This window comes from Eumetopias jubatus, unplaced genomic scaffold (assembly GCF_037043125.1).
Source record: "Eumetopias jubatus isolate StellerSeaLion01/CBP00866 unplaced genomic scaffold, mEumJub1_p1.0 scaffold_11, whole genome shotgun sequence".
Lineage (NCBI taxonomy): Eukaryota > Metazoa > Chordata > Mammalia > Carnivora > Otariidae > Eumetopias > Eumetopias jubatus.
This window is the reverse complement of record NW_028274817.1, coordinates 392,950-462,689: the sequence shown is the minus strand read 5'-3', so window position 1 is coordinate 462,689 and position 69,740 is coordinate 392,950. Positions and strand designations below refer to the sequence as shown.

The 69,740-nt window shown below is 53.0% G+C and overlaps 3 protein-coding genes and 1 pseudogene across 5 annotated transcripts in view; 2 read left to right on the top strand and 2 right to left on the bottom strand.

The window, feature by feature from the left end:
• Window positions 1-3,232, top strand: part of ZFP92 (ZFP92 zinc finger protein) — a 13,508-nt gene extending 10,276 nt beyond the window's left edge. Inside the window, exons 5-6 of the mRNA XM_028094392.2 lie at window positions 1-1,380; window positions 1,913-3,232. The exon at window positions 1-1,380 is cut by the window's left edge and continues 2,963 nt beyond it. The gene's annotated coding sequence lies outside the window, so the exon portion shown is untranslated. The remainder of the gene's footprint in view (window positions 1,381-1,912) is intronic.
• A 16,148-nt stretch (window positions 3,233-19,380) lies between these two features.
• TREX2 (three prime repair exonuclease 2) lies at window positions 19,381-22,728 on the bottom strand. The gene is made up of 2 exons (XM_028094385.2): window positions 20,952-22,728; window positions 19,381-20,443 (listed from the first exon to the last, which is right to left on the bottom strand). Exon 2 carries the CDS (start codon window positions 20,407-20,409, stop codon window positions 19,699-19,701), a length of 711 nt encoding a protein of 236 aa, XP_027950186.1. The 5' UTR covers window positions 20,410-20,443; window positions 20,952-22,728; the 3' UTR covers window positions 19,381-19,698.
• Window positions 22,729-22,762: 34 nt separating this feature from the next.
• On the bottom strand, window positions 22,763-53,352 carry HAUS7 (HAUS augmin like complex subunit 7). Of its 3 annotated transcripts, none has more exons than XM_028094382.2 (11): window positions 52,192-52,279; window positions 51,760-51,893; window positions 50,703-51,460; window positions 47,509-47,576; window positions 44,822-44,883; window positions 30,947-31,038; window positions 30,260-30,418; window positions 30,068-30,164; window positions 29,297-29,521; window positions 28,063-28,177; window positions 22,763-22,872 (listed from the first exon to the last, which is right to left on the bottom strand). In XM_028094382.2, exons 3-11 carry the CDS (start codon window positions 50,981-50,983, stop codon window positions 22,802-22,804), a joined length of 1,170 nt encoding a protein of 389 aa, XP_027950183.1. In that variant the 5' UTR covers window positions 50,984-51,460; window positions 51,760-51,893; window positions 52,192-52,279; the 3' UTR covers window positions 22,763-22,801. The 3 variants fall into 3 exon arrangements, with proteins under 3 accessions (XP_027950183.1, XP_027950185.1, XP_027950184.1); XM_028094383.2 differs by lacking the exon at window positions 22,763-22,872 and adding an exon at window positions 25,444-26,236; XM_028094384.2 differs by lacking the exons at window positions 50,703-51,460; window positions 51,760-51,893 and adding an exon at window positions 53,228-53,352 and having other exon boundaries at window positions 52,192-52,307.
• An 8,369-nt stretch (window positions 53,353-61,721) lies between these two features.
• Window positions 61,722-69,284, top strand: LOC148162951 (extracellular matrix protein 2-like; annotated as a pseudogene).
• Window positions 69,285-69,740: the final 456 nt, after the last annotated feature.

The window sequence follows — 69,740 nt, the reverse complement described above, 5'->3', positions numbered from 1 at the left end:
TCGACACCACATCTGGAGAGTGAGGGAAGACCTGGAAATACAGAATTCCTTCCGAGCATGCTTCTTGGAGCTCTAATCACGAGGACGACTCCAAAAGTGAGAAATACAGATAGAAACAAAGACATAGGTTTCATCTAGCTATATTAAAATGAGTTTGATACGACTTATGCAGAGTTCTAGAGTTCTTGCAACTTGCTTTTATCTCATAGCCCCTTTCACTGGGTCTGTATCCCCTTGTCCTTTGATTGTCTTTTGCTCTTTGTGTCACGTTCCTCTTTGTTGGCACTTCATAAACATGTGAAATGAATATGGCCCCCTTAGCACGTTAGCTCCAGTCCTGTCTGAGGGGGTCAAACGGATCTGCAACTTGGGGTTTTCCGATGGAAAAAGAAGTATTAGGAACAGTGTCTTTGAAGTCCATGGGCAGGTCGTTGGGAAGTATGTGGTTTGTTTGGTTTTTTTCGTTTTTTGTTTTTTTTTTTTTGTTTTTTTTTGAGGCGCAGACGATCTTTGCCAGGGAAACCAATCCCCATGCAGAGCAAGGAACAGCGGCAGGAGGCCATGCACTTGGACTCCAGTCTCGTTTGGTTCAACCGTGGCCTGACCAGGATTGGGACGCCAACCGCCACGTGAGGGAAACCAGAAAGAGACCAGATCCATGGGCTCTGATGTCCATTTCCATCACTCTCGTAAGTGAACAGCCTCACTCCTGCAGGCCAGTGTAACGTCATCCCATTGGTTCTGCTGGACAAGCCAACTTGACTTTTAATGTGAGCTCCTTTTATCATGGGACCCATACCCAAAGATGACTGGCTACAGGGGGGTAATGTACAGGTGTTTTCAGCAGACTGTGGATTTGCCGGGACAGATGCCAGACACTTGTGCTCTGGTTTTCGAGCGCCCTGAAAGGCTGCAGGGTCCCCAAACGCTTACCGAGATAAATGACATTTAAAATAGCAATGCATCTTTTTGTCAGTTCTCTGTATAATTTTGCTTGTCTTCATGAGATTTTCATTGCAGTGCAATTACGAGTATCATTTTCTCTCATGTATGGTGATCAGGTGTGCAACACGAGCTGGACGGGTATTGCGTGGAATAAAAGTCAGAGTGTGCGGGGGGCGGGGGTCCCTGTGTTTTTCCTTCTAAAGTGCTCTGTGTGGGGACAGCAGTGATGGCCCACACTTGCTTTCCCCAAGAACTTCCCTGGACACCAGCCCCTTTGCACTTCGGGATTGGTCATCTGCTTCAGACGTGTCCCCACGAGACGCTGTGTCCGCACGTAGTGTGTCTGAGCCTTTGGACCACTTGCCCTCTGACACCTTGGACACTTTTCAAGAGCGGTTTCAATGCTGTGGCAGTACCCCCCCCCCCATGTAACTGGTAAGTTGTCCTGACTGAATTCATTTATTTTGGGGGCAGACAGATAAGGAGGGTCTCAGAGTGCTGGCCTTGAAGGGAGCCCTCTCATGGCTTAGAGTAACCAGGTAGCAATTGGGTTAAAGTACCAGGAAAGGCTCTAGGTGTGGAATTGCGGGGGTGGGCCGAGAGACTATGTTTGGGTGAAGGTAAGGCCAAAACCCTGGAGGGCGGCACAGCTGGGAATCAAGGGCAGCCATCCGAGGCCGGTGGGACGCCGTGCCTCGGAGACCAGGAAGGGCAGAGCGGCGCAGCTGTGTCGTCCCTCCAGCTGCTTCTGTGTCTTCAGGCCACGTGGCAGCACCCGCACTCACTCAGGCGTGTGTGCCTCATGCGGCCCCATGTGGCTCTGTACAGAGGCCGCTCCACCTTCACCCTTCTGTCCGCTTCTCGGCCTCCCTCCGTGGAGGGACTCTGGCGGGACACCCAGCCATCCTGTAGGCCTGGAAGCCCTCTCCCCTGGTCTTGCAACCTCTCTATGTCCCCCCTCCCCCAGCCATGTCTGCGGCCCTTGGCCCTTTCCTCTGTCCCCTATCTCTGACAGTCATTGAGCCACCGGATCCTGGCCGCTCTCGGTTCCGGTTGCCCCAGCTGCTCGGCCCACGCGCGGCCACCCGTGAGTGCGGTGGGGGTCCTTGCAGTGTCACCCGGCTGACGGCAGCATCCACTTCTGGGGCTTTATGAGACCAGCATGGACCGTGTCTAGAACCTTGCTCAGATTGTCTGCAAGACTCGCTCTGCTCTAAACAAAGAAATGGGTGAACGCTGTGTTCGGGGGGCCTGAGATTTGCCCCCAAGGGAGGAAAAAAGCAGGCGCGGGAAGGGGGTGCTCAGGATCCCGTCGCCGTCGTGGTCCCAAAGCCTTAGCTTCTCAATGTTTCCGGAATGGTTTGCTCTCCCTGCCGGGGCTGGCGGTGGTTGGCGCTCGGGCCTCTGCCACAGCCGACACCCCGTGAACCGACAGGACCTTCGCTCCTTTCCTCAGCCGGAGGAACACAGCAGGCCCCCAGCTGGGGATGCTAAGTGCCTGTCTTGTTAGGTAGCCGAGGTGACAAGCGGTGTCCTGAGGCCAGAGCAGGAGTATCAGGGAAGTAGAGCTCCAGGGATGTCAGGCAGGGCAGACGGAAGGAGGGGGAGCCCCGTGGGCAGGAGCCCTGCAAGAGCAGAGGATTTTCTGCAGGACGGTTGTGGGGCACACGGTCATCGGGAGCAGAGTGCAGGGAAGCCTGGGATGCCACATGAAGAAGTTCTCTGGTTCCTGATGAGGAGCAACTTTTTGTTCACCTGAAAGAATTATTCTAAGACTGAGGAGGGGAAGGTCACGTAAATGGTAACGGCTAGAGCGTGCGACTGCGCACGTGGATGACCACCAAGTCCACGCACTGTGGCCGGCCCGATGGCTCTGATGTCCACAGGCGCGACTCCTGGCGTGTCTGTGACCTCACAGCGCCGGGCACAGCGGGCTCGGGGGGCACGGCCTCCTCATCTTTCTTACACAGCGGTGGCAGTGGCGCACGAGAACCCGTCAGCACGATGAAGACGGTGGCCGTAAACACCCAGCCCCCCTTCCTGCCCCTGCCCGCTTCCCGCTGCTGCCAGCACCGCTCTGCTTCCCGGGCCTCCGCGTCGGTCAGCGGAACGACTGAGGCGCGGCCACGTCGCCGTGTGTAACGGCCCTTCACTTGACATTGCCGAGCGCTCTTCCATCGTGTGGAGGGACCACGATCCCCGTCGGACACTTGGGGGCGGACATTTGGGTTGTTGCCGGTTTGCGGCCATGACAAATAAAGCTGCCATGAGCCTGCCTCCGTGCACAGGTTTTTGTGTAGACGTGTGTTCATTTATCCCCCTGGGCATAGAGCGAGGAGTGGAAGTGCTGGGCCCCATGGGAAGCCTCTGGCAGCGCCAGCCAAAGTCTTAGCCCCCTAACCGCGGTGCCCGGGGGCTCCAGCTTCTGCACCTGCCCCCCGACACTTGTCCACCCTGTTGATTCTAGCCATCCTGGGCGGTATGAAATGGTATCATATGGTGGTTCTGTTTGCATTTCCCTCGTGACTAATGATGTTGAGCATCTTTCCATGTCCTTCTGAGCCACTCATAGATCTTCTTTGGTGAAGTGTCTGTTCAAATCTTTTGCCCATTTGTAATTGATTCGTTTGTCTTTTCATGTGGTTGTAAAGTTCTAGATACAAGTCCTTTGTCACACATGTTTTGCAAATATTTCCCTCCAGACTGACGTTTGCCTTTCTATTTTCATAACAGTGTTTTCTGAAGAACAGACGTTGTTTTATTTTGAAGAAGCCCAGTGAATGGATTTTTTAATTTCATGGTTTGTACTTTTTGTACCACAGTTAAGAAGTCTTGGCAAAACTCAAGTCACTACAATTTGACCCTCTGTTTTCTTGTGGAAGTTGCAGAGCTTTCGCTCTTAGATTTAGGTCTATGATCTATTTGGAGTTAATGTTTGCGTGTGGTGTGAGGTGAATTCACGATTTATTTTTCTTCTATATGGGTATCCAGTTTCTCCAGCTCCATCTGTTGAAAAGATGATCTTTTCCGCAGTTGAACTGCCTTGACGTCTTGGTTGAAGACCAACTGGCTGTGCGCAAGTCTTTATGCCGGTCTATTTTATGCCCGCGTGACACTCTTCTTGGTTACTGTGGCTTTATAATAAGTCTTGGAATCGGGTAATGTGAATCCTCTGATGTGGTTCTTTTTCAAAGCTCTTTGGTCTATCCTAATTTTGTCTCATTACTGTGTGAGTTTTAGAATACCTTGTCAATTTATATGAAAAAATAAAAAAGCCTGCTGGGACTTTGACTGGGATTTCATTGAATCTATACATCACTTTGAGGAGGACTGACATCTGAACAATATCGGGCCCTTCAGTTTGTGGACATAACATAGCTCCTCACTCGCGGGCCTCCCCTACTTCCTCCCAGCAACGGCTTGTGATTTCAGTGTCCAAGTCTTGCACATGTGTTAGCATTGATTGATTCCGAGGTTATTGTTCAATCATCCCTAGTGAGTCTGCATTCTTGTGCAGTCACCCATTCGTCCCCCAGACATACACTGAACATGTAACTGTGTGCTGGGCTGGGAGGGTGACTAAGACATATGTCTTGCCGACCTTCAGAATCAGGAGCATGCGTTTGTTCCTATGATGCCTTTGTTTAGCCCAGCCCATATTTGATAACGGCCTTGACCATAATGTAAAACAGAGCTGTGTGTCCCATCTTCATGGTTCTGAGAACTTATCATTGTTCCAAGATTTTTTTTTTAACTTTCTGGCAAAGACTTCTAACAGGAAAACAAAATCAAATCAAAACAAGGAGGTAAGAATCAAATTAATCTTTTGTCTCTTTCTCAGTGAAAATATTCCTCGCTTAATATATAACATGCTTTCTTCCATGTTCTGGCTAGTTCAGTGGGAACAAGGTACTCGGTGAAAGGAGGTGGAGAGAGAATGAGTCAGGCAGGCCGAGAAGAGGTGGGGAGAGAAAGACAAAGGAAAAGGAGAGTAGAACACACCCTGGTGAACTCCTCAGACTAGAAAAACAAATGCATACAGTGTATCAGGAACGTGGCCTCAAGCACAGGTGACCTGTGAGGTGCACAGCTCCACCGATATGCAGATTTTTTTGTGTGTTAAATACAGGATGATACTGTAAATGTATTTTCCTTATGATTTTCTTAATAACATTCTCTTTTCTCTAGTTGACTTGATTGTAAGAATGCAGTACATAATACATACAACCTCCAAAATGTGTGTTACCCGACTGTTTGTTATTGGTGAGACTTCCAGTTAACAGGCAGCTATTAGTCATTAAGGTTTGGAAGATTCAAAGTTACACGTGGATTTTTCAGCTCTGCCGGGGGTCAGCATCCCTAACTCCCATGTTGTTCAAGGTAAGGAATCTGGGGGCAGCTTGCTGGCATCGGTTCAGCAGCAGAGCACTGGCAAGGCCCAGTATCAAATTAGCTTAGCTTTGCCTCATGATCACAAAATGGCTGCTGAAGCACCTGCTGTCACATATGCAAAGGACAGAAGGGGGAAAGGGCAAGGACAGCTGCATCTGTCCCCTTTTATCAAGAAAGCAACAGTTTTTCCAGAAACTTGCCCAGCAGACTTCCACTTAGGTCTCAGAACTGGATCACATGACCACCCTTAGCTGGAAGAGAGGCTGGGGAAAGCTGGAGACAGGATTGTCATGACCTGTCACCTGAGGCTGAGCCCACTGATGCCCTGAACAAAACTGGGATCTTATCCCCAGAGGAGAGGGCTGGAATGGATACTGGGTGATGTTATGGATTGAATTATGTCCCCCCAAAAGATATGTTGAAGTCCTAGCCCCCAGTGACGTCAGAATGTGACCCTATTTACAAATAGGGTCTTTGCAGATATAACTAGTTATGATGAGGTCATACTAGACCCTACCAGCAGCTGGAAGAGGTGCAGAAGGATCAACCCCTAGAGCCCACAGGGGGAGTACGGTCCTGCTGACCCCTTCCTTTCTACCCATGGTGAGAGGGAAGGAAGCCGGCCGTGTCTGAGCCTCCTCCCCACATGCTGGCACTCTGCATGCTCACTGCTAAGAGGCAGACAGACTCGCACCCGAGTCCCACGGCTTTTTCCCCTGCAGCCAACCCTGTTCTCCAAACTAGCGGGCACCCGGCTGGCCTTGTCGTTTTCCCAACTTTTCCCCTTTGGGGCTGATTCTTTGCAGTTCCATCCCTCACTAACAACTGGTCGTACTGGATGCCGGGCACCTCCGTTTCCTTCCTGTGAAACTGAGGTTATTGCACATAATCAGGTTGTGATAAAGGTGAAGACAGCCTTCCTACTTTCAGTCACCAAATCTACACTGGGGCCACAGTGAGCAAGACAAAAACCCCTGCCCTTGAGGAGCCGGCCTTCATTCTAGTGACTGGACTGCTATGTGCGGAGGGGTGGGTGCTGGGATACAGCAGGGAGCAGGGGGGAGAGAGAGAGAGAGAGAGCTAGTGCAAATGGTGGCTCAGAAGAGTGGACATTTAAGCAGAGATGTGGTTGAGGTGGATGTCTGAAAAAGAGCAGTCCAGGAGGAGGGCACAGGCAGTGCAAAGGTCCGGAGGCGGTGTGTTGGCCTCCTTGGGGCTGCCGTAACAAGTACCACAAACCAGGTGGCTTAAAACAACAGAGACTGAGTCTCTCACAGCTCTGAGTCCAGAAGTCCAAAATCAAGGTGCCAGCAGGGCCACACTCCCTGCAGCGGCTTGAGGGACGAACCCTTCCTCACCTCTTCCAGCTGCTGGTGGTCCCACACATTCCCTGGCTTGTGGCCACATCCTTGCCATCCTTGCCTCCGATGTCACCTTCTCTGTGTCTGGGTCTCTCCTCTTCTGTCTCTTATAAGGACACTTGTCATTGGATTTAGGACCTACCCAGGTAATCCTGGATGATCTCATCTCGAGATTCACAAAGACCCAATAAGGTCATATTCACAGGGTCCAGGGATTAGAATGTGGGCAGATCTTTTGGATGGCCCCCAGTCAGCCCACCACAGACAGGAACATGCTTGCTGTGTTTGAAGCCGTGTGGCTGTGAAGCCCATGCTGGGTCCCTTCTCGCTGCCCCCTGGGGCCCAGGGCAGAATGGGCACATGTGAGGGAAAGGTCCAGGACTCCTTGCTTTCTCCTCTTTCTCCACAAGCAGGATTTCCAGATTCTCAACCTGACACGCCCTGGCGAGCAGGTAAACTGCTCCATATACCCAAGTTGCTGGGGTCACAGAGCAGAGACATTGCTAGCCGTCAACAGGAGAAATGGCCAGAAAGTCTGTGCCCAGCCTTCTGTCGGTCAGCGTGCCTCCTCCTACCGCTGTCCTGCCTGCATCACCATCACCCCGTCATCCTGTGTGGCGGACCCTGCCCGTGGGTCAGGCCCAGGGCAGCTAAACAAGCGCTTCCCAAGACTCCCAGTTTTGCCAGGTGGTGGAAGTGAGAGGAGGTGCAGAGATAGTAGGGGAGCTTGCTGGGGAAGGGACAATCCACCTCGGGCATTCGCGAGGCCATGCGCCGAGTGTGCAGGGCCGCTGACCACTTCATCCAGCAGGCAGCGGTCCAAGTGAGAGTCTAGGCAGTTCTGAGGACACCAGAGCGTGCTTCCGGCCTGCAGTGTGCAGGTGAGCGGCAGCCAGGGTGCCCAGCCCGCTCGGCACGGGAGAATCGGCCTGCAACTCAAATGTGGCAGAATTTCCCCTGATGGAAGGAGACCCTGCTCCTGGCCCTCCCTTAGAGCACTTGCTTGAGAAACCTAAATAAGCCTCCTACCAGCCTTAGAGCCCAGGAAGCTTCTTCTTAAGTGTCCCAGAGGCACCTCTTTGAAATGCACCCGTTGAGGAAGGCAGGCCCCTTAGCTCCCACTCTCGGCTCTGGCCACCTGCCTGCCACAGACACAAAGCTTTCGTTGTCCTTCAGATACAGGCAATTCACTAGCACAGATGGCCACCCCGATTACCAGGTGAAGCTCCCATGAACCAGGATGGGAGATCTTGAGAAGTACCTGCATGGCATGGTGGGCAGTCCATTTCATACTTCGTAGTAAAATTGTTTGCTTTCTTTTCCACACTTGTGAAGAGAACTGGGGGGGGGGGGGCAGGACCTTTAGTTTCTCCCAGTACAGGCAGGGTTCAGGGGGAGGGGGCCAAAGTGGGAGGACGTAGATCTGGCACAGGAACGAATCTGGGCCCAGGGAAGCATCTGGCTCTACCCGCCCCCCCAACGCCCGCCCGGCCTCTCTGGGACTATAGACACTGTTGCACTTCACGCCACTTAAGGGACCCCAAGAGCCGGGGCTGGGTCCTGAGGGTGGCTAACAACAAAGAGATGGAAATTGAGAAGCTTTGTATACATATATCCAAACTCACCAGCGTGTTCATTAATCACATGCAAAGTTTTGTACACTAATTATATGCCAATAAAGCTGGAAAGAAAAATAAAATTTAATTTTAAATTAAATTAAAAGAGAGATGCCTGGGATGCCAGCCAAAAGACAAGAAACAAAGAGCAGGGTCAGAAAGGAAACAAGTTTAACAACGGATTAAAGAAAACCTCCTTGAGAAGGCAAAGGCCCCTCGGCTGCACCTCACGTACGTCACGTGCACCTGCCAAGCTCCAAACCAGATTGTCACAGAGCTGGGCGTTGCCTGGTGAACTTTCCTGAACTCACAGGATAACGGGAACATCTTAGAGGCTTCCAAACAAAAGGAAATCAGCCACAGCAGAAGTGGACCCAAGTGGGCCGGCTCCCCAGGCAACTCTGGAAGCCAGAAGCTGGAGAAGCAACTGCGCCCCAGTGGCTAAGCGTGGGGGGTGGAACCCTCACGGGACACTGTGGTCTCAGGATCCTGGGGGTCACAGAAAGACCGGGGGTGCCTGAGTGCGGCAGAGCTCCCAGGGATCGGAGCGGGGAAGCCGGCTGCAGAGACGGAGCCGAGGCGTGGGCTCTCAGCTCGGGGTGGCCATAAACTGTGATCCGCGGCCCAGTCGGGCCACTGCTCCTCCAGCAGGGACCCAACAAGCGGCAGAGCTGGGGAGACTCCCCTTCCTCCCCCGGGAGGAGCGGCGCGGGAGCGCACCGCAGGGATCTGCTGGGTTTGGAGACTCCACACGGGGTCGGGGGCCAGAGATAGAAACGCTCGGTCACAGGCCGGGTGAGCACGGAGTGCGGCCGGAGACCGGGAAGATGGGAGTGACTGCTTTTCTCTGGGGGCGCACTGAGGAGCGGGGCCCCGAGTTCTCGGCTCCTCCGGGGGGAGATTGGGAGGCCGCCACTTCACTCTCGTCCTCCAAAGCTGAACCAAAAGCTTCCAGGGAACAAAAGCTCCTGAGAGCAAACCCGAGCAGCTTGCTTAGCCCGGACCAGCAAGGGCGGGGCAATTCCGCCTCCGGCAAAGACATTTGGGAACCGCGGCGACAGGCCCCTCCCCCAGAAGATCACCAAGAACAGCCAGCCAAGACCAAGTTGACCGATCAATGAGAACGGCAGAACTCCAGCGCTAGGGGAATACTGCACATAGAATTCATGACTTTTTTACCATGATTCTTTAGTCTTTCAAAGTTAATTTTTTTAATTTTCTTTTTTTCTTTTTCTCTTTTTTGAATTTTTCTTTTTCCCTTTTTCAACCAACATCTTATCAATCCCTTTTTTTGAAATCTTTTTCATTTTCCATTTTAGAGTCATATTCTATCCCTTCATTGTAGTTAACCTTATTTTTGATATATATGTAAGTTTCCTCTCTTTAAAATTTTGGGATACAGTTTCCTCTAACAGATCAAAATATACCCTAAATCACTAGTGTATGGCGTTGTTCTAGTCTCCTGCCTGATCACAGTCTCTCCCTTTTTTTATTTTTAATTTCTCTTTCTTTTTTCAACCAACGCCTTATCAATTCCTTTTATAAAATCTTTTGTAATTTTCATCTTTACAGTCATATTCCATCCTTTCATCGTATTTACCCTTATTTTTGTACGTATATAAGTTTTTCTTTCTTTAAAATTTTGGGAGGCACTTTCTTCTAACAGACCAAAATACACCCAAAATCTAGTGTGTGGCACTGATCTATGCACCAGCCTGATCATATTTGATCATACTCTTTTCTCTTTCTTTCTTTCTTTCCCTTTCTTTTCCCCTGGTTTTGGGTCTCTTCTGATTTGTTTAGTGTATATTTTACTGGGGTCGTTGTTACCCTGTTAGCATTTTGTTCTCTCATTCATCTATTCTCCTCTGGACAAAATGACAAGATGGAAAAACTCACCTCAAAAAAAAAAAACAAGAGGCAGTACCGACTGCCAGGGACCTAATCAATATGGACATTAGTAAGATGTCGGAACTAGAGTTCAGAATGACAATTATAAAGATACTAGCTGGGCTTGAAAAAAGCATGGGAGATACTAGAGAAACCCTTTCTGGAGAAATAAAAGAACTAAAATCTAACCAAGTTGAAATCAAAAAGGCTATTAATGAAGTGCAATCAAAAAGGGAGGCTCTAACTGCTAGGATAAATAAGGCAGAAGAGAGAATTAGCGATATAGAAGACCAAATGATGGAGAATAAAGCAGCCGAGAAAAAGAGATATGAAAAACTACTGGATCACGAGGGCAGAATTGGAGAGATAAGTGATACAGTAAGATGAAACAATATTAGAATAATTGGGATCCCAGAAGAAGAAGAAAAAGAGAGAGGGGCAGAAGGTATATTGGAGCAAATTATAGCAGAGAAGTTCCCTAATTTGGGGGAGAAAACAAGCATCAAAATCCAGGAGGCACAGAGAACCCCCCCAAAATCAATAAAAATAAGTGAACACCCCGACATCTAATAGTAAAACTTACAAGTCTCAGAGACAAAGAGAAAATCCTGAAAGCAGCTCAGGACAAGAGGTCTGTAACCTACAATGGTAGAAACATTAGATTGGCAACAGACCTATCCACAGAGACCTGGCAGGCCAGAAAGGAGTGGCATGATATATTCAGAGCACTAAATGAGAAAAATATGCAGCCAAGAATACTATATCCAGCTAGGCTATCATTGAAAATAGAAGGAGAGATAAAAAAAAAAAAAAAAAAAACTTCCAGGACAAAAAAACTAAAAGAATTTGCAAACACAAAACCAGCCCTACAAGAAATATTGAAAGGGGTCCTCTAAGCAAAGAGAGAGCCCAAAAATAACATAGACCAGAAAAGAACACAGACAATATACAGTAACAGTCACCTTACAGGCAATACAATGGCACCAAATTCATATCTTTCAATAGTTACCTTGAATGTAAATGGGCTAAATGCCCCAATCAGAAGACACAGGTATCAGATTGGATGAAAAAAACAAGACCCATCGATATGCTGTCTGCAAGAGACTCATTTTAGACCCAAAGGAACCTCCAGATTGAATCTGTGAGGGGGTGGAAAACTATCTACCATGCTGATGGACATCAAAAGAAAGCTAGGGTGGCAATCCTTATATCAGACAACTTAGATTTTAAACCAAAGACTATAATAAGAGATGAGGAAGGACACTACAACATATTTAAAGGGTCTATCCAACAAGAAGATCTAACAATTGTAAATATCTATGCCCCTAACGTGGGAGCAGCCAATTATATAAGCCAATTAATAACAAAATCAAAGAAACACATCAACAACAACACAATAATAGTAGGGGACTTTACCACCACCCTCACTGAAATAGACAGATCCTCTAAGCAAAAGATCAGCAAGGAAATAAAGACTTTAAATGACACACTGGACCAAATGGCCTTCACAGATATATTCAGAACATTCCATCCCAAAGTGACAGAATACACATTCTTCTCTAGTGCTCATGGAACATTCTCCAGAATAGATCACATCCTAGGTCACAAATCGGGTCTCAACCAGTACCAAAAGACTGGGATCATTCCCTGCATATTTTCAGACCACAGTGCATTGAAGCTAGAACTCAATCACAAGAGGAATGTCGGAAAGAAATACATGGAGGCTAAAGAGCATCCTACTAAAGAATGAATGGGTCAACCAGGAAATTAAAGAAGAATTAAAAAAAATTCAAGGAAACAAATGAAAACGAAAACACAACTCTTCCAAATCTTTGGGATGCAGCAAAGGCAGTCCTAAGAGGAAAGTATATAGCAATATAAGCCTTTCTCAAACAAGAAAGGTCTCAAATACACAACCTAACCCTACACCTAAAGGAGCTGGAGAAAGAAGAGCAAATAAAGCCTAAACCCAGCGGAAGAAGAGAAATGATAAAGAACAGAGCAGAAATCAATGAACTAGAAACCAAAAGAACAGTAGAACAGATCAACGAAACTAGGAGCTGGTTCTTTGAAAGAATTAACAAGATTGATAAACCCCTGGCCAGACTGATCAAAAAGAAAAGAGAAATGACCCAAATAAATAAAATTATGAATGAAAGAGGAGAGATCAGAACCAACACCAAAGAAATGCAAACAATTATAAGAACATATTATGAGCAACTATATGCCAGCAAATTAGACAATCTGGACGAAATGGATGCATTCCTAGAGATGTATCAACTACCAAAACTGAACCAGGAAGGGGCGCCTGGGTGGCTCAGTTGGTTAAGCGACTGCCTTCAGCTCAGGTCATGATCCCAGGGTCCTGGGATCGAGCCCTGCATCGGGCTCCCTGCTCAGCGGAGAACCTGCTTCTCTCCCTCTCCCTCTGCCTGCTGTTCTGCCTACTTGTGCGTGCACTCTCTCTCTCTCTGTCAAATAAATAAATAAAATCTTAAAAAAAAAAAAAAAAACTGAACCAGGAAGAAATAGAAAACCTCAACAGACCTATAACCACTAAGGAAATTGAAGCAGTCATCAAAAATCTCCCAACAAACAAAAGCCCAGAGCCAGATGGCTTCCCGGGGGAATTTTACCAAACATTTAAAGAAGAATTAATAGCTATTCTTCTGAAGCTGTTCCAAAAAAATAGAAATGGAAGGAAAACTTCCAAACTCGTTTTATGAGGCCACCATTACCTTGATCCCAAAACCAAAGACCCCATCAAAAAGGAGAATTACAGACCAATATCCCTGATGACCATGGATGCAAAAATTCTCACCAAAATACGAGCCAATAGGATCCAACAGTACATTAAAAGGATTATTCACCACTACCAAATGGGATTTATTCCTGGGCTGCAAGGTTGGTTCAACGCCTGCAAATCAATCAATGTGATACAATACATTAATAAAAGAAAGAACAAGAACCATATGATCCTCTCAATAGATGCAGAAAAAGCATTTGACAAAGTACAGCCTCCTTTCTTGATTAAAACTCTTCAGAGTGTAGGGATAGAGGGTACATTCCTCAATATCATAAAAGCCATCTACGAAAAACCCACGGCGAATATCATTCTCAATGGGGAAAAACTGAGAGCTTTCCCACTAAGGTCAGGAACACGTCAGGGATGTCCACTCTCACCACCGCTATTCAGCGTAGTACTAGAAGTCCTAGCCACAGCAATCAGACAACAAAAAGAAATCAAAGGCATCCGAGTCAGCATAGAAGTCAAACTCTCACTCTCTGCAGATGATATGATACTTCATGTGGAAAACCCAAAAGACTCCACCCCAAAACTGCTAGAACTCATACAGGAATTCAGTAAAGTGGCAGGATATAAAATCAATGCACAGAAATCAGTGGACTTCCTATACACCAACAAGACAGAAGAAAGAGAAATTAAGGAGTCGATCCCATTTACAATTGCACCCAAAACCATAAGATACCTAGGAATAAATCTAACCAAAGGGGCAAAGGATCTGTACTCAGAAAACTATAAAATACTCCTGAAAGAAACTGAGGAAGACACAAAGAAATGGAAAAACGTTCCATGCTCATGGGATTGGAAGAACAAACATTGTGAAGATGTCAGTGCTACCTAGAGCAATCTACACATTCAATGCAATCCCTATCAAAATACCATCCATTTTTTTCAAAGAAATGGAACAAATAATCCTAAAATTTGTATGGAACGAGAAAAGACCCCGAATAGCCAGAGGAATGTTGAAAAAGAAAAGCAAAGCTGGCGGCATCACAATTCCGGACTTCCAGCTCTATTACAAAGTTGTCATCATCAAGACAGAATGGTACTGGCACAAAACAGACATATAGGTCAATGGAACAGAATAGGGAGCCCAGAAATGGACCCTCAACTCTATGGTCAACTAATCTTCGACAAAGCAGGAAAGAATGTCCAATGGAAAAAAGTCTCTTCAACAAATGGTGTTGGGAAAATTGGGCAGCCACATGCAGAAGAATGAAACTCGACCATTTCCTTACACCATACACACAAAAATAGACTCAAAATGGATGAAAGACCTAAGTGTGAGACAGGAGTCCCTCAAAATCCTAGAGGAGAACACAGGCAGCAACTTCTTCGACCTCAGCCACCGGAACTTCTTCCTAGAAACACCGCCAAAGGCAAGGGAAGCAAGGGAAAAAAATGAACTATTGGGACTTCATCAAGATAAAAAGCTTTTGCACAGCAAAGGAAACAGTCAATAAAACCAAAAGACAACCGACACAATGGGAGAAGATACTTGCAAATGACGTATCAGATCAAGGGCTAGTATCCAAAATCTATAAAGAACTTACCAAACTCAACACCCAAAGAACAAATAATCCAATCAAGAAATGGGCAGAAGACATGAACAGACATTTTTCCAAAGAAGACATCCAAATGGCCAACAGACACATGAAAAAGTGCTCAACATCGCTCGGCATCAGGGAAATCCAAATCAAAACCTCAATGAGATACCACCTCACACCAGTCAGAATGGCTAAAATTAACAAGTCAGGAAACAGCAGACGATGGCAAGGATTTGGAGAAAGGGGAACCCTCCTACACTGTTGGTGGGAATGCAAGCTCGTGCAGCCACTCTGGAAAACAGTATGGAGGTTCCTCCAAAAGTTGAAAACAGAGCTACCGTACGACCCAGCAATTGCACTACTGGGTATTTACCCCAAAGATAGAAGTGTAGTGATCCAAAGGGGTACGTGCACCCCAATGTTTATAGAAGCAATGTCCACAATAGCCAAACTGTGGAAAGAGCCCAGATGTCCATCAACAGATGAATGGATAAAGAAGATGTGGTATATGTACACAATGGAATATTATGCAGCCATCAAAAAAAAAATGAAATCTTGCCATTTGCCATGACGTGGATGGAACTAGAGGGTATTATGCTGAGCGAAATAAGTCAATCAGAGAAAGACATGTATCATAAGATCTCACTGAAATGAGGAATTCTTAATCTCAGGAAACAAACTGAGGGTTGCTGGAGCAGTGGGGGGTGGGAGGGATGGGGCGGCTGGGTGCTAGACATGGGGGAGGGTATGTGCTATGGTGAGTGCTGTGAATTGTGTAAGACTGATGAATCACAGACCTGTACCTTTGAAACAATACATTATATGTTAATGTATTGAAACAATACATTATATGTTAATGGAGCACTGGGTGTTATACGCAAACAATGAATCATGGAACACTACATCAAAAACTAATGATGTAATGTATGGTGATTAACACAACGTAATAAAATTAAATTAAAAAAAAAAAAAAGAAACACCCGTAATGCAAAGAAAGCAAAGAGGGAGATCTCACTCAGGGAAACGTTAGTCTTTGGCCTCAGTTATTAAGGCCGGAAGATGACAAAGGAACTTAGTTTTCCTCTTAAGAAAAAGAACAAAAAGTAAACCCAAAGAAAATAGACAGATGGAATTAATAAAGATAAAAGCTGCAGTTAATGAAGCAGAAAACAAAGAAAAGGAAAAAGGATAAATCAAAATCCTGTTTTTTCTTTGAAAAGACCAACGGAATGTATAAACGAGAAAGGAGATACCACTGCAAACACTGAAGAAACAGAATTATGGCAGTTTACCTTAGAGGAAACTGACATTATAGACCATTAACACAAGAAAGAGGTGCTTATGATTTTTTAAAGCAGCTTCTAATAAGACCCCTTTTATGCAGAATCATAAGCACACGTGTGTGAATGAGGTGCATCTAAGTATGTGAGGGGGCATCTGTGAGGGGTGTGTTTGCACACCCGTGAGTCGGTGCGCGGGTGTGGGCAGAGGTGGGTGTGTGAATGGGGAGGGGTGTGGGGGGGTGCACGTGCACGAGCTGAGGTGCAGAAAGCAGGGTCCCCACAATGCCGACGCTGCTCTCAGGGACAGGGATCCACAGCATGAAACTCTTTTGCAGACACTTGTCTGCCCTCTAGGAATTCTGTATGAGGCCAGGCATCGCTTGCAGAAAACGCCAACATCCAGTGGCTCCCCCGAAGAAACAATGGCAGGAGGGCTGGCCCGTGTCGTGTCTCCAGCTTTCTGCTTGAGGCTTGTGCATGGCCTGGTTCAGACTTTGTCCTCATCACATTGTTCCCTGCACAAAGACAAGCCGAAAACGCTCCTGGCCTTGTTACTTTGGTCCTTGTCCCTCTGCATGAATAATTCTGTTTTCAATTGGCTTGTGTCACGTTCCCCGAGTATGCTGCTGATCACAGACACATCCCCATTGGCAGACACTGATGTGGCTTATCAGCCAGTGACACATCTTGACAACAGGCAGGTGGCTGGCCAGGGTGAGCTGGAGCAGCGGAGTTGTTTCCCTGGGTCTGGCCCCTTTCACGCAGCGTACGTACCATGGGTATCCCCCTCCCCCAGAGTGCTGTGTCTCAGGAGCTCACGGATGTGCCATGCTTTGTTCCACCTTCTGAGGCTGTGTCCAGTCCAGGACTGTTATGAATAAAGCTACCATGAACAGTCACGTGTGAGTCTTTGTGTGGACACATACATTCATTTCTGTTGGGTAAGTAAATACCCAGTAGTGGAATCACAGGGTCATCGTGGCAGGTGCACGTTTAGCATTTTAAGACACAGCCAAACTGTTTTCCAAAGTGGTTGTATCATCTTACATTTCTACCAGTTCTTCCACATCATCGCCAAAACTTGGCTATGGGCAGCCTTTTATATTGTAGCCATTCTAATAGATGTTAAATGTTCAGGAATTTTGAGAGCTGATTTGAAACACCACCATTATTAGAAATGAAATTATCTGAACTTCCACTTATATTAAAAACAAAGGAGATACTCAAAACTCATCATATCCTATCTCACCAGTTTACTGGTACCCACGTACTGACCCCCACCTACCGTACCCATTGGTAGGAGTCTACATTACAGCGTGCTACAGTGAATCTCTGCCCGGCTTCGCATTCGAGGACGTTGTGTGGGTAGCTGGAAATTGGCCCGGTGCACAGACTGACAACACCGCGGGACAGCATACGCTACAAACCAGGGCTTGATCCATTACTGTTTGGTTGACTGTGTAAACTTGAGTCTGTAGTCACTATGTCGTGACTAGCAAAAAAAGGGGGGGGAGAGGATACTCTTCAAATAACAAAAACTATGATCTAGTTCAGCAAAGGTGTGGCTCGTGTCACCAATGAACATGGGAAGTTCCCAAATATACCTTTGTTGTTTCCCTTCCTCTTACTCATTAAGATAAATGAAAATGGCAACCGACATTTATGTGGGAACCACACTCGTGTGTTTACATCCTTCATATCAAACAAATTGAAAACTTATTCACGTGTGTGCATATGTACACACACGTACATACAGAGAGATACACACATACACAAACACACACGACTTTCCTGGAGAGCCGCTGCCGCCCACCCATCAGCCTGTGTGTGCAGGTCCAAGCGCGGGCCCAGGGAGGGTGCCTGAGGCCAGGAGAGCCCGAGGTGGGGAGAGAGAGGCATCTGGGCCTGGAGACCACTCCTGACATCACCACCTCAGCAAGTCAGTGGCCTAGCGCTTGAACGGCTAGCTAATGGGGACCCAGCCCCGCTTGGGCACCAGAGGATCTGAGGGTTCCTGGCTGCCTCGATCCTGGTGGTGTCCCCTACTCTTTCAGCCCCTGCCTGGTGCAGCCTCTGGGCCCGAGGGCCCACCCTGGCCTGGCCTGTGGCCCTCTTCCAGGTGGGTGCTCTCCTGGGGCAGGGAGCCCACCAGCCTGGCCCGGGAAGCTCAACAGTGCACAGACCACACACCCCCAACTAGCCCCCAATAGGTCCTTCCCTTACCGTGTACCCTCCCGCACCACTGCCAGCCTGTCCTGGGCCAGGCCAGTGGCTCTCCCTCCAACTGAGCCCCAACGCCGCTGCTATAGTCCATTCTCCACAGGGCAGCCTGAGAAGCAGCGTGAAAACCTAAGTCAGATTTCGCCCCTCCCTGCCTACAACTCTGTGGCTCCCCACTGCCCTCAGGGTCAGTCCAGACCCCCACGCCCAGGCAATGGGCATGGCCTGAGGTGGCCACTGCCTGGGTTCCGACCTCACCGTTCTACTACCTTACACACTGCAGTGGCTCTAGTCTCTCTGACCTAGTTAGAGTGTCCCAGATGGGCCCGGCTGGCTCAAGGCTCAAGGCTCAGCTCATGCAAGTCACTCTCGGGCGTGGCCACCCCACCCACCCCACCCTTCTCACCTGCTCTCCCTGTCTCCCAGACATTCCGCCCCTGCCTTGCCCCATTGTTTGGTGACACAGGTGGGGCCCCAGAGGCAGGTTAGCTGGCTCCCCAAAGCCCAGCAAAGACAGCTGCCGAGAAGCTGCCTTCCCCAGCAGAGCAGCCTCCTGGCCCTCCTCAGGCCAAGCCACAAGGGTCACAGGGCCCAAGACAAACTCCTTCCTAGGTGCTGCCCTCACTGTGCCAGCCACGCCACCTATCCTGCACACCTCAGGCACCCCTCACCCCACATGCACCAGGGGGCCCTCCTGGAGACTGACTTGCACACATAAGGCCCTTTTTGCATATGTCCCATATTCTCCAGCACCCTGACCACGTCAGGCACTGTACTGTTCTGTGCGCCCATCTTTCATCCTGCTGCCAGCTTGCAGAACAGGGACAGACGCTCCAGGAGAGGAAGGAGTTGCCCAGGATCCACAGGGGGCAAGAACTGGAGCTGGGCTCTGCACCTAGGCAGGCAGAGGGCTCTGTGGGCACAGCACCCTGAGCCAAAAAAGCTTGAGCTCCCTGGAGGCTCTCTTCCAGCTCCCTCCCCAGCTCAGATTCCAGGCAAGGCAGATGTTCCTAAGGCCCTGCTCACCAATTTCCTGAGCCTCCGGGGTGACAATGCCGGGAGGGGGTGATAACCAAGGCAACAGCAGACCAGCCGGGGAGGAGGCCCATGGCTGGGGACCCGCAGCCCCTGCCTGCCAGCACCTTGGACCAGCCTCTGAGCAATAGCTGCTCACCGGCTCCGCCACCCACCCACCCACCCACCAGGCTCACCACAAGCGCAGGTCACAAGGGGGCGGCTCTGGGGGGCTCTGCTCTGGCCCCTGGCTTGGCTCCCTGCCTGCCCCCTCTGGGCAGGGTATAGGGGGGCAACTGGAAACTCAGCTGGCGAGTAGCTGTTGTTTATTGAGAGACCAGGTGAAGGGTGGGAGCCTGCAGCAGCAAACCACTAAAGCATAGTCCAGGGGTGGGGCTGGGAGAAAGCTCCAGGGCTACAAGGCTACCCAGGCCAGGGCCAGGAGGAGGCCTGGCAGGTGCAAAGGCCCGGGGCTAGCTGGTTACGAGGGCGGGGGCGGGGGGGGGAGTGGGGCACTGGTCCGGGGCCAGCTCCAGGCCTCAGAGCCTGACCGGTCAAAGTTGGTGCCACCCATGCTGAGAGTGGGCCTCAACCCCCTGGGTGGTGGTCTCACCGAGCCCCTGGCACTCAGACTTCAAGGCTCGGGCCATTGGATGGCACATACATGGGCTCGATGCGGGCCCAGCTTCGGGCCTGCTCGTCAGCCCAGCCAAGCAGCTCAGTAGCGCGGTGCAGGAAGACCATGAGCAGGGTGTGGACATCACCCTCGGCTGAGTGGGCTGCACTTGGCTCTGCCTGGAAGTAGCGGCGGAAGAGGCTGCCCAGGCTGTAACCCTTGCAGCCCTGGGCCCGGGTGCCATGGCTGTGGGCACGGTCCAGGCTCCGCAGCGCAGGCAGTGTATCCAGACAGACGGTGTCCGGGGGCAGGTGGGCGCCCAGGCGCCGCAGCTCTGTGCACAGCAGGGGGAAGTCATAATCAAAGCCGTTGTGGGCCACAAGGCAGATGGGGCCCTCCTGGCGGCTCAAGAAGGCCTGCAGCGTCCGCACCACGGCATCGTCGAAGCCGGCCTTCCGGCACCGCGCCAGGCTGTCGCTGCTCAGGCCGGTGATCTCACTGGCCTTGGCGGTGAAAGGGCGCTCTGGACTCATGCACAGCGTGAGCTTGTCCAGGACCCGGGGCAGCACAGGGGCACCAGACTCGTCTCGATCTGGGCTCTCCAGGGAGGAGCGGTGCACCGCAAACAGGGATATCTCAGCCACCTCGGGATCTATACTGGGGAGCCCAGTGGCTTCCAGATCCAGGAAGACGAAAGTCTCGGCCCGGGGTGCCTCGGACATGGTGATGTGCTCACGGGGACAGCAAAGCCTAAAGCTGCCAGGGCAAGAGGCACAAAACCTGAGGGCCAAAGTGATGGGGATGCCTGGGCCCAGCCACATACAGCCGACTCCGTGGCCAGTGCTCCAAACCCTTTGTTCAGGGGGAGGCCTCCTGGGGCCTCGGCACCCTCTCCATTCTGTGCCCCAGTCCCTCCCTGGCCATTGTCACTACTACCAAGTAGGAAACAGCAAAAGGTAGGGCTGGTCTGCCCAGATCCCGGCCCAGAGGCCTCTGCCACCTGCCTCCAGGTACCTGAGAGGCAAAGTGCGCCGGGTCTGTGTCACCCGGGACCTGGGGAGGTGCCAGTCTAGAATGGTGTCTTCACTGAGACACCCTGGCTGGGAGCCTGCACCCCTAGGGTCATCTGTCGGGAAGCAGGCAGCCAAGCATCCTTGGTTTGGCCTCCTCTGGCCTCCCTGGCACACAGGTGCCTTCCCCAACCTGGCCACCTGCCTCTGGGCTCCCGCCAGCTGTCCTCACCAACCCTGCTGCGCTGGCTTACCTGGGGCAGGTGCTGGCCGGCTTCCTGGGCTGCTGGGCACCTGTCTCCAAACAGGCTGCTCCAGGCGGCCTTTAATCAGTGGCCGTGGCCCGCCCCCAGCCGCCTGTTGGGCAACGAGGAGGCCTAAGGCCGCAGGACCTGTGCAGCCGGCTTGCCGCCCCCTCGCTCACTCACAGCTGCTGAGACACACGCCCTGTGTTTACAAATTGGAAAGCAGGCTCCTAGGCCACACGCAGGCTCCCCACAAGCTGGGCCGTGGGCTGGAGGAACGTGTCATCACAGGCATGAGGAGGAAGTGCGAGCCAGGATTTGGCAGCTGAGCTAGGACGACTCCCAGCAAGGTGGCAAGGCCCCTTCTCCAGGGCAGAGCTCCACCTGTGTCACGAGGGACCAGGTTGCCCTTCATGAGGCTAAAGTGAGCTCGGGAGTGGGCAAGAGGTGCCTGCACGTGCCGTGCTTAGCCAAGAAAGGGAAGGGTGCACTCAGGATGGGACCTCGGTGTCGCCCCCGTGACCTTGGGCACTTTCCATGCTGCCTGGCTCACACATCTCACAGACTAGTCTTCCAGCAGGAAGGGGAGATGGTATATGCTTCACGGGCACAATGACCCACAATATCCAAGAGGCCTTTAGCAGAAGCTGCCAGGAAGGAGGAAGAGAGGCGAGGCCTGACCTGGCAAGCCATGTGGGCTCCAGCTGAACCAATCCTGCCCCACCAAATGAGGAAGGATGAGCCACAGGAAAGGTGGGGGCACGAGACTGCCCGAGCAGCACCCCCAGCCCCAGGACCATGGGAGTGGGAGTGAAGCCCAGCCCCTCAGAGCAAAGACAAGAAGGCCCTCCCTGGCCAGAAAACAGGCAGCATTGTCCCGAAGACCTCGTTCCAGAGCGAGACATGCCAGGCCTCGGCAGTCGGTGCCCATAGGCCCAGCCTCCTGCCAGGGGCACAGGGAGGCAACCGAGATGCTGGTTGCGGCCTGCCCACCGCAGGCCCTCCCGAGTCCGCTGGAGGGTGAAGCTGTTGATGCAGCCGGGCAGCAGTGACCCTAGGCCTGCCTGTCCTCTCCCCCCACCCCCGGCAGTCTCCCTGTCTGGAGCACCCACAGGGGACTTGAGGTGGTAATGGCGTGGGAGCAGGTGAGGCTCACGGCCAGGGTGGGGCTCTGCAGTGGACCAAGTGTTGAGAGGGAGGCCCCTCCTCAAGCCCCCTTTGGCCTGCCACTGGGCTGAGGGAGGCAGAGGCCCCACCAGTCATGCCTGCTCCCAAGTGTGGAGGGAGGGAGGTGGCTGTGACAGGCACACTGCTCAGGCCACTGGCAAGAAGTCCCCAGGCCGGTGCAGGGAGGCCTGGGGAGGAAGGAGGAGGAAACACACGCCCTGGCCACCGGGTCCTGGATGTGGTGGGCGCCAGTGGCCAGGCCGGGGGTGTGGGAGGAGTCCACACGTGGGACCCCGAGGCCAGTCACAACAGAGGCAGCAGATTTCTGGGGCTTGGCATCGCCAAGTTTAACTGGGCAGGGAAGGAACGGAAGCCAACGGGAGCTGCTGCGAGGCAGAGGGGGCAGAAGAGGGGCATGGCTGAGGCCACCTGGGACAGCGGGAAGGGCAGACCGAGCCATAGGATGCCGTGGCCCCCTCAGCTGCAGCCAGGAAGCAGCTTCTTAGGACCGAAGCTTTCCTTTCTCGCCAGCTCGCCTCTGCCCTCTCCCTCCTTCCCTCTCAAGCCGCTGAAGGGCCTGGGCCCAGAGCACACGGGGGCTGTGAACGCTTCTCCTGCCCGTGGCTCCCACCCTGTGCCCCCCCCCACCCCCGACCACCTGACTCTTCAGGGCAGAGCTTCCCGCTCACAGACTACTCCATGCCTTTCTGCAGACTGTCACTGAAGATCTTGTATTTCTGAGTTAGTTCTTCCACTTTGGTGGCTGCAGAGAAAAAAACAATACGAACAGCAAAGTGACTCCTAGCGCTTCCCAGCCTGGAAGAGGCCGCTCCCGACCTTCCCCCGCCCCCAACGCCAGCCTTGCAAGCCTTCACTGTCTTTCGCTGGTTCTTCTCAGGCCCCAGGCGTCCCTGCACCCTCAAAGGGCTTGCAGCCTAGGCATCCAACTCCCACCGTGATCCAGAAACTGCCAAGCCAGGAGCTGCCAGGAGGTCTAGGGCTGAGAGCACAGATGGAAGGCCCCTGTGGGTACCAGGCTGAGCCCCAGGCCAGGTTCCACTCACTGGGCATTGTCCATGCCCACCCCAACCCTCGCCAGAGCCCAGGAGCCAGGGGTTCTTCTGAGTTGAATGGTGTGTTCCCTACTGCTCAGACCAGTAACCCATGCACACATACAAATCAAATGACACGGGGCCTTAGCTGCACAACCCGCCCCCGCCGCCCCCCCCACCCCGGGCCCTGGGCTTTCAGAGCTGGGGGCACCGCCATAATTCGCACCTGCCTCCTGACGTCCCAGTTTCACATAATGAGCACTGGGCATGAAATACAGGGACTTTAGCTCACTCCCCTCCCCGATCCTGGGGACTCTGGGCTCTTCCCTCAGGTTCCCTTGGTTAGTGGTGCCTTCACTTAAATACACAACTATTCCTTCCTCCACCAACCTGCCTCTCCGCCTCTGGCCTGTCCCCTCCCCTCCCACATGGCATGGTCTTTAATTGACATTTGGTCCCGCCTGTCCAGAGGTGACTCTGAGGCTCAGGAATCATGGGGCGTGCCTCAGGGTGATGAGCCCAGCCCCAACGACCCTCCCCACTCGTCATCAGTGCTCCCGCTGGGCGCGGCCGACTGTGCTTCCTCTCCTGATCCCATTTCTCCTCAGATGGGGTTTTCCTAGGTCCCTCTGGGAATCATTTGCCTCTCCCACACCTCAGGCTTGTCCACTCTGCCTCCTGGGGCCGCCTCAATGCTGGGTGCTCCATCAGCTTACACGTCCTGGGCTCTCTTGGCCGGAAGCCAAGGCATTAGCCTCTGGAGGCGGCAGTTTCCTCTTTGAAAGCTTGGACCCCAGCACATTTGGGGTTCCATCTGCTCTGCACGCCCATCGCTCTATTTTTCCTTCCTCCTCCTCCTCTGGAGGGCCTGCTAGCCACCCAGATTGGCCCTCATTTTGTTGATCTGTGTCTTTTTCTCTCTATTCTTACACATTTGTTGCCTGCTCCTGCTGTTCTGCCCCCACAGAGCTCTTTCCCTTGATTTTTTTTCAACATTCTGGCAACCACGTTTAACTTCTAAGGGTGTTTGCTTATTTTCCTCTTTGTTGGTTTTTCATAGTTTTCTAGGTTAGGGAAGTTCTCTTCTCTGAATGACCCATTAGCCCTGCTTTTCCAGGTCTTTCTTCTCTCTTCCATGGTGCTGGCCCAGGTTGGGGAGAGGAGGCCTGGGAGCTAGTGTACTGGTCCCCACTCCACTCTAGTGAAGACACCATTTTCTGCACAGTGTTTCCCAGCAGGAGCTCCAAGGGGGTCAAGGCAATGGAAGTGGCCTTCATGTCATGGACCCTTGGGCCAGAAAATGGTGGGCTTCAGCTGGGCTGCCAACCGCATCCAAAGCCTGGGTTTGCCATTTATTTCAATCATTTTCTTTATGAAAGAACAGGCGAGGGTCTCACTGGGAGCACCACCCTATACGGATCTGCTTTGCTTGTACCCTCTGCTTCCGGCCCACTCACCACTGCCCTCCCCTGCCCCCCCCCCGGGGCTGCTGGCCACACAGCTCTGGGACAGCAGCAGATCGACCAGACAGGCCCCTCTCTTCTCCCTTGGGCTGTGGCTTTTCCCACCCATTGCACGCATCAAATTGCTACCATCCACCTCTCTGTGTTGGTGCTGTCAACTCCCCACCCCTGCTCTCAGCACCAAGGCAAATGGGACTTCAGGTCCACCCAGCTGAGATGGTGACTGGTGAATGACGATGGGATGACCGGCCCACTCCGCGTCACCAAGGCCCTCTCCGTGCACACAATGGCACAGCTCAGGACACCGGCCCAGCAGGCACACCCAGGCCCTCACTCAAGCCCCTCCCTTCCGACGTGGGGATGTGCGACCAACACAGCCTGGCTACTGACATACAGAATGGTGGCCTAGCTTCTTGTCCTGGGAAGGGAAGTGCCACAGACACGCAGACCTCCCACAGCTGCAGGGCCTGAAGGCCTTGGGTTTGGTCAGGTGGGGACAGAGGCAAGGTGGGAAGGCCGTTCTGATTGGCCCTGGCATGGAGTTGGCATGGACTGCTTCTTTGGTGTGTCTATAGCCCAAGAACTCATCTCAAACAACATCTGGAGGTGCCATACTTGCCCCTCACCACTCTCCAGACCCACTGAGGGGGCCAGGATCTCAAGGCGAGCCTGTGAAGCACCCTGCGGGAGCGGGGACAGGCAGAGGTTCTCACAGCTCAGACGTCACAGTTAGCCCTGCCAGCAGTCCTGCAATCACAGGTGCGGCGGCACATGGCAAAGGACACTAATGACCATTATTCTATTAAAAATACCATTTTATTAACAGCAATTAGGTACAGTGCGGGGGGGGAGTCATAGTGACAGTGGTGACTAGGATAAATGTTACAACGAATTTTAAAATGGGTGGCTTTGGGGCAGGTCGGTCAGGAAGAAGAGACTCCCAAGCGCCTGGTATACACGTGGCAAATATGTGTGCCAAGGCCAAGAGCAGCAAGAAGGCTGCTGGAGAGGGCTGGCTGGAAAGTCCACACAAAGGGGAGGCTCAGAGGCTCTGTGACCTAAAGCCACTCCTTGGGGGTGCCCTGGGGGGAAACATTTACAGGCAAATGCTTTCATTGCTACTGCCTGCAGCGGCAGCTTGGGAGAAGCTGGGAAGTGCGGTGTCCACAGGGCTCTGAAGAGTTCTGGCAGTCCTGGCGCTCTACAAGGCCATGTGCATGCCCAGGGCTGTGCCGATACCCAGGAGAGAGCCGACAAGGACCTCAACAGTCGCTTCCGGCTGACTCCGAGGCTCAGAGCAGGCAGGAAGTGAAAGAGAAGTGAAGTGAAGGTCAAGTGTCTGGCTGAGTGCTGATGAGATGTGAGGCTACCTATCCAAGAAGCTCAACAAACTCCAAAAGGGATAAAGTCAAAGCAATCCGCACCAAGACTGATTATCACCCGACTGTCCGGAGCCAAAGACCAAGAGGGTCTTGGGACCAAGAGGAGAGGTGGGGCTGTGGAAGGGTCTCGGTGACATCAGCAGCTGGTTTCCCATCACAAGCTACGGAGGCCCGCAAAGCTGAACACATTGACTACCTGGCTCTTTACAAAACGAGTTTGCCGACGACAGCTACAGGGCAATGGAAATGAACAAATGACAGACACACACATGGTAGATGAATCTCACAGAGACATCATTACCATCAAGTCAGGACAGCAGCTGGCTGTCGGCGGGAAGAGACATGGGGGGCTTTCCAGGGTGCTAGCATGTTCTATTTCTTGACCTGGGTCATGGTTACACAAGTATTCACTTTAAAATCATCACTTGAATTGGAATAAAGGGGGTTGACCAGAGCACAGGGAAAATATCCAACTATTTCCTATTCCTATTCTACTCCCTCTGAATTGAGGTTCCTCACTAAGCACTATTTTTCTTATAAAAAAGACCTTTTCTGGGGCGCCTGGGTGGCTCACTCATTAAGTGTCTGCCTCCAGCTCAGGTCACGATCCCAGGATCCTGGGATCAAGGACCACCTCGGGCTCCTTCCTCAGTAGGGAGCCTGCTTCTCCCTCTGCCTGCTAGTCCCCCTGCTTGTACTCTCTCTCTCTCTCGCAAATAAATAAATAAAATCTTTTTTAAAAGACCTTTTCTGAATGCATATTTCCATAATAAAACAATAAATTTCCTCAGAAAAAAAGTTTAATTGAAACTAAATGCAGATCCAATCTGCCACATCCAATAACAGAAATGTCAGAAGGATCTGATCTGGCACTGATGGGGATACAGTAAGCAAACGGGGATGGGCCTCACCACCAGGACGCCAGGAGCCCCGTCATCAGGACGCAATCTAAGATGGGAACACGCTTTATGTCTCAACATGTTTCCTGCATCTTTTGGCCAGCTTGCCAGTGGGAGAGGGGTGGATTACCTAAGTGACCCATGCTCTGAAGACTACAGAGCAGGACAGAGAAACAGTAAATAAACGATACCACCTCTGACTCCGACACACAGAAAATCAGTGTCCACGCCCTGGCTCGCTTCCCACAAGGGGTTCTTGTACACGTTTGTCCTTTACAAAGGTGAGATCAGCCTGCAGTTTCCCTTTAACATTCTGTAACGTGCAGTTCTTTATGTTGTTGTAACCAACTTTTGAAACAACGAACACTATCCCACCACATACATATACCATTATTTACCAAAGCACTACCCAATGTTAAAACTTTGGACTGTTTCCATTTTCCACTATTGTAAATCTTGCAACAGCATCATATATAATAGTAAAAAGCTGAAAATGACTTATAGGCTGGATAACAGAAAATGTTAAGCAAATTACAGCAAATACCTGAACAGAAGGGTGTTTGACAATTAATGTTACTTCCAAAACATGGGAAAATGCTTATAACATTTTTTTAAGTAATCTCTACGTCCAACGTGGGGCTTGAACTTACAACCCCGAGATCAAGAGTCGCATGCTCTCTCTACTGACTAAAGCCAGCCAGGCACCCCAGGAAAATGCTTATCATGTGATCACAGGGAAAGAACATAATGTAAAAGCGTATATGTGTTCTGATTACACTTACACAAAGAAATAAAAAATGATGAAAGGAAAAAAATATAGATAAATAGACCAAAATATTAACATCAACCATCTCTGGGCCACCAGGTTATGGACTGTTTTTATTATACCTCTGCACATCTTTGGGTTATCCCAAATTCCCAAAATTAATTTTTTTTATTTTATAATCTGTAGAAAGCATTTTTTTTTCAAGGGAAGAAAAACCTTATGCATCAGAAGAAGAAGAAAGTGAGGGACGATCCCCAAATACTCCCTAAATGCTGGTCAAGCAAGAAGGAGCCACATGTGAGGCAGGCACTAGGCCGAGGTGCGCAGGGACAGCCCTGCCTCTGACCACTGAGCAGGCAGGCACCAGCCCCAGCAAGTGGCAACCACATACCTAGACTCATGACAGAGTTGTTGCTGCCCCAACAGATCTGCTCGCCCTGCTGCTGCTTCGCCATCTCCACGGCTTGGGCCGAGGTGTCAGTGACCTCCGTGACTGCTTTCAACAGCTGGGAGGGATGGAGAGAGAGAGGCACATAGGCATTAAATGCTGGTGGTCTGATCTGCAGAAGCCATCTCCCGCTTCCCACCCCAGTTCACATTCAGCATGTGCTCTTTCTTCCCTCGACCCTCAAGCATGTGGCATTCACCCCCAAGGACAGCCCAGGGTGAGGATGGGCCTGCCGACCAGCCGGAGAGTCACCGATCAGAGCTCTCCATGCTAAGTCCCTTCTTCCAGGCCCGGTGGGAATGCCACACAATTATGTGCCCCACCCCACACTAGCAGCTAAGCAAAGCCACAGGTGCAGTGGGAAAATCAATGTCCCAAGATTTTAAAAAAAGGGGGCGGGACCTTCCTGATGAGAAAGGAACGTACCCTATCTTGCCCTGTTGGCAGAACGACAAAGGACAGGTTGGTCAGAGGTTTGGAAGTCTAGGAGTCTTTGTGTTAAAAAACCAAGACGGTGCTTGCTTCAGCAGCACTTAAACTAAAACTGGGAAAAAACAAAACAAATGTCGTGGAAGCCCTGGGCCGACATCAGAGTTTTAGGTTGGACTCCAGGGATCTGAAATGTGGAACAACAAAATGAGTAAGCAAATATTTATGTAGTCAGCTCAGCAATGTGAGACCACTTTTTCCTATCTGTCTGAGCTGGGTCAAGAGCACAGACAGGCAAACATCTGTCTGTCTGTCCGGCATCGTTCTCGGTCATACACAAGAACGAACTGGCTGTGATACATCTGGGCACAGCGTGAAGACAGAGTGAGACTAATACAGGGGCAGAAGCCAGAAGCTGGGATAAGGGTCCCATATGGTCACCCAGGACCCAGTGAAGGCAGTTCACAAACTTCTTCCAGGCCCAGGGTCTTGGCTCAGCTAATAGCCCCCCGAAGTGCAGTGGGACTCTCAAGGGAACATTCCTGTCAGCCCTCATCCCTTCCACGCACCAAGAAAAGCACCTTCCCCTCCTGCCCCAGGCCCCGAGGCTGAGGGCCAGCGCCCAACTGCACCAAGCCCCTCCCAGCCCCCTGTCGCAGACCTCACGCCTGTGGCTGGGGGCTACAGCAGCTGGTGGGGGCGGGGGCGGGGGGGGGGCGAGGGTAGTGGAGGAAAGGGTGATTCTTACTTGGCTGCATGAAGTCAGAGTCTGGTACACGGCCTGGATGATGGGGCCACTCGGGTGGAGGTAGGGGCCTGGGCGCTGGCAGCACTCACCCAGCTCGTCATCATAGACTTGGAGAAAAGCCACAACGAGCTGGTAGAAGTCAGAGATGACCAGGCGCAGCTTCTGGTCCAGGGTGCTGGTGTCGGCCCCACTCACAGCAACTCCTTGCTTGTGCTGTGCAAAGCACTGCAAAGCCAGAAGCAGAGGGGCTCTTGAGGCTGCCCTGCCTGCCCCTGGGGCACCAAGTCTCTTCCCGCATCAGATACGTAAGACCAGAGGCAAAAAAGAGCAAGTTGGTTTTGAGCAAAGCCGCCTGGCTTCTGGCCTCAGCCCTGCCACTATTGCCTGTGTGGGCCTCGGTCTCCTCCTCGGGAAAAGGAAGCCAGGCCAAAGGCTGCTGGGAAGGCCACATGTAAGAAAGCATGTGAAAGCTCAGACCCCAGGGCCTGGTGCATCCCCTGCAGGAGGCCGATTCTTTCCATTCTTCGGAAAGCCTCCCCACATCTGCCCCCAGTTTGTCTGCCTCTCCCCTTCCCATGGGCCGGGCACCCACAATGTTCTAGAATCCACTGAGCCCTGTGCATATACCACCTCACTTACGCCTCACAACACATTCATTGTAAAGATGGGGCACCCAAGACTGGGGAAGTGATGCTCCTTGCCCTAAGACAAAGTGCCTAGTCAGGCCCTCACCCCCAAGTCCCACAGCCCCCAGGAGCCGGCACCCCTCACCTCTACCCTGAGCATCTGCAGCTTGGCAGTGCTCTTCTGCAGCTTCCTGGCCAGCTCCATCACCTTCTCGTCCTCCAGCTCCACAGAGGGGCTGGTCCTGCAAGGAGAGAGAGGACACGTCCAGCCCCACGCCAGGGCAGGCCACACGTGGAAAGGCCGGTCTCAGGTAACAGAACCAAGCAGGACACATACCTCTGCCAGTCGTCGTTCTGCTGGTCGAGGAGGGGCTGCGTATCCAGGGGCCATGGGTCCCACTCTGGGCTCAGGAGCATCTGCAGGTGGGGGCTAGAGAAGAGCTCCCCCAGCAGAGCCTCATTCTTCTCTCTCGTATCCTCGAAGTGCTCCTTCACACTGCCAAGGGAGCCCCAAGGCCATGCTGTCACTGGCCTCCAGGGACTGTGTCAGCAGATTTGCTGAGACCCCTGGCCAAGGAAGCCCTCAGTCCCCTGGGGAAGACCCAGAGGGCAAAACGAGCCCGGGCGGAGGGGCCGGGAGACAATGTCTCCCCCAGTCCCTGCCCTGCTTTGGCAGCCAGGACCGAGCCCCAGTCCTCTGAGAGCCCACCTTCCCCGGCGGGCCTGCCTGTCTTCTCTACGGCCTGCACTGCACCTTCACGCTGACAGCCTGGTACCGTGAGCACTGCCCCAGCGGGATGTTCCACCTGGGCTCACACCCCACCGGGCCCACACCCCACCGGGCCCACACCCCACCGGGCCAGTGTGGAGCTACTGCTGCCCAAGTGGAAAGTTAAGACCCCAGCTGGAGATGTACCTGCTGGTGGTCTAAAAATAAAGTTAAAGATAAAGTTCCAAGGGCTCCAGATAAAGTTCCAAGGGCGCCTACCGGCCATTCTGTGGAGGACCCATCCTGAGCCTTTACCTGGAGCAGCTGCAGCATCCAATGGTCAGGCTCCGGACTGCATCCAGCAGCTGGTCCATGAGGTGCAACTGCTTCTGGGCGCAGGCCCGGCCCTGGGAAGGGAAGACCATGTGTGCTCACTAACGGGACATGCCGGGGGCCCCGGCCCACCCCTTGCCCTGCTGGGGCCAGCATAAAGGAGCGCTTGGGCCAGCAGCATTTGGGACTGGCTTGGGGAATGCTGTCATTGAGTGCTGCCAGCCTCGGGTGGCAATGGTGCCTGGGACCCTGCTATGGCAAGTGCCCATCACACATCCCCCAGCGCAGTTCCTTGAGCAGGGATGCCGACTGTAGCAGGGCCTACAGCCCACAGGGTTGTAGCCACCTGATGACAGTCTGTTCCTCAGGAACGCCTCCAGGAAGAGGCTTATTCTCCTTGGCAAATTGCCCTCCCCAGGCAGGAACGGACTACGATGACCCTGCTCCTCACAGGAAGAACAGGTGGCCAGACGTTACAGCTGACATAGTCCCCCCACCCCAAAGGCAGCTGGGATCCCCAGCAGGGACCTGCCTGGCCAGGAGCTCAAGGCTTGAAGAAGCAGAAGAGGCTTACAGCCAATCCTCAGGACCTAAACCATTACAACCTGAGAGGCCTGGCCTGCTCCAGAGAGCCCTGTGTGAGCAGTGGTATCCGAAAGAAAGCTGGGCCTGCCTCTCCATCGTAGACCCTCGTTGCCCCTGCCCTGACACGCCGCTATTCTGAGGAAAGCACGAGAATGATTGGCTCAGCCAGCATCACTATAAAGCCCTCCCAGAAGCAACTGCACTTCAAGCGGGCATGGAAGGCACAGGCTGTGGTGGCATTTCAGGCTGGGCAGCCCTGGGTGGGGAGGAGATCTGGGAACAGGAGCATGCTCTGCTATAATGTTTGCAGCCCAGATCCCCGTCCATGGGCGCCAGGCCTCATGGCTACGGCCGCCTGGCACTCCTCCACAAACCTGGCTCTCGGCTGTGTAGCCACATCAACAAGACCGGTGACTCTGGAAGCTCCTCAGCCTAAAACTGGCTACTTGGAGCTGATCACTACCTCCTGTTGACGCATTCTCCCAATCTGCCCAAGGGACACTGAGCCCAAGAGACACACTTGAGGGCAGCCTCGGAGTAGAGATGGGGGGCGAGGGGGGGGGCGGGAAGAGACACGATGTAGACAGGAGACAGCCTAGACAGAAACATGGGAGCAACTATCACTCAGGACCCCACAAAGCCTTGACCAGTGGCCAGGGCTGGGACACCCTGCCTGCTGCCCCCTCCTCAGCACAGCCCTGACTCTGACGGCCCCCCAGTGCCCATGAAGGGATAGGTATCCCTGCTCAGGGCTCGGCCAGCCTGGGGTAGGGCTGGGACTGTGGTGCTGAGCATACCAGTGATCCTTTTCATTCAGCTGCGCTGGTATTTGTATTGAGACGCACATGCCAGGAATTGACCCTTCTTAAGTGCACAGTTCAGTGGTTATTAGGACAGTCAGAGAGCCGTGCAGCCATTGCCACTTGGTAAGTCCAGGACATTACCATCACCCCCAAAAGCACTCCTGTCCCCATGAACAGTCACTCCCCACACCCCTCCCCCACCCTAGCCCCTGGTACCCACTGATCTCCTTTCTGCACCTATGGATTTGCCTCTTCTGGACATTTCCTATAAATGGAACCTCACATATGGGGTCTTTTGTGATTGGTTCCCTTCACTCAGCATCATGTTTTCAAGGTTCATTCAGGCTGTAGCACGGATCAGCAGTTTGTTATTATTGCTCTTTATCCATTCACCAGTTAAGGGGAATTGGGGCTTTTTTCTACTTTTTGGCTCTTAAGCAATACTTCCTGCTCATGTGCAAGTTTCTGTGGGGCTCTACAGCTAGGAGTGGGAAGTCTAGGGCTTACCCTTCTGAGGAGCACCCAGACCACCTGCCACGGTGGCTACACCGCTTGGCATTCCCAGCAGCAACGCGTGGCAGCCCCAACGTCCGCTCACCCTCGGGGGTATGACGTGGGATCTCATCGAGGTTGTAGTTTGCATTTCCCTGATGACGGGTGATGGTGAGCATGTTTTCATGTGCTCACTGGCCATTTGTTTATCTTCTTCGGAGAAATGTATTCAGATCCTTTGCCCATTTTTGAGTTGGGTTACTTGTTTTTTTCTTAATGAGTTGTAAGAGTTCTTTATACATTCTGGATCCCAGACCCTTGTCAGATCTATGACTGACAAAGATTCTCTTTCAGTCTGTGGATTCTCTCCACTTTCTTGATGTCCTTTGAAGCACCAAAGTGGCTCATTTTAGTGAAGTCTAAATGATCTATTTTTTCTCCTTTTTACTTGTACTTTTGGTATCAAAATGACTTTTTAAAAATATTATGAACTCATGGATTTGAATTCACAGAAAGGCCTCAGTCTACTGCAGTCACTGTCCTTACAATGCAGGCATCATGCCCATAACATCCCTTCTTTGGCCAGTGAGGGCTTCTACTGCTAGCTGGCACCCCAGTCCTTTAGGTGTAACTGTAAGTCTTGGATATCTGCCCTGTTCTCGCATGTGACAAGGCGTTCCTGCCTTAACTGGTACATTTCCTGCCCCAGGCCTGTGTTACAACTGGAGTATCACTGTTCTTGGCCTTTTAAGAGGACAAAGCAAGGAAATACATATATACCCACATACTGTTTTTAAGTTAAAATACATTAAAAGCTGACACTGATATTCCCAATTCAAATTCCAGACTACAGGGTTTGACTAAACTTAATTATCTTATACCTGTACCTCCTTCCTCCCATGCCCCAACTCTCAGCTTTCAATATGCCGACATAAATTACTTTTTGGTTTTTATTTTGTATTCCACAAAAAGGAATGAAGTACTGACCCATGTTCCAACATGAATGACCCTTGAAAATACTGTGCTAAGTAAAGAAGCCATTACAAAAGGCCACATACCATATGACTCCATTTATATGAACTAGAGATGGCAGAGTAATGGGTAATGGGGAGTGACGGCTTAATGGGCACGGGACCCCCTTTTAGGATGATGAAAATGTTCTGGAACTAGATAGATGTACTTAGTGCCACTGACTGCACACTTAAAAATAGTTCAGATGGTAAATTTTATGTTTTATGTATTTTACCACAACAAAAAAATGTTTTTAAAAAAGAACCCTTCAGCACCTACTGGGAAATTTTTTTAATGGTTAAAACGGTAAATATTGGGGCATCTGGGTGGCTCAGTCAGTCAGGCTTCAGCTCAGGTCATGGTCCTGGGATCCTGGAATTGAGCCCCATGTCAGGCTCCCTGCTCAGTGGGGAGCCTGCTTCTCCCTCTCTCTTAGCAGCCTTTGTGCTTTCTCTCTCTCTCTCAAATAAATAAAATCTTTTTAAAAAAGGTAAATATTATGCTATGTGCATTTTACCACAATGAAAAAAATCTTTAAAGATAAAAAGGAAGGAAGGAAAGGGTTAGAGTTCCAGGTAAGATTGAGGGACCAGCTTCCCCTCCCACTGAGTACCCACATCTGAGAGTGGGACAGAATGCATGTGTCAGGTGTCTATAGTCTTGGAAGGGCAAATATCAGCAGGTGCATCAGGGAGGCATGCCAGAATCCAAGGTTATCATTGAGACTGGTGGTGATTTACCATGTTCTCTCTTCTGGTCTCCCTGGACCTGCACTCAGCCCAGCTCAAACCCAGAAGGGAGCCAAATGGTACAGACAGAGAGCTCCAGAAAAGGAAACCCCTAACACTCAGAGAGTGTAGAGGAAATCCCTGGCCTTTTCTCTCTCCCTCTGCTCTGTGACCCCAGACCCCAGGCAATATCATGGCAGGGGTGGCAGAAGCAACAAAGCTGGCTGATAGCAGAAAACTGCTCTGGGCTCAGGGAACCTCCCTCTCCATTCAGGGGAGCTATGTGGGGAGGGGGAACAAACCCTGTTCCTGCTTCTTCCACTCTGTCCTCCCACCAGTGTGGTATAGTCACAGAAGTAGGCGGTTTATGGCTGCAGGGCAGCAAAGGATGGCCCTCTTCCCAGGAGCCAGACAGTATCGAAGAGATGACAGGAAGGGAAGATCTAGGGGAAGCAACCCTATAAATCTGTTTACGAATGCCTGGGCTCATCCCCACTCATGCAGGGGTAGATCTGATCTTGATGAACATACCAAAGAATGATTACAGGGGAGAGGCCAACACCCAGGCCCCAGGCTGACCATCGGGTGGCACACATGCAGGACGGGCCCGAATAGCAGCACAAAGGCTGCAGAAACCAAGCTGACACTGGCTGGAACCACAGGCCAGAGAAGGAGACAGAACATGCAGCTTAAAACTAACCAGGTCAAGTGCCTGCAAAAACACAAATACCAACATTCTCCATAAAATTTAATAAGGCCCAGAGACAAAGTAATAGTCAAGAATGTCCAGGACGCAATCCAAAATTATTTGGCACATGAAGAAAACCATGAAAATCTCAAATTGCATGACAAAAGACGATCAACAGACACCAATCACAAGATGGTACAGATGTTGGAATTACTTGACAAATTTAAAGCAGTCATTATAAAACTGCTAAATAAGTAATCATGAACACTCTTGAAACAAAAGTTAAAATAGAAAACAGCAAAGAAACAAACAAACAAAAAAACCAGGAAATATCTTTTTAGAGCTGGAAAATGGAATAACTGAAAAAAAAAACTCAGTTATGGCCCAAACAACAGAATGGAGGGGACAGAAGCAAGAGTCAGTGAACTTGAAAACAGATTAACAGAAACTATCCACCGTGAGCAACAGCAAGGAAAAAAACATTGAAAAAAATTAAGAGCCTCATGGACCTGTGGTACAATAATAAAAGGTCTAACACGTGTGTCATAGGAGTCCCAAAAGGAGGGGAGAAAAATGTGTGGCCTGAAAAAATATTTGAAGGGATAATGTCTGAAAACTTCCCAAATTTAAGAAAAGGGTACAAACTTACAGATTTGAGAAGCTGAGCGACTCCAAACAGGACAAACCCAAAGAAATATTCCCACAAACACATAATCAAATTGCTGAAAACTAATGACAAAGAAAAAAGTTCTAAAGCGGCAGGAAAAAACCAATGCATGACCCATAGGAGGAAAATTATTCAAATGACTGCAGATTTCTCATTGGAACCTATGGAGAAAGAAGAACTGCCAACCCAGAATTCTGTATCCAGTAAAACTATCCACCAAGAATGAAGGGGAACTGGACATACTCAAATAAGTGAACTCTAAGAGAATTTGGACAGAGCAGACCACTAGATCTAAAAGAATTGCTAAAGGCCGTCCTTCAGAAAGAAGTGAAATGATACCAGAGAGAAACTTGGAACATCACAAATAAAGGAAGAATAAAGGACAAAACCACATAATCACTTCAGTAAATACAGAGAAAGCATTTACAAAATTCAACACCTTTTCATGATAAAAACACTTAACAAATGGAAATAAAAGGGAGCACCCTCAACGTGATAAAGGGCATCTGTAAAAAATTCACAGTTAACATCACACTCAGTGGTGAAGATCAAACGCTTTCCTCCTAAAATCAGGAACAAGGCAAGGATGCCCACTCTTGCCACTCTATTCAACACTGTACTGGAGGTGTTACCCAGAGCAAATAGGCAAGAAAAAGAATTTAAAAACATGCAGATTGAAAAGGCAGACATAAAACTATCCCTATTTGCAGATGACACAACCTTATATATAGAAAATCCTAAGAAATCCACTAAAAGTAATATGCAAAAGTAACTGTATTTCCACACACTCACAATGAGTAATACAAAAATGAAATTAAGAAAACAATTCCAGGGGGAGCGGTAAGATGACAGAGGAGTAGGGCGACCCTAACCCTGCCTCCTCACTGAAACACAGCTAGATAAAGATTGGATCATTCTAAACACCCATGACATCGATCAGAAGTCTTGGAGAACATCTTGCACATCTATAAACCAGAAAAACAACCCATAGAAGCTTCTTGTAACAAGCAGACCAAAGCACACCTAGGATCTACCTTCCTATATGTATTTTATTTTATCTTATATTATTTTTTAACTTTTTTTTTCATTTTTTTTATTTTTTCTTATTCTTATTTCTTTTTGTATTTTGTTTTGGTTTTTTTCCATCCAAACTGACAAGACAGAGGAATTCATCCCAAAAGAAGAGGAAGAAATGATGGCCAGAGATTTAATCAATACAGATAAAAGTAAAATGTCTGAACTAGAATTTATTTATTTTTTTTGGAACTAGAATTTAAAACAATTACAAGGATACTAGCTGGGCTGGAAAAAAGTATAGAAGACACCAGAGAATCCCCTACTGCAGAGATAAAAGAACCAAAATCCAGTCAGGCCAAAATTAAAAATGCTATAACCAAGATGTAGTCCCAAGCAGAGGCCATAAAAATGAGGATGAATGAAGTAGTAGAGTGAATCAGTGATCTAGAAGATAAAATGCTAGAAAATAATGAAGCTGAAAAGAAGAGGGAAAGAAAATTATTAGATCATGAAGGTAGACTGAAGGAACTCAGTGATCCCATAAAGTGAAATAATATCCGTATTATAGGAGTTCCAGAAGATGAAGAGTGGGAGAAAGAGGCAGAAGGTTTTTTTGAACAAATTATAGCTGAGAACTTCCCTAATCTGGGGAAGGAAACAGGTATTCCAGTCCAGGAGGCACGGAGAACCCCCCTCAAAATCAACAAAAATAGATCAACACCTTGACATATTATAGTGATGCTTACAAACTACAAAGATAAGGAGAAAATCTTGAAAGCAGCAAGGGACAGGAGGTCCTTAACCTACAAGGGTAGACACATAAGGCTGGCAGCAGACCTGTCCACAGAGACCTGGCAGGCCATAAAGGACTGGCATGACATATTCAACATGCTAAATGGGAAAGATATGCAGCCAAGAATACTTTATCCAGCAAAGCTGTCATTCAGAACAGAAGGCGAGATAAAGAGTTTCTAGGACAAACAAAAAATAAAGGAATTAGTGAACACTAAACCAGCCCTGCAAGAAATATTAAAGGGGATCCTATGAGCGGAGAGCGGGACCCAAAATAACAAAGACCAGAAAGGACCAGAGATAGTGTCCAAGAATGGCAACTTTATAGGTAATACAATGGCACTAAATTCATATCTTTCAATAATTGCTCTGAATGTAAATGGACTAAATACTCCAATCAAAAGACATAAGGCATCAGAAAGGATAAAAAAAAAAAAAGACCCATTGATATGCTGCTTACAAGAGACTCATTTTATTTTATTTATTTTTTTTAAAGATTTTATTTATTTGAGAGAGAGAGAGAGAGCACATGAGAGGGGGGAGGGTCAGAAGGAGAAGCAGACTCCCCTCTGAGCAGCAGGGAGTCCGATGCGGGACTCGATCCCGGGACTCCAGGATCATGACCTGAGGCAAAGGCAGTCGCTTAACCAACTGAGCCACCCAGGCGCCCACAAGAGACTCATTTGAGACCCAAAGACAGCTCCAAATTGAAAGCGAGGGAGTGGAGAACCATGTACCATGCTAATGGACACCAAAAGACAGCTGGAGTAGCCATCCTTATACCAGGCAAACTAGATTTTGAACCAGAGACTATAATAAGAGATGAAGGACACTACATCACAATAAAGGGGTCTATCCAACAAGAATATCTAACAATTGTAAACACTGAAGCCCCTAACATGGGAGCAGCCAAATATATAAACCAATTAATAACAAAATAAAAGAAACTCATTGATAATAATACAATAATAGTAGGAGACTTTAACACCCCATTCACAACAATAGATCATCTAAACAGATCAACGAGAAAACAAGGGCTTTGAATGACACATTGGACCAGCTGGACTTAACAGATATATTCAGAGCATTTTATTCTAAAGCAGCAAAATACACATTCTTTTTGAGTGCACATGGAACATTCTCCAGAACAGATCACATACTGGGTCACAAATCAGGTCTCAGCTGGTACAAAAAGACTGAGATCATACCATGCATATTTTAAGACCACCACAATGCTACGAAACTTGAGTCAACCACAAGAAGAAATTTGGAAGGACCACAAATACATGGAGGTTAAGAACATCCTACGAAAGAATGAACGGGACAACCAGGAAATTAAACGAAGAATTTTAAAAATATATGAAAGAAATGAAAATGAAAACACGATAGTTCAGAACTTTTGGGATGCAGCAAAGTGGTCCTAAGAGTGAAGCATCTAGCAATACAGGCCTTCCTCAAGAAGCAAGAAAAGTCTCTAACTACACAACCTAACCTTACACCTGAAGGAGCTAGAAAAAGAACAGTAAATAAAGCCTAAATCCAGTGGAAGAAGAGAAATAATAGAGTAGAAATCAATGACATAGAAATAAAAAAAAAAAAAAAACAGCAGAACAGATCAACAAAACTAGGAGCTGGTTCTTTGAAAGAATTAATAAGATTGATAAACACCTGGCCAGACTTACCAAAAAGAAAAGAGAAAGGACCCAAATAAATAAAATCATGAATGAAAGAGGAGAGATCACAACCAACACCAAGGAAATACAAACAATTATAAGGACATATTATGAGCAATTATATGCCAACAAATTAGGCAATCTGGAAGAAATGGATAAATTCCTAGAAACATATAAACTATCAAAACTAAAACAGGAAGAAATAGAAAATCTGAACAGACCTAAAACCAGCAAAGAAACTGCATCAGTAATCAAAAATCTCCCAACAAACAAGAATCCAGGGCTGGATGGCTTTCGAGGGAAATTCTACCAAACATTTAAAGAATTAATACCTATTCTTCTGAAACTGTTCCAAAAAACAGAAATGGAAGGGAAACTTCAAAACTCATTCTATGAGGCCAGTATTACCTTGATCCCAAAACCAAAGGCCCCACTAAAAAGGAGAATTACGGACCAATATCCCTGATGAACATGGTTGCAAAAATTCTCCCCAAGATACTAGCTAATAGGATTCAACAGTACATCAAAAGGATTATTCACCACAACCAAGTGGGATTTACTCCTGGGCTGCAGGGTGGTTCTACATCTGCACATCAATCAATGTGATATACCACATTAATAAAAGAAAGGATAAGAACCATATGATCCTCTCAGTAGATGCAGAAAAAGCATCTGACAAAATACAGCATCCTTTATTGATAAAAACCCTCCACCATGTAAGGATAAAGGGTACATACCTCAACATCATAAAAGCCATATATGAAAGACCCACAGGGAATATCATTCTCAACAGGGAAAAACAGAGCTTTTCCCCTAAGGTCAGGAACATCCAGGGATGTCCACTCTCACCACTATTGTTCATCATAGTACTGGAAGTCCTAACCTCAGCAATCAGACAACAAAAAGAAATAAAAGGCATCCAAATCAGCAAAGAAAAAATCAAACTTTCACTCTCTGCAGACGACATGATACGCTATGTAGAAAACCCAAGAGACTCCACGAAAAATTTGCTAGCACTGATACAGGAATTCAGCAAAGTCACAGGATATAAAATCAATGCACAGAAGTCTGTTGCATTTCTGTACACTAACAATGAAGCAGCAGAAAGAGAAGGAACCAATCCATCTTCAGTTGCACCAAAACCCATAAGATACCTAGGAGTAAACCTAACCAAGGAGGTTAAAAGATCTTGTACTCTGAAAACTATAGAACACTGATGAAAGAAACTGAGGAAGACATAAAGAAAAACATTCCATGCTCATGGATTGGAAGAACAAATATTATTAAAATGTCTACAACTGCGCACAGCAATCTACACATCCAATGCAATCCCTATCAAAATAACAGCAGCATTTTTCACAGAGCTGGAACAAACAATCCTAAAATTTGTATGGAACCAGAAAAGACCCTGAATAGCCAAAGGAATGTTGAAAAACGAAAATCAAAACTGGAGGCATCACAATTCTGGACTTCCAGCTCGATTACAAAGTTGTATTCATCAAGACAGTATGGTACTGGCACAAGAACAGACACATAGCTCAGTGGAACAGAATAGAGAACCCAGAAATGGACTCTCAACTCTATGGTCAACCCATCTTCAACAAAGCAGGAAAGAATGTCCAATGGAAAAGACAGTCTCTTCCACAAGTGGTGTTGGGAAAAGTGGACAGCCACATACAGAAGAATGAAATTGGACCATTTCCTTACACCATACACAAAAACAGACTCAAAATGGATGAAAGACCTAAATGTGAGACAGGAATCCATCAAAATCTTAAAGGAGAACACAGGCAGCAACCTCTATGACCTCGGCCACAACAACTTCTTGCTAGACACGTCTCCAGAGGCAAGGGAAACAAAGGCAAAAATGAACTACTGGGACTTTGTCAAGATAAAAAGCTTTTGTAGAGCAAAGGAAACAGTGGACAAAAACCAAAGGACAACTGACATACTGGGAGAAGATATTTGCAAATGTCTTACCAGATAAAGGGCTAGTATCCAAAATCTATAAAGAACTTATCAAACTCAACACCCTAAACAAAAATAATCCAGTCAAGAAATAGGCAGAAAACGTGAACAGACATTTCTCCAAAGACATACAAATGGCCAACAGACACATGAGAAAATGCTCCACATCACTGGGCATCAGGGAAATACAAATCAAAACCACAATGAGATACCACCTCACATCAGTCAGCATGGCTAAAATGAACAAGGCAGGGAACAAGAAATGCTGATGAGGACGTGGAGAAAGGGGAACCCTCTCACACTGCTGGTGGGAATGCAAGCTGCGGCAGCCACTCTGGAAGACAGCACGGAGGTTCCTCAAACAGTTAAAAATAGAACTAGCCTACAACCCACAATTGTAGTACTAGGTATTTATCCAAAGGATACAAACAGTGATGTGAAGGGGCACATGCACCCCAATGTTTATAGCAGCAATGTCCACAATAGCCAAACTACGGAAAGAGCCCAGATGTCCAACCACAGATGAATGGATAAAGAAGATATGGAGTGGGGGCGCCCGAGTGGCTCAGTTGTTACGTGTCTGCCTTCGGCTCGGGTCATGATCCCAGGGTCCTGGGATCGAGCCCCACATCGGGCTCCCTGCTCCGCGGGAAGCCTGCTTCTCCCTCTCCCACTCCCCTCTGCTTGTGTTCCCTCTCTCGCTGTGTCTCTCTCTGTCAAATAAGTAAAATCTTAAAAAAAAAAAAGATGTGGAGTGTGTGCGCGTGCGTGCACACATGCACGCGCGCACACACAAACACAGGAACATTACTCAACCATCAAAAAGAATGAAATCTTGCCATTTGCAAAGACATGGATGGAACTGGAGGGTATTATGCCAAGTGAAATAAGTCAGTGAGAGAAAGACAAATTCCATACGATTTCATCATATGTGGAATTTAAGAAACAAAACAGATGAACATAGGAGAAGGGAAGGGGAAATAAAATAAGATGAAAACAGGGAGACAAGCCATGACTCTTGACTCTAGGAAACAAACTGAGGGTTGCTGGAGGGGAGGTGGGGGGGGAGGGATAACTGGGTGATGGGCATTAAGGAGGACAGTCGATGTAATGAGCACCAGGTGTTATATGCAACTGATGAATCACCATATTCCACCCCTGAAACTAATAATACACTGTGTGTTAACTAAATTGAATCCAAACAAAAATTAAAAAAGGAAAACAATTACAATAGCATCATAAAGAATAAAATACTCGGGAACAAATTTAGATGTGTACACTGAAAGCTACAAAACAGCTTTGAAAGAAACTAAGAAAACCTAAATAAATGGAAAGACACCCCATGTTCATGGCTAGGAAAACTTAACATAGTTGATGGCAATACTCCCCAAAATGATCCACAGATTCAACACAATCTCCATCAAAATTTCAGTTGGTTTTTTTGCAGAAAGTGACAAGCTGATTCCAAAATTCATATGGAAATTCAAGGGATCCCCGATAGCCAAAACAATCATTGAAAAGAGCAAAATTGAAGGGTTCACACATTATAGCTGACTGTAAAACTACAGTAATCAAGACAGTGTGGCATTAGGACAGATATACAGATCAATGGAACAGAATGGAGAATCCAGAAATAGACCCTCACATTTACAGTTAATTGATTTTCAACAAGGATGCCAAGACAATTCGATGAGGGAAGAACAGTCTTTTCAACAAATGGTGCAGGAAAAACTAAACAGCCACTGCAAAAGAATGAAGTGGGACACATACCATACACCATGCATAAAACCAACTCAAAATGGATCAAAGACCTAACTGTAAGAACTAAAACTATAAAACTCTTAGAAGAAAACACAAGTGTCAATCTTCATGACTTTGGATTTGGCAATGGATTCTTGGACATAAGGCCAAAGTGCAAGCAACAAAAGAAAAGGTAAATAAATTGGACTTGATCAAAACTAGAAACTTTTGTGTTCCAAAGTATTCATCTGGTATGGGAATGGGAGAAAATATTTGTAAATCAAATCTCTGAGGGACGCCTGGGTGGCTCAGTCAGTGAAGCGTCTGCCTTCGGCTCGGGTCATGATCCCAGGGTCCTGGGATCGAGCCCCGCTTCAGGCTCCCTGCTCAGCGGGGAGTCTGCTTCTCCCTCTGCCTCTGCCTGCTGCTCTCCCTGCTCGTGCTTTCTTGCTCCGTCAAATAAATAAATAAAATATTTTTTTAAAAAAAATCAAATATCTGGGCGCCTGGGTGGCTCAGATGGTTAAGCGTCTGCCTTCGGCTCAGGTCGTGATCCCAGGGTCCTGGGATCGAGTCCCGTGTCGGGCTCCCTGCTCCTTGGGAGCCTGCTTCTCCCTCTGCCTCTCTCTTTCTCTCTCTCTCTCTCTCTCTCTCTGTCTTTCATGAATAAATAAATAAAATCTTTAAAAAAAAAAATCAAATATCTGACACGGCTTGTATCCAGAAAATAAAAAGAATTCTTACAACTCGACAATAAACAACAAATAACCCAATTAAAAAGTGGGCAAAAGAACCAAATATAGACATTTCTCTATAGAAGATCTACAAATGGCCAATAAGCACATGAAAAGATAACCAACATCATTAGTCACCAGGGAAATGCAAATCAAAACCACAATGAGACAGCCCTTCCCACCCACCAGGACGGCTGCAATCAAAAAGATAAACAGATGTTGGTGAGGATGTGGAGAAACTGGAAACTGCTGGTGGGAATGTAAAATGGTACAGTCACTTTGGAAAAGTTTGGCACAAAGTCCCTCAAAAACATGTCTTCGGTTAAAAACGTACACAGTGACATTCATAGCATTATTTATAATAGCCAAAACGTGAAAATAATTATTTCAAAAGCTTGACAAGATTTCAAGGGCAGGGGTAGGGTTTCTTTGAGTGATGTGGGCATGGATTAGGGGCACCTCCGTAAAGAAAGCTGCAGGAGGGCAGCTAGTCGGGGAAAGTGCATGGGCCTGGGACCGGGGCCTGGGTTTGAGGCGTGACCCTGTCACCCAGTGACCTAGAGCAAGTTGTTTTGACACCTCCCCTGTGAAACGGGACTAGGACAAGTACCTACTGCCACAGGTGAGTGTGACAACTACTGGCATATAAAGTACTTACCCCAGTGCCAGTGGGTATGAAGTCTTCAACTGAGGACAGGATGTGCTCTGTCCTTTCGGGCACCATAACCAGAGCTCTGCCTGCAGCCTCCTCAGTTGTGCTCCCCATCTTGGCCCTAGGGATGGCTAGAGTCTATGCAAGGGAATCCTACAGACTTCTGCCCCAGGAGGCTTAGGAGCAGTGGCTGGGAGCTGGCTCCCTAGACTGAGGAGCAAAGGCCTGGGGAAAGAAACCCCTCCCACCCCTAACCCGGCCTCACTGAGGCCCCCAGCCTGTGGGGCCAGACAGGACCCTCTCTTACCTTCAGGAGCTCCTGGTCATCCAGCCCACACAGCATCAGCTCATGGCCTAGTTTCACCATCTCTGTCGGAACACAAGGATCCTGTTACTGCAGACGCCCACCCAAACAGGAGGGGACGCCATGCAGCCAGGGGTGCCCAAACGTGCAGAGTGCCGAGCGCTGCTCTAGGGAGAGTGCTTCTGCTGTGGCATTGGCGGGCCAGTGCCCAAGAGGCCACGCTGGGCCACAAGGCCTGGGTGGACAAGGAGGCAGAGGGACAACATGCCCAGGACTGCCTCTTGCTGTGTGACTTACACCTCTGTGGGTATCAGTTTCCTGCACTGAAATAAGGGGTCACGTCTGATGTTCTTCCATATAAGGAACTCTGGCTTCTAGCAGAAGCCAGCCAGCCACCTGAGGAGCAGACACAGAGCTCAGGGAACCTTCTAAAGTTGCTGTGTGCCACCGTTTCAGAGAACTGGCCAGGCCAAAGCAAAAGGAACCATGGCTCACATGTGTCAATTTCCTACAGGTCTTCATCAACATCTCCCTTCACCTTGCTGGCAACTCTAGGAGGTGGGCCGCAGCTCCATTTTACAGATTGGGAAACTGAGTCACTGCATGGTACAGGGACTGCCCGGCCACATCTGAGTAACCATCTGATATATCGAGAAAGGCCAGGACTTGGAGCTGGAAAGCCTGGGGCCAATGTCAGCTCTGCGTCCCTGACCTAGCCCTGTGGCAATGTCTACTCCTTCATAGGCAAGGCCCATCTCCTACCCCCACATGCTCAGTAGTGGAACAGGCCGAACTCTGGCATCTGCTTTGGAAGGTTTGGTGCAAGAAGCAAGTAGAACATCTATGCCAAAGCATTAGTAACCCTGGAAACACTGTAGGAATACCAGTTAGACCCCCAAGCATGCCCACTGCCCACAACCCTGAACCCCAAATCCTCGTGTGTTCCGCGGCTCCTCTCCTGCTTAGCCCACACCCAAGTCTTAGTAAGTCTGGCCAATCCTCCCTTCACGGTAAACCCAGGATCTGGCCAAAACTCCACTTTCACTGCCCCCCCTCCCATCTCTTGCCTGCATCACTGCAAGAGCCTTCCAGTGGTCTCCCTGCCTCTGCTCAGGCCTCTGTTCTCAACTCAGTGGCCTTAGGGACCCTGTTAAACCCAAAGTCAGGCCACAGCTTTCCTCAGAATAAAAGCTGTCCTTCCATGGCCTGATCTGGCCGGCCCCGATGCCTCTCTGCCTTCACCACTCTCCCCTTGCTCTCCACTCTGCACCAGCCACCTGGGCCTCCTTGGTACTCCTCACAGCTGCAAGGCACATGCAAGCCTACCTCAGGCCCTTTGCACTTGCTGTTCCTTTGCCCTGAACACTACTCTTCCTGATATCCGCCTGGCTCGCTTCCTCCCTTCCTGCAAGGCTGTGTTTAAAAGAGAGGCTTTCCCCAGTGATCTTAATCAACAGTACCACCCTTCTCCCAACCCACCCATGTACCACTTTGCCCTCACTTGGCTTGGTTTATGGCACTTGTCACCATCCAACACAGAATTTCGCTGCCTTCATTTATCACCTGTCTCTCTCAGCCGCCACATGAGTGCCACGTGAGCAGCACAATTCACCACTGCACAGCCAGCACCCAGAACGATGCCAGGTGAGTAGGAGACACTCCACAAATAACGCTCAAATGAATTCAGGAATTCTCCTAATCCTCTCTGGAGGATTATACCCTTTGACAAGCACTCATGTCTGCGACCTGCTCTGACACTCAGCGCACTCCCATGAGGTGGGCAAGGCTCCGGTTATCACCCCCGCTTTACAGAAGAAGAAACTAAGGCTGGGAATGGCAAGGTCAAGGCTTTGGCTGGGCTAAGGGCAGGGCTGGCATCTGTGCGTGGGTGTGTGTTAAAGAATTCAGATGTAGTCTGATGGTTCACCTGGCCTTTACATGGTCCGATCAGTAGGAAAAGTGCCAGACATAACACACTGGGGAGAGGGGGAGCACTTCTGTGCAGCCCAGGCCGGCCCGCAGGCCAGTCCTGCAGGCTCCAAAACACAGCACCCTGTTCTTCCAGCCCATTTCAGCCTCGGGGGCAAGTGTCCCTGGACAATTAATTTGGCAGTGAGAGCTGGGGCCTGCACTGGAGCTCCAGGGTCCAGGTCACCCACCCTGGAACAGCTGAGCCAAATGCAAGCCCACAGAAAATTTGACTTTTAGAGACACCATAGTGAGGACTGTAATTTACTCCCGTTTGCCTAATGTTCATTACCAGATTAAGGACAGTTTCTGCCAACAAAGGATCGAAAAGAAGCCGTTACAAGACAAGCCCCTACGGAGAGCTGCCCAGAGCAAACACAGCAGGAGGCAGGAAGATGGGGACAGAACCAACCAGAAGCATCGGCAAGAACCAGTCTCTGCCTCCAGTGCTTTGGTGGATGGGCTGGACAGAGTGACACGTTCCTGATCTCATTCACATGCCCCTATAAGAGGAACCATCCCCTTTGCCCATGCATAGTGTGTGTGTAGTAGGGCGCGCCCTGATTCTAGAAGGCTCTGGCAAGATCTCCAGGGTGTGCACCAGCCAGAAGTAAACACAATCCAATGGGAAATTCAGTGCAACTTGCCAAGGAGGCCATGCACCAGCTCAGAATTGTCCAGAATCCACCACCCAACTCCAAACTCCCGTAACACAGACCCACCTTGGATCTTCACCTCAACTGGGGCCCCCTGCAGCGAGCTGAACTTGTCCTGCCAGGAGGGACAGACCCTGTAGGGAAAGAGCGAAACTGGTCAGTCCTGAGCAGGCAGCAGAGGCCCCCTCATGACCCCTCCTTACACGTGCTCTGAAAAAGTGAATTACTTGTGCAAGTGCTAAATACCACTGAAAGGTTCACTTCAGATAGGTAATTTTATGTGATGTGAATGTCAACTCCATAAATTATTAGGGAAGAAAACCACAAAATATTTCTGAAAGTATACCTCAGAAATGTGAATCTGAATACTGAAATTTAAATTCTCACGACAGGGCGCCTGGGTGGCTCAGTCAGTTAAGTGTCTGCCTTCGGCCCAGGTCATGATCCCTGGGTCCTGGGATCCAGTCCCATGTTGGCAGCCTCCCTGCTCAGCAGGGAGCCTGCTTCTCCCTCTCCCTCTGCCCCTCCCCCTGCTCGTGTTCTCTCTCTCACGCGCACTCTCTCTCACATAAATAAATAAAATATTTAAATTCTCACTATAAGAAGACAAAATGACTGCCCAAGAGGAAAGTCCTGAATTCCTCAGAGCTCTAAGCTCTTTCTCAGAAGGAACCACGGGGCTGGCTTTTCTCTCAACCATGGTGCAGGTCTGTTTGAAGGATGTCCACCAAGGCCCTTCCTGCTCTAGCATGCTCGCAGGCCCTGCCCGGGTGTCCTCTCACACCTCTCTGCACACATGTGCACCTGCTCGTCTCGGCCTGGAGTACTTTCTGCCCGCCTGGCCCAAGCACACTGGCTCTGACTCATCCCGAGAAGCCCATGGCTGACATCGCCTCCCCAGGGAAGCTGGGGAAGGGCCAGGCGTGCCCAGACACTTTGGCATCCCTCCGTCACAGGAGAACCTGGGCACTGCCCTCCCGCTGGGCTCTCACCTCCCGGGCTGCAGGCTTGCTGAGGCCAGGAGATAACTTTCCATCCTATACTTTTGGGGTCTAATGCCATGGAGGCCAGCACAAAAAAGGCAACCAGTGTGTATTAACCAATAAACGACCACGGCCTCTTGCCATGGAATAATCTGCCATTAGTAAATGTCCATGCTTAGCCCTTTCAAAAGAAGGACATTTTCTCTTTTTAGAAAAGCTTAAATCATTGTGAGATTACCCTACTCCAGGTCACAGCTTTAAACCATTTAGGGGCTCCTAGTGTGATAGGCTCCGGGATCACAGCTCCAGCCTCCTGGATTGAGAGACAGCAATCCCAGCTGCCCCCCACCCAGGTCCAGCGGAGCCCCAGGCTCGGCGGTATCAGGATAAATGGGACAGTGGCCACTCATAAGCATCTTGCCTTAAGACAGCGAGCTGACGGGCAAAACCGTTCCCAGACACAGACCATATCCAAAGGCAATAAGGGCTACAATACCCTGAGAGCCCCCCCAGGAGGTCTCCACCATGAGCAGGGGTCAGCCTGAGCACCACACCCCAGACGTGGGCTCCAGGCCTAGCACAGCACCGAGGCCGTGGGAGCATCACTCGGGGGGCTGAGCCTGCCACCTGCTTGCCAGGGAGTCTCAGCAGCTGGCTGCCAGGGCAGGCCCTCCCTACAGAAAGGTAAGAGGCTCTTTCCACAGGACAGTGAGGGCCAGGACTCTACTCTGCCATCATGGTGTGGAGGCCCGCCAGCCCTAGGGACCTGCTGACTTAGCATGCTAGAAAAGGGCACGGCAGCTGTTCCAAGGAGAGGGCTCACTTCTCCTACCCCCAGGACCATGCCTCTAAATGAATGCCCTGCCTCCCAGGCCACACCTGCCCTGCCCATACTGGGGCCCTGGGAGCCGGCAGGGCCACCCTGAACCTGAGGTCCCAGGCCCCATACTGCAGGACTACAGTGGAGAGGGGGCCTCAGCTGCATCGCCTGTCTTCATGACTCATGAAGGCAACCAGCTCTTCTGCCAAAGGGGGAGGGGGCAGAAGAGGCAGAAGGAGCCCCTACCATGTGAAATGCCAGGAGGCTGGGCCCCGGGCCTGGTTGCTGGGCAACGCTCCCACTTACAAGGCACCAAGGAGCGGAGAGCACTCAGCAATCCATCGGGCTGGACACAGCAAACCACTTCAACACACTAAAGAACAAATCCACAAAAGCCTAAGTGACCTCACTCAGAAAGGGCTTTCATTAAAGTTGATCTTCCTGAGGCAGCAGGGCAGAAACTAAAGGCACTCAAGGCCTTGAGAGCAAGTATAGTTCTTCAGGAGTCAAGGAAACCCAGGTGCCTTGAATTCAGCAACCCAGGGGGCCCTGCAGCTCTGCTCTGCCCCCACACCGAGGACCAGCCTGGCACATGGGTCACCCAGAGCCAGCATGCTGAGCCCCAAGGTCAACGCCAGGTACAGCTTCCAGGTTCCACCCAGAGCAGGATGGACAAGGTGACCCTAAGCGAGGGCTGAAGTGGTGAAGCCATGTGCAAAGAAAGCCAGTATGAAATGTGGGAGAAGCTGAACTCTATCCAATCCTCTTTTCGGGACCTTGAAAGGCCTATGGCCCTTTGCCAGCTCGGGATCGTAAGAAGCAACTGTACGTTCCCTGTCTATTCTTTCAAAGAATTCAGCTGCTTGTATTTATAAAAGTACTTAAAGCATTTGAGGAATGTACCCACAGACTCCCACCCAGCAGGGTGCCCCAGTCCCCAGCATCAGCCTAAGCCAGGCAAATCTGGGGTCCCTCCCATGAGAGCCTCGCCAAGACATGGCTGTGGCACCCCTCCTCCCGGGGGAACACTCGAGACCCCTGCACTAGCCCAGGCCATCCCCACTACTGCCTCTCCTCCCAGACTCCTGGACCATGCACTGGTCCTTCCAGGGCTGGCAGTGGCCATCATGTGAGCCATCTGTCGTTCCAAGGCAGGCTCCTGCCATCTTTTCCTGGGGCTGCTGCAACAGTCTCCACATCGGTCTCCCTGCCTCCACCGTCTCCCCTCCAAATCCATCCACCACAGAACCCGAGTCACCTTGCCAAAATGCCAATTTTAGTATGTTGCTTCCCTGGTCCCATGCGTGCCCTGCCTAGAGCATCCAGTGGAAAGGCCCTCACGTGGCTTGCAGGGCTCTGCAGGAGCTGCCCCAAGCCGCTGTTGGGCTCACTGCAGCCCAGCTCTCCCTCCCACGCCTCGATTCCTCACTCCGGTTGAAATGAGCACCCACCATTACCTGTCCCCTCCCAGATCAAGTGCCACCTCCTCCGTGTCGACATGCATACCACTCAGACTGCAGAGGTGTGCCCAGCACTGGGATTCACATCTAGGCCTTTTGTAGCCACTAGAGCCCCCACTCCTTGAGGACACCCGTCCGTGCCTGAGGCGCCTGGAATGACACATGGGTGTGCACGTGTCCATGCACCTGCTTATCATCCAACAGCCTGGAGCACATTTCAAGTATGTCCAACACTGTGCAGCAGCCTGGGGCTGACACACAAGTCCTGCCTGGCACATGCCCTTCAGCAGCTCCCAGTGCTTTGGAGAGCCAGACAGGACAGCAGGCCAAGACAGACCCAATGGGCTGAGGGCTCTGGGAGGGGGTGTGCTCAAAAGGTTGTGGGTATCTGAGGGGAAAGAGGGATATGTTTTGCCCTGGGAGCCGGAGACTTTTAAAAAAGAGTTGGGACGTGTGAGCTGGGTCTTTGAAGGTTATGCGGAGACCTGAGGGTGCTTCCGGGAGGGAGAGCAAAAGGGTACGAGAGTGCTCTGAGCAGAGGCCTGGGGAGGGCCTGGGGAGGGCCTGGAGGACAGGCTGCTGGAAATACAGAGGCTCAAACATGAAAATGCCTCCCCTCCCTCCCAGCCATTCGTAGGACACCCAGCCCAGGGCCAGGCCTGCTGGTGTCCCATGGCCTGGCAGGTACACCAGCTGGGTGCAGGCTGCATCCTCGCTGCTCCACCACCAGGCTCCTGTCCAGGCATCTTCCTGAGCTGCAAGGGCAGAGAGGCAAGGCTGAAGAGGAACAGGCCCAGACCTGGCCTCCTGAGAGACTCCTGTACCAACCGACCATGGCCACTCCAGAGAGGGCCCTGGGGGTCCTGCCCAACAACACAGGAGCCTGTGTTCCATGAGAGGCTTGGTCAAGCCTTCCCCACTGTAGCCTTGAGACAGATGCTCAGCTCATGGGCTGCTGCTCACAAGGAACAGACATTCCTTGGGACTTTCTGGATCTTTCCCTTTGCCATCTGGGTAGGCTTGGCTTCCCTTGCACAGAGCCAGGCACACCTACCAGGGCACTCCTTGACCTGAAGGACTGGGAAACAGGGTCTTGGCCCTGCTTGTCACTCCTCAATGGCAAGATGCAAGACAGTTCACAAGTCCAGGCTGAGAATGAAAGGATCGAGGCCCCTGCCAGCTCTGAAACTAGTAAAGCAAGGAGAACACTCAGAAGCCCAGCTCAGCACTTTAGCAAGGCGGCAAACAGACCCGCTAAAGCACTGGCATGGGGGGTGGGGGCAGCACTCTCAGGGCAAAGTTGAGCATGGTTTCCATGGCTGGCACCTCTTACCCAAACAGCTGTTCTCACGGTGACCTGGAGTAGGGTATGGAGCCATCTGGGAGTACCACTACTTATAAAAATATCAAACACCTATCTTTCCCAGGCGGGCTGAGTGGCGCCTGGTGTACCCCAGGGATGGGGAGGAAGAAACAAAGATGTTACCGAACACACATCCACTCCAGGATTTCCAAGCGGTACTTCGAGGGACTACACAGCAGTTCCTGAATGGTCTTAGGTTCTGTGATATAAAGACCCTCGAGGACCGGGCAGTTGAGAGCCTAAGCAAGGAAAGGAAAACCAGGAAGCTTTAGAAATCGAGTAGGACTTCAGGGCTGAAATGCTCCTCCCTTCACACACATTTCCTACCCACCAAGCACACACCAGGCTTGTTAGCACACATGGGCTCCCCAACCCCCACCACCCCCTGGCAGCGCTCTCCCTCCAGCTTGCCCAGAGTTAAAGTTTCCTCATTCTCAGTCCACATCCCCAGTGGCCTGTCACCCCACCTCCTTTAAGTACTCCCGCTCTAGCCTCATGTAGCAGTTTAACCTAGTAGCAACTAGAGGCTTTGGCAAGACTCCGAGATTCTGATCCAGGCTCCCAGCTATGGGACCACAGGGAAGGGCCAGGGAGAAGGCAGAGAGCACCTATCTGGAGTACGGGGGGGGGGGGGGGGGAGCGCGGGAGGAAGGAGGGGAGGGGGAAGGGGATGGGGGACAGGCAAGGGGGGGTGAGGCAGAGCAGCGGCGGTTCGTGTGGCACCTGGGATGGCAATCTGACCTCGTAGGGCGGGTTTCCTCACTACTGCCACCACGAGCATCTGACTCTGACTCGACAGGGTGGCACGGACTCTGCCTGTCTCGCCCTAGACCCCGTGAGCTCCCTGAGGCCAGGGCCCGTGCCCTCCCCGTGTCTGCATTTGCTTCGTGCGCCCGGCAAGGTCCTGCAGAATTCCTGCAACGTAAGTTAAGGTGCAGCACGCGCGTGGCGCCGGCCCGAACTAACACGCACGGACCACGGAGACAGCAAGCGCGAAGGCCCAAGGCCGCCCAAGGAGCAGAGACCGGACACAGGCCGCGGCCGGGAACTGGCCGCGCGTGTGGCGCTGCCGACTTCCGCAGTAGGCCCTGCCCACCCCGCCGCCCTGGCCCCCGCTGCCCCCGGCGGGGGGGGGGGGCGCTTCCTGGATCCGCGGCACCTTTAGCTTCGCGAACACCTCCACGGCCGCCTGGAGTACGCCCTCGTCGCCCTCGTCGCCCTCGTCCTTGTAGCCGCTGCCACCAACGCCGACACCCAGCCCAGCCATGTTTCGCGCTCTGAGCCGCGCCCCGCCCCCGCCTCAGGCTCACTGGCCGGCCCGGCTGCCAATCACACGCAAAGCCCCGCGCCCCTCCCACCCCTCCCACCCCCCCACCCCCCCCCCCGCCGCGCCCTCCCCTTGGGCCGCAGCTCCACGCGCGCCTGGGCACCACCCAGGAGGCGGGCCTCGGGGAAAGGGCGGGGCGCGGGCGAGCTGGGCCGGGCCCTCTTTGGCCCCCTCGCTCGCGTCGCCCCTGCTAGCGGCCCCGGCCGAGCGGGCGTCGGGGCGAGCCTTCGCCAGAAGAGGGCGCTCCTGCCTCGGTCGGGTTCTCTGGAGGATGGAGAGGCGCCCGGCGGGTGGGACTTAGCTGGGACTGAGCGTCCTGGCTCCCCGTGCGGGGCTCGATATCCCGCCCTGTGTGGGGCTCTATCTCCGTTTTCCCACACTCACAGCTGTAGTTAGAGGGAAGTTCCTTGTGTTCCGATCCGACCCCACTACTCACTAGCTGGGTGACTTTGGGCAGGTTACCTAACCTCTCTGTGCCTTCTTGCCCTCACCTAATGGGGAATAAATGAGAGCACTTACCTCGTTGGATGGCTGTGAAGACGGAATGAGATAATAATTCCTATGACAATGCCTGGCACGTACAAAGCACTGTGTAGATGTTCACTGTTATTATGCCGGACCCTGCTACTTTCCCCCCCCTCCTCCCCCACTCTGTCTTTCATCTTCCTGGAAGGTTCTGTGGCTCCTTCCCGCCCTGTCCACTTACAAATTTCTTTGCATCTCTCACAGCCCTCAAACTCAATGAGTCTGGCGTGAAATCTGACAACCCATCTGTCTCCAGACCTCCAACGCCCCCATCCCTGGGACCTGCTGATCTGAGGAGGCGGGAAAGAGCTGAAGAGTGGCTGCTGCCCAGGGAGTCGGGAGCCAGGGCAGGCAACTGCTGCCAGCTCAGTCCTCTCGGGAGTCTCTCCCTCCTCTGTGCCCTGCCCTGCCACCTCCTGGAAAGAGGGACCAAGAGGCAAATCTAGAGACAGGGAGACCCAGGGACCCGGCAGGACGCAACTGCAGTCCTCTGAGTGACAGGAAAGGGCTCTCAGCTCTGTCCCAGGACGAGGGGGCAGGAGTCTGGGTTAACAGGAAAAGACCCGAGCCTGGCCTTGTGGGGCAGGACCTGATTCCCTACTGAATGGTTTGTAATTCCGAGCTATTCTGAGGACACAGAGCCTTGGAAGTGAGCTGAAGGGACATGCAAAGCACCATAAGGCCCCTTCCCCTGTCCAGCATGGTTGCCGCCTTGGGCCCTTCTGGCAGCTGAAGGCTGGTTTTTTTTTTTTTTTAATCTTTTTTTTTTTCTCTTTTTGTTTTTGTTTTTCTTTCTTTCTTTTTAAAAAATTTCATTTCAATCACAGCCCCAGCTCAGACATTCAAATTCTTGTGGGTTTTTCTGTGGATCTTTCCTAGGACTGGGGAATTTGGCGGGAGAAACCACAGCAGTGTGGTGGCCTCCCCCACCCTCCCCATATCCTCTGCTCCTAAGGATCAGGAAGAAACAAGCCCCTGTGTATTCTGGAAGAAAATTCCCCTTCTCCACCCAGCCCGATGGAGCCAGTACTCTAAGCAGTCCTTCCCCAACTCAGCAGCTCTGTCTATGGCATGGGGTGGGACGTGGAGGGATTGACAGGGCCTCGAAGGGAGAAAACCATCTTGAGAGGTCATGGGGTCCATCGTCCTGTACGGAGGATGTGCTGGCCAGCCGTCAGCTCACGGAGATGGCTGCCGAAGACCTGCGCACACCACCGCTAAATCATGGTGCCTCCCAAACGTCCTCCACCGGAAAGGCTGGAGGCTGGGATGGAAACAGAGACTGCTGGGCCTCTCACGGAGGGGGGAAAGAAGGAGCCGGCTGATAGAAGCTTCTGGAAACTTGAACTCAAGCGCAACACAAGGAAGCACCTCTCCCAGAGGACACTGCCTAAACCCCGGCTGGCTGCCCAGAAAGGGAGAACACTCCCTGTCTGGGGAGGTGTGTAAGCCCAGGGAGGTGGGTAAGGCTGCGAAAGGGTGGGTAACTACAGTGAGGAGGGAGAGGACAGGCCTCTAAGAGGCATTTCTGCCCAAAGCCCCCGGGTTCTGTGAAGGAGGCTTGCGTGGGTGAGGGGCCAAAAATGAGGCTGAAGGATCTGTCCCCCTAGGAGGGGATTCGGTAGGAACAGGGGGTCAGTGGAGAGTATGGATCCCTGGGCAGATGGAGGCACTTCATGCAACAAGAGCCAACCTCCTGATCATGGCGGAAACTTGGCCATGGGTCCCAGCAGGGCCTCAGCCATGTGTCAGTACTTGGAAAACAGGCTGGAAATTGAGGCCAGTTGACAAGCCCTGGCCCCACCGTGCCAGGGACGGGCTGGCAGGCAGTGCAGGCCAAGGCAGCCAGCCACGTGAGGCACGTCACTTTGTGCAGTGGGCGCAGAAATGGACGGCCAACCAGATGCCTTCACTCAACAGCCTCCCTGCCCTGGAGCAGCAGCTGTTGGTGGGAGCTGTGCAGGGCGTCAGGCAAGAGGAAGGTCCCTGAGAGCATCTCCACTGCAATGTTGAGGCTGTCTTTAGCAACAGATCCCAGGGTTCAGGGGGAATCTTAACCAGGGCTCCCCTCCCCGCCCCCCAGCAGACATGGCCAATCAAGCTGCCACCATGGGCCTGACAGATGTGAGCCTGCCACAGGCATAGGCTTGGGGGAGTCTAGCAGGCTCCCACCCAAGTACCGGATGGATGAGACTATCAATCTAGGAGCTGACTGATGACAACCAATTCTAGAATGCTGTCCTTCTAGATCTCCGTGTGGACACCGGAAGTCTACCGGTTTGTGAGGATGGAGAGGCTGTCCTGGGACCTTGCCCTCCTCTTCCTGTCACTTCTGGTCCCTGTGCTAGGGCAGGGACCATGGCAACCTAAGGTGGGGACAGCTGGCTCCCTGCTCACAGGAAACCTAAGGAAACCGTGGCCTGCCCTGGGCCTCCTGCTTCAGGGCCCCAGCCTCACCTCCTGCTGCTGAGGGGCCCTTGGAGCCAAGGGGACGCCAACAGCTCCCAGGCCACAGTCTCCTGCAAGGGCACATTTCACACGCCTAAGACCCAGATCAGATCTCAGACGACTCCTAGGGTCTGAGAGGATCTGTGAAGTCCATCCACCTTGCAGGCATTTGTAGGGGTGTGGACAGAGCCAGGCTGCGGGCCCGGAGGTGGACCCATGAGTCCTCTCCTAGCCCCCGTGGATCTAGGGGTGAGAATGAACACGGGGCTGGAGGGGGCCCCAGCGGACATGGTCACGGTCTTCACTTGCCTTCCTGACCCAGGCTCCAAAACTGGGATGGGGAGGGCTGCAGGCTGGGCCCCTGGAGGCCTCTGGGATCCCAGCTCAAGCGCTCGTGCTCCTCTTCTGCAGGGGCCCAGGCTGCGATGCACCGGGGCAGGGTGAGGGGTGGGGACAGCTGCGCGGCAGGGGCAGGGGGGGAGGGGGTGGCTGCACGTGGGCCAGGGCTCAGGCGCCCCGGGGCCGCAGAAGAGGAAATGGCGGGCAGGATGGCCCCCTCCACAGGGAGACACTCGGGTCTAGACGGCTTGGCAAAGCCGGCCGGACTGAGTCACATGCGTCTGGAGCTGGAGACGCAGGCGCCAGGACTGGAACACGAACGTGCCCACTGCAGAGGGCCAGGCGGGGGGGGGGGGGGGCTCAACCTTGGCTTCCCAGTGCCCTGCCCCCAGCTAAGCACCCAGCCTCTGATCCCTGCCTGAGCCCCCCCCCCGCCCCCCACCATGCCCATCTGGTGGCGCAGAGGTTAGCTTCCGCACGGAGTCGAGCAGGGCCCGCGTTATCGGTAGGAACCAACCCAGCAACGACAGCCACCGGGGACCTTTTTGCCCCAAAGCCACCCTGGCTGCACTCCCCCCAGCCCAGGCCCACCTTCTACAGACACTCGGCAGCTGAAAAGCAGTGGCACCTTACTCTCCACCACCCCATCCCCAGCCACCATCGTCCTGCTTGGGGTCCCGTGCCCCCTTCCCTCCTTCTCCTGCCTCCATCTCTCGGTCTCTCTCGCCCTCCCCCTCCCTCTCTCCCTCCCTCACTCAGGAACACCGGGGCTCTGGATGGGCTGATGTATTCAGGGCTCACAAAAGCATCTGCAGAAAAAGTTGTTTAATTGGGACCAGATCCTCTGAGGTTTTAATGGCATTACAGCCAGACGGGTCTTCTCTAGGGAAGAAACTGCTGGCAACAGGAAGAGAGCACAGAAAGTTTGGCTCTTTTCTTCTCAAAGCTTGAAGGGGGGAAAGGCCCGTGTACCTTTATTTATATACTAGAGATGCCTGAGGACGCACGCTGACAGTCCCTCCCACAGATTCCCACGGAGAGAGCCCAGCACCCACGTGCCTCTGCACCTGCGCGCAGGCACTCAGGGACACCCGGCTTTCCGTGTGACTTGGACACGACGATGAAGGCTCAAGAACAGGCCTGCTCCCTTGTTCTGGTGGTCACCCCAAGGGCGTGTCTTTGGCTGCATAGCCACTGTTCTGCCGTGGCTCCTGGCAGAAGGCCTGGTACGCAGTAGGGGCCTGAGGCACGTATCAAATGACGGATAGTGGGAGGGCAGGACTAGCCGCCCGGACCTTGGCCCCAAGCTTTGCATTCATACACGGAGCTACCTTCTGGACATCACCACTTGGCTGTCTAACCACCACCCTCACACCTGACAGGTCGGGAGGAGGACTCCTGAGCTTCTGCCCCAGGCTCACTCCGCCCTCAGCATTCCGACTCTCCCCACTTCCCTCACCTGCAGCCTCCACCCTGCACCGGCCACCCTCACCTCTTCCCTACGGGGTGCAGCTGCCTCCACGCTGGCTCCTATCTCCTCGCTCGTGGCCCCAACAAGTCAGTGTTCCCCTGCAGCCTGTGAAATCCTTTGACAATGTAAGTCAGATCACGTGAGTCCCCTGCTCAGAAGCCCACCGTGGCTCCCCGTTTCCTTCAAGGTTACAGGCAAAATCAGCCTGCCCCCCACAGAACGCCCTAGGAAGCTAGCCCTGCCGCCCTCCCCCAGCCTCTCCCTCACCCAGCCTGCTGCCCCACACTGGCCTACTTGCTGATTCCCCCGCTCTGTTCGGCCTCCCAGCCTCGCGCTGGCCATCCCGCCCTTGTGAAGGGCAGGCGGAGCTCCAGGGAAGAGTCCCCCCAAATGTTACTTCCTCACGGTCCTCATCTGAACCCCCATCGAAAGTACCCCTCCCTCTAGTCACCATGGCCGTCTCTTTCCTTCTGATGGGGTCCCTGTTCTCCCCCCCACACACACAGCCAGCTCAGGGAGCGCAGGACAGCTGGCCGTGTGCCTCCCCACCCAGTGCCCCGGCATGGCGCCTGGCCCACAGCAAGAGCTCGGGAACGTTCCCTGAGCAAAGAATCCATTTTCCAAGCCTCTCTTGATGGGAGGAGAGCTCTCAGCTATGCAGTTCTAAGGAGGCTTGAGGGATGAGGACTGTTGCTTTGGCATCCTCCTGGCTCCCAATCAGAGCCCCCAACTTGTGCGGGTACGTGTGCACATGGGTATGCCTGAGTATGTGGACAGTGGGCCACGTGCAAGGGCAGGGCAGGAGAACAAGAACCGGGAGTGTCTGTTCCTTGCCCTTAGAATCCTAGGATTGTGCAGCCGGAAGCAACCTCAGTCATCTAATGTGACTCCAGGCCCCTTCCAGCTCTCAGATTCTAGAACTCTGTAAGGAGTGCACACCCACTACATTAAGATGGAGAGACCGAGGCCCTGAGCAGGGAGACTTGTTCCCGACATCACATGGCCAGTCTGTCCAGGGCAGAGCTGTGAGCCCAAAACTCTTTCCAGCAACCCCCAGGCTGTATCCCTGGTTCCTGGAAAATCCCGACGCCCCTCCCGCCCCGCGCTCCAGACAGTAGGCTCAGGGTTAGTGTTGGCCGGGGGCCCTGCCTGTCCCAGCCCAAGTCCACGAGTGAGCTCTGTGTGTAGGAGGGGTGGGTGTGGGAGGGTACCTCAAGGTCTGCTGAGCCCCCCACCCCTGCAGGCTGGCTCTGCTCTCTGGGGGTCTCCTCAAGGTCCCCATGATGTCCAGGTACTGCGAGACTGGACAGAGCAGGTAGCCAGGTGGCCACTGGGTCCCCACAGGAGAAGGACAGGGCCCAGGCCTCGCCCCTTCCCGCCTAGGTGGGTAGAAGCGGGGTCCCTCCCTCCTCCAGACTGCTGTGCCAGAGAAACCTGGGAGCAAGCTTCCTCCCACCCCCAGCCCGGCTAATGGGAACCAGATGGCAGGATGTTTAGTCAGCGCCTGGGGAGCGGCATGAACAGGGGAAATGGGTTGGGGGCCAGGATTCCAGAATCCATCCCCAGGCAGGGGGGGGCGGTCAGAGCAAGGGCTCCGACCACAGTCCCACTCCAGGGGCCCACCTCAGGAAGGGTCCTTACCCCTCCTCAGACAATGCCTTGACTTGGGCAAGCCCTACCCCCCTTGCTTCCTTCTCTGTCCTGGGGAGGCTGGGAGCGCTCAGTCTTCCGGGTTCCCCGGGCAAACTTCTCGTAGTCTCCCCGGCACATCTCTGGCCTCCCTTGCCTAAGTCCTCCCCCTCCCAGAGCTTCAGCAGTCCTCCAGCCCAGGACATCCTGTGTCACCCAGGGCCACACAGGCACACCAGTGGCTTCATCCTTGGCTCCCAAAGTACTTGCTTCATGCTCACTCCACAGACAGTCTCTGTCTCTGGCCTGTGTGTGGCGCAGCTCCACATTCAGGCCATAAACCAGAGCCCTGGATGGGACAAGGGAGAGGGTGCCAATGGACCCTGTGTGGCTCTTACAAGACTGTCAGCTGGCATGGGGGCTCCCTGAAGGCAGCAACCCCCCTGTCCCCACTGCACCCTGCTCACAGACCCATGTATGCAAATGTCGAGGAGCCCAGTGAAGACCCTCTTGCTGGGGACTCCCCGCCCTAACCTCCCACAACCCCCTCCTGCATCTCACACACTCCCCTGTGGCCCTGGACAGAGACCTTGAACCCCAGATGGTGGTGGGAAGCTCCTTCCAGATGGCCCTTCCTGGCCCTGCTCCCCCCTCCCTGCACCCTCCCCCAGCTTCCCTCTCTCCCCTCCACCCAAGCCTTGCCCACAATTAACTCATTTTTTCAGATCGCTTCCAAACATAAGTCAATGCTGGACAGAGCTGTAGGAAAAGCTTCCTCAAAGCTGGCCCCAAAGAGCCATGTGGTGAGACGGGGCCTCTTTGCCAGCCCCCCACCCCCCGCCCATCCGCCCGCCCTCGGCTCCCACAGCAGGGCCTGGGGCTGGGGCCCTCCGAGGGTTGGCCCAGAGGCCTGTGGCCAGATACCTCCTTCTTTGCCTCTTGCTCCTTCCCTCAGGCCCGGCTTCCTTTCCACCTTTGCCCCATCCTGGCCCGCAGGTGCCCCTCTGACCAAGAGGACGTGCCCGAGGCAAGGGGGCATCTTGGGACTGCCTGATGACAGTGGTCACACGGGGACCCAGCAGCCCCTGGTTCACACACAGTTTAGTGTGGGGGTGGGGTACAGCTGGGGAGGCTGCAGATGTGTAACTCCACCCCCCTCCGCTTTTTCCAGAGGAGAAAATGGAGGTCTGGAGCAAAGGGAGCTGCCTCCAGGTAGTCTCGGGGAGCTGGTGCGGGGACTAACCCGAGGTGGCCTGTGCCCAGGGGGCACTGGGGCCCCGAGAGCTGGGGTCCCTGCTTGCCACCCTAGCTCTGCCCAGCTGTGGTTTCCTCCGAAATTGGGAGGCCTCGGCGCTGGCACCCATGGCAGAAGCCCACAGGCTTGGCAGGTTCCGGGCAGCCCTGGCACCTGCCCTCTATCCCGAGGGCCCAGAAAGCCCTGAGGCCTGCCGCTTGCAAGGCCCAGCCCCTTTCCTTTCCCAGCCACGGACGTAGGACCTGGCAGCCTGGGGTGGGCGGCTTGCCCCGGGGTGGGCCTCACAGGTCCACTGTATATAGAGACAGAAACCCCATTCATGGGGGCCGCTGGGCCTGGTCCAGTGGAGAATAAATGCAGGCCTTACAGCAACAGACCAAGAGCACTCGAGTCCAAGAAAAAAAAAATCAATCTCTCTTTCTCTTCAGGTGGGAGAAGGGGATGTTGGGGGAGGTTGGAGGCAAGGCCTAGGGAGGTGTTTGTTTTGGGGGAGCCTTCCTGGGGGGAGGGCTGGGGCAGGTGGGGGAGGCTCCTAGGGCTGCAGCCAGGGCCCGGAGCTTGCGGTGCCCCACCCTGCTGCGGCTGCCGCTTCCACCCCCTCCCAGCTAGTCATCCCCTCTGCCGGCCCAGCAGGCCCGTGCAGCCCAAGCGAGGTGGCCATGAAGAGCATGATGCTCCCAGTCCTGGCTCTCTGGGTGGGGAGTGGCCCTGGAGGTGCCCTGACCAAGCAGGGGCCGAGCCTGAGAGAGCCCACGGCCACACCAACCCCCGTGGGCACGCTGACCCTGCAGCCATTGCAGCCCAGCGGGCCTGGGCCCCCCAGTGGTGAGTAGGTGGCACCAGCAGGAAAAGGCTGGTAGTAGGGGAACACTCGACCTTGTTATTAGAATCTTCCCCCCACTCTGCCCCAGGGGCAGGAGCGGAAGGAGAGAAGGCTGCTCACCCCAAGGCTGCCCACCCAGTGCTCACCTTGGGTGCTTCCAAGGGGTTTAGGAGGGACCCATGGGCCTCAGGGAACCCTCTCAGGAGGGCAAGGGGGGATGGCGGAGCCTGGGAGTCCTGGTGCCCATAGCCCAGAGCGAGGGCAGGGGAGGAAAGGAAGCCCCCCTAGGAGGGACCACTATAGCTGGGGCTGGAGTAATGGATCCAGGTTTGCTGGGTGGGGAGCCTGCTGCCCTAAGACCTACTGAGGAGACCGGGAGACATGTGGGAGGCTGAAAGTGGGGGGACCCAGGGCCTGGGAGGGGTGGCACAAGCGGCCCCAGGAGACCAGCTATGGTGTGACCTTCATGCTTGGTTGCCCCACCCCGAGGCCCAGGGCTGGGATGAGAGGAGCTGGTGGGTGGGCCCAGGACCTGCAAGGGATGCCCATGGTCAGGGCTCGTTAAGGTGGGGCTGCCATGTGCTAGAGGGGAGGCAGGCAGGGTCACCCAGCCCAGGGGCCACTGGCCTGCTTATATGACACTGAGCGGCACTCTGCTCTCTCTCTGGTGCTTGTGGTCCTCCACTCTGAGGCCATGAAAAGCCTCCACTCTGGGGCGCGAGACACTCGATGGCCTCGGGGGTCTGTGACAGAAGGCTGAGAGCTCCTGAGGGTAGGAGAGAGAAGAAGAGGTGAGGCCTGGGCAGAGAGAGGAGGAAGGGGGGGGCAACCTGTGACTGATTCCCCCTTAGGACAGAAGTGCAGCCTCTCAGCCAGGCGGGGGGCCCAGCCACCCCAGCCCATATTGTCTCCTTCTGCAGGTCAGGTGCGAGCCACCTTCGGGAACGGCGGCCTGGACAGACCTGAGGATGGGCACCTGGACTGACCACAAGTGCAGCCCACCTCCAAGGAAGGAGCCCAGGAGGCCCCCAACCAGGCCCCAGCCCCCAGCCCGCAGCCGGAAGGCCCCCTCCAGGCAAGGGCTGGCTCAGAGGAAGGGCTAGAGTCACAGCAAGGGGCCCAGCAGCCAGCGGGCCCAGCCTCGGGCCCTAGCCAAAATGGGGGCTGAAGCAAGGCCCCAGACCACCAAGCTCAGCCCCTTGCAGGCCAGCAGGGGTCCCCAAGCCCAAGACGGAGCAGTGGCCACCAAAGAGGGCCAAGGCAGGAAGATAGGAGGTCGGAGAGCCAGGAGAAAGGGCCCAAAGCCCAGGAGACCTCTCAAAGGTGAGAACTGGCCAGGACAGGAAGCCCCCACGTAGAGCCTGCAGGGGCTGTGCCTGAATCTCAAGGGGCTGAGGCTTGGTCGAGTCTTCACCAATCATACTGGCATCACCAGCCCCTCGGGCCCCGCCCCATTCTCAGTGTGCCCAAGCTGAGTAGCCAGCCCTGTGTGCAGACAGGAGAGGAACCTTTCAAAGGCAGGTCCTCTTCCCCAGCCTCAGGGCCCCCATTTGGGCTGTTGTCCTTCGTGCTGTGCTCCAGTTTGGCTGGTCAATCTGCTGGCAGGTCCGGGGGGGCCCGGGCAAGCTCCAGCCCCTCGGCAGGCCTCTGTTGCTGGGGGCCGTGGCTGTTGTCCTCCAGGGGCCTTCCACCAACCCGGCTCAGGGGGCCGGCATCAAAAGAAGGGTCATAGCCAAGGCCAAGGTGGCAGCAGCACCAAGGAGACCACAGGCCGTGGGCGGAAAAGGCCTAGAAGCGGGCAAGGGCACGGACATAGGTTTACAGACCTGGGCACCACAGAACAGGCCATGCCCTCCCTACCAGCCTCCTGCCTCCTGACCCAGGTGGCCATCGCCTGCAGCAATGTCAAGATGAAACACATCCCTGCCCTGACTGACCCTGACCTAGCCACGCTCTACCTGGCAGGTAGGTGACCCCCTCCCCCATACTCATCCCTGTGGCAGGAGTGAGAGGGCTTCACACCTGGGCTTCCCTTCTAGAGGGTCCTCAGCCACTGTGGCTGCTGCATCGCTGGACCTGGAAATGGCCCCCCTCCCTGTGGGTCCTGGTTGGCAGTGAGAAGGTGCCCCGACTTGGGACAGTCAGAAGAGCCAGCTCCAGGGGCGCCTGGGTGGCTCAGTCAGTGAAGTGTCTGCCCTTGGCTCAGGTCATGATCCCAGGGTCCTGGGATCGAGCCCCGCATCGGGCTCCCTGCTCAGCGGGGAGTCTGCTTCTCCCTCTCCCTCTGCCCCCACCTCTGTTTGTGCTCTCTCTCTCTCTCTCTCTGTCTGTCTGTCTCAAACGAAAAAAAAAAAAAAAAAAGGAGCGCCAGGTCCTCCAGCCCACGTTGGGGAGGCCCTTGCAGAGGGGAGGGGGACAAGGGAGCGTGGAATGCAGCCCCCCTGTGTCTGCACAGAGAATGAAATCGCCAAGCTCCCAGCACACACGTTCCGGGGGCGGCCCGGCACACACACTGCAGGTCCAATCTGCAGTGGTTGGACCTGAGCAAGAACAAGCTGGTTGCTCGAGGCCTGCACCCCTATGCCTTCAAGCTGTGCAGCAGCCCTTCCACTCGTGCAACCAGGGGGTCTAGGCTGGCAGGTGTGAGATGGCTCCAGGCATCTGTTGCTTCTCTCCCGGGGGATAAGGCCTGGAGGGGCTGCTGAGGGGAGTACCCAGCCCGGTGGGCCTCAGTGGTTTGAGATGACACGGTCCACAGATCCTCGGGCCCCACAAGGGAGCGTCGCTTCTGGGAGAAACTGAGTAGGGGTTCTCAAAACCCTCACCGGGGGTGCCTGGGTGGCTCAGTCATTAAGCGTCTGCCTTTGGCTCAGGTCATGATCCCAGGGTCCTGGGATCGAGCCCCGCATTGGGCTCCCTGCTTGGCGGGAAGACGGCTTCTTTCTCTCCCACTTACGCTGCTTGTGTTCTCTCTCTGTCAAATAAATAAATAAAATCTTTAAAAAAAACAAAAACAAAAACAAAAAACCCCTCACCGACCTGGTCCAAGCGGGAACTGGGAAGCCACGATGCCACCAGATAGGTGTCCCCTGGGCAGGACCAGCCCAAAGCCACGCCCAGAGAGCCTAGCCTGGCTGGTGGCACCCCAGTCCCCATCCCCCACTTCTCCCCCCCGCAACGCCACCCCCAGAATCGGATGCGGCTGAAGCAGTTGAACCTGGATGGGAACTCGCTACCCACAGTGCCAGCCTTGCCCGCCTCCCTGCAAGAGCTCAAGCTGAACGACAACCTCCTGCAGGGCCTGCAGCGCAGCAGCTTCCAGGGTGTGGGCAGGCCCTGGGGTCAGGGGCCGAGGGGGTCTGGGAAGCAGGGGAGGCCAAGGGACAGTGTGCGGGTGACGGCGGGGGCGGGGGGGGGGATCTGCCCTGGGGTAGCCTGGCTGGAGGGCAGAGGAGGGAGCAGCCGTCTGGGAAAGTGGCCCTGGCCTCTAGGGGCAGGGAGTGTGTGGCGCTACAGCACGCAGCTCCCAGGGGGCCTCCAGAACTCTGCAGTGGGATCACGTGCCCACCTGCCCTGCAGGGCTCAACCGGCTGCTGACGCTGGAGGCCGAAGGGAACCACCTGCACGATGGCGACATCTCCCCCTGGCCTTCCAGCCCCTGCGCAGCCTGCTCTACCTGAGGCTGGATGGAAACTGTCTGCGGACCATCCTCCCCGCCCCCCCCCGCCCCCGCTGCCACCCCACCTGCCAGCCTCCCTGCGGGTGAGCCCCAAGGCCAGGGGAGGCCGTGTTGCAGGCAAAAGGCACAGCTGCCCAGGAAGGGAGCTTTAAAGATAACCCCGCAAAGCCTCAGGGCCAAAGGGCCTCTCCCCTGACTGACCTAACCTCCCGGAGGCCCAGAGTTTAGGCTTTGGGGACTGTCTTGGACCTCCTGGGTGTTCCTGAACAAGGCTCAGGCCCTCCCTGCGCCACATGGCCCCCTTGCTTGACGGTGCTCTTTAGCGCTGTGTCTTGTGGGGCAGGTGTTGCTGGGACCCTCTGCAAGATGGCCCACGGCCCCGAGAGCAGCAGAGATGGGGACACCTGGGTCTCACAGATGGGGCCAGGTACAGAGGGATGGGGAGCCAGGCCAGGCAGGTGGGCCCCTCACCCTCACCCTCAGGCCTGGCCCTAGGAGCTGCACCTGGGCGCCAATGTCATCGAGGAGGTGACCGAGGGTGTGCTGAACTGCGGCCACAGCAACAACCGGCTCCAGGACGACCGGCTGGCCCCCCGCACTCGGACTGACGTCCCGTGAGGGCTGCCACCCGCCCCGGCACTGCCCGAGCTTTACCCCGACAGGCACACGGAGGCCAGAGAGGGTGGAATCACCCAGAGGAACCCAGAGAGTAAGGAGGAGGGGTGGCTCTGTTGCTTGGGCCTGGTCTCAGGTGGGTCATCGGCCTCCATGCGCAGGGCTCAGGGTGACCTGGGCCCTGAGCCGCCCACCTACTCCTCCAAGATTTCCCTGTCCCTCCCACCCAGCAAAATCCCCAAAGCCACAGAAACCCCGTCCTCTGCCCATGCCTGGATTCGCCCTGTAGGCACCCGGCCAGCTCTCTGGGACAGCGCGGGCGCTGAGACCTGGTCAGCTGCTGAGTGTAGCTAAGGGGTGATGGGCGGGAAGGGGCACGGAAGAGAAAAGCATACGAGTTTCCTGGGGTGTGCCAGACACGTACCACAAACTGGGGAGCTGAAGACCACAGAGATTTCTACTCCCACAGCTCTGGAGGCCGGAAGTCTAACATCCAAGTGTCGGCAGGGGGACAATCCTTCCTTGCCTCTTCCAGCTGCTGTTGGCCCCAGGTATTCCTCGGCTCGTGGCCACATCACTCTGGCCTCTGCCTCTGTTGTCGCATGGCCTTCTCCTCTGTGTCTCTGAGTCTGTCCCCTTCTGTCTCTTATAAGGACACTTGTCGTTGAACTTAGGGCCCTCCCTAATCCAGGATGAGCTCATCTCGAGATCCTTCACTTACATCGGCAAAGACCCTTTTGCCAAATACGATCACGTTCACAGGTTCTGGGCAGACATATGTTTGGGGGCCACTATTCACCCCACTCCAGGAAGGGTCCAGGATGGGTCCCTAGGATCTGGTTTGGATAGCTGGGAGGAGGCACCAACAGGAGGGATCCAGGAGGAGACCCGGCTCTCATCAGCCCTGCCTATGGAGTTAGGATGTGGTCCGGGAAGCAGCGGGAGGGCTGGGGAGTACAATCCATGGGGTCTGGCGACCACCATGGCAGGGCAGGGGGGTGGTAGGCAGGGGTCAACAGGCACTCTGACCCGACATTCCAGGGACCAGAGCCTCCCACCCTGCACCCTCATGTTCCAGGAAAAAGTTACCAGGACGTTTGGGTTTAATTATTCTTTTTTCCTCTCCCCCTCTTGCCAAGGGGGCAAAGCAAAGCAGACAGCAGCCTAGGGCGGGGCCACCCAGCCGCTGTTCCTCTCCTCCACTCCCACCGCGGGGGCCTGGGCAGGGGGGTGGCGGCCAGTCAAGCCCTGCTGGCGCCGCCCAGCTTTTCTCCAGGCCGGTGGAAGGGGAGGCGGCTGCTGGCAAAGCAAGCTCAGGGGGCACTGGAGCCCTAACCCCCGTGGGCTGAGGGCAGCATGGGCCCCAAGGCCAAAGGGCTGACCCCACGCACAGGGGCTGGGGGTATCACTGAGGAAAGGGACTTTACCTGCTCCAGCCCATGCTAGAAGCATCCCCACCCACTGTTTCTGCCTTTCCCCTTGCCCGGCCCTGGTCCTGACCCACGGCCCGCCACGCAGTGAGTGACCCGGGCTGACGGCCACCCAAGCTCCACCACCCGCCTCCCTGATCCCTCCGGGTCCCCAGCCCTGAGCCCTGGGAGCCTTAGTGTTCTTTCCCTCCCTATCTTTCTCCGGCTTATCAGCCCGGGTGACACAGGAAGACGACAAGAGAGCATAGGGACGAAAGGCAAGGGCCGCGAGGCCAAGGAGGGGGCAGAGCAGAGCCAGGCTGGGGCGAGCAAGCAACCTCCAGTTGTACTTCCTTTGTCCCGTGTACGTTTGAGGAGCCCCTGAGGTGGGGGAAGGACTGGCCTCACTAGCCCTGCGGTGAACAAGGAAGGACCCCACCCAGATCCCCTCTTCCCCAGCCTCTTTAGACAGAGGAGGACGCAGAAGCCAGACAGGGGCCTGGCCTGACTCACGGTCAGGCCGCAGCTGGCCTCCTCGCCCTTCCCAACTGCCGGGAGCTCTGGCGGCCACCGCCGTCAGGGAGCCAATCCCCCACTCCCTTCTTGGGTGTGCACCAGGCACCTCGATTTGGGGCTGCAGCCGTGGCTCTGGTTCCTGCCGGGCTCCACTCGCTCACTCCATGCCCGTTCATCTGCCCTGCAGGAAGCTGGAGACCCCTGACCTATCCCACAACCGGCTGGTGCACGTGTCCTCCTTCTTGCCACAGGGCCTTCGGCGCCTGATGCTGCACCACAACCGCATCGGGCACATCCCTAGCTACGTGTTTGCACACACGAAGCCAGGCCTGGAGCTCCTGCACCTGTCGCACAACAGCCCGCACACCGACGGCAGCCATGGTGTGTCCTTCCTAGGCCTTCCCACCTCCCTGGCTGAGCTGCTGCTGGATCACAACCAGCTGCAGGCCATCCCACGTGGCCTCCTGTGCCCCAGGAGGCTGCAGGTGCTGCGTCTGAGCCACAACGAGATCAGGTAGGGCCCTGCGCCTACACCCATCGTGCTGTCCCGGCACCCCGCACTGCCAGCCGGGGGAGAAAGGGGCAGCTGAGGCCAGGTGGCCCTGCCTTGGCAGGTGGGCCTATGGGAGGAATCCTTCACTGTCCCCATCTATCCATCTTGGTTGCCATGACAGGAGGCTCTGCCTGGTCCAGTGCTTGGCGGGTCCAGGGCAGCCAAGGTGGAGGGCTACAGACAGCAAAAATCTGGGCAGGGGCAGGCAAGGGGGAGGTGAGAGGGCCCTGGCCCAGAGCAGCAAGGGCTGAGCCTCAGGTGGGGACGTGGCAGGTGGTGGCAGTGACCTGCCTGACCCGCTGCCCTGGGTCCGGTGGCCGTGACTCGGTCGTACTGCCCCTCACTATAGGGCCCTCTGTTTCTCTCCTCTTGTATGATACCTGCCTCCCCTTTCTGGGGCCTTCTCTCTTCTGCTTGACCCTGCCATCCCCACCCTAGAGACGTGTGCCCCTGAATTCCATCTGTGACACCCGAGTGGCTCAAGACTCCAATCTCATCTCCACACACCTGGAGAACAACCTTATTGACCGGCACTGCATCCCGCCCACCACCTTCTCCTGCATCCAGGTCTACTGCAGTGTGGTCCTCCTGCCTCCGCAGGGGGAGGGGATGGCGGAGGGCTCCTAGGAGCCCCCTGCTCCTTTAGGACTGGGGGGGGGGGTGGGCCTAGCTCCACTTGATCTTTGCACTACTAGGAGAAAGATCTAGAAGACCCGGCTGCTTCAGGATGCTCCCCCTTCCCATTGGCTGCTGAGGCCCCTTCACTTAGTAAATGGCCCAGCAGGGTGCAGCGCTGGTTTGGACTTGAGCATAATAAATGCATTTCATTCAAGCCCAGGAGCCTCCACCAACCTCCCTCTCTTCCTCCTGGATTTAAGCTGCTTTTGCATGCTGGTGCTCTGTTGTGCACAGAGGCCCCAGGGCCTGCATCCTCGACACCACTTCATTAGCAGGCAGTTACGAGGGCCTGGTTCCAGAAGCTTCTCCAAGAGCCTCCCCACCCTTACCTGCCCTGGCCAGGGTACTGAAGTCACCCTTCACAAGGATGTGGCAACTCAGCAGCTCAGACAGCGTCAGTACCCC

Excerpts from the sequence above, each read along its gene's own strand:
- HAUS7 (XM_028094382.2), bottom strand. The coding sequence starts at position 50,983 with ATGTGCCAGGCAGGACTTGTGTGTCAGCCCCAGGCTGCTGCACAGTGT. Across the intron at positions 31,039-44,821 it reads ATGACCAGGAGCTCCTGAAG|GGCCGGGCCTGCGCCCAGAA; the intron begins GTAAGAGAGGGT and ends TTCCCTTCCCAG. Across the intron at positions 22,873-28,062 it reads CAACTCTGTCATGAGTCTAG|CCACCAAAGTGGAAGAACTA; the intron begins GTATGTGGTTGC and ends TTTTCTCTGCAG.
- TREX2 (XM_028094385.2), bottom strand. The coding sequence starts at position 20,409 with ATGTCCGAGGCACCCCGGGCCGAGACTTTCGTCTTCCTGGATCTGGAA.